We start from the raw sequence: 72,089 nt of genomic DNA on the forward strand, positions 1-72,089 counted from the left end.
CTAGACCTCTGAAGGTATCTGGCACCAAGCCGTCAGTAGCAGATCCTTTAAGTCCTGGAAGTTGTGAGGTGGGGTCTCCGTGGATCGGACTTGTTTGTCCAGAACATCCCACAGATGCTCCATCGGATTGAGATCTGGAGAATTTGGAGGCCGAGTTGACACTCGTTGCCATCCACATGATGTAAAAGAAAACGTGATTCATCAGACCGGGCCACCTTCTTCCATCGCTCCGTGGTCCAGTTCTGATGCTCACTTGCCCATTGTAGGCGCTTTTGCCGGCAGACACGGGTCAGCACAGGGCACCCTGACCGGTCTGCAGCTACGCAGCCCCATACGCAACAAACTGCTCCTCCCTGTGTGTTCTGACACCTTTCTATCGGAACCAGCATTAACTTTTTCAGCAGTTTGAGCTTCAGTAATTCTTCTATTGGATCAGACAACACGGGCCAGCCTTCGCTCCACGTGCATCAATGAGCCTCGGGTCTGACCCTGTCGCCAGTTCACCGGTTTTCCTTCCTTGGACCACTTTTGGTAGGTCCTGACCACTGCAGACCGGGAACATCCCACAAGAGATGCAGTTCTGGAGATGCTCTGACCCAGTCGTCTAGACAGCACTATCTGGCCCTCGTCAAAGTCGCTCACATCCTTACACTGGCCCATTTTTTCTGCTTCCAACACAAAGTTCAAAATGTTCACTTGCTGTCTAATATATCCCCCCCCCACTGCCAGGTGCCATGGTAACGAGATAATCAATGTTATTCACTTCACCTGTCAGTGGTCATAATGTTAAGGCTGATCGGTGTAGATTGATACATACATACATACATACATAAATACAGTATATGCAACACAGTGAATTAACCCCACAGGACCAAAGGTGAATGATCATACCATTACTTTTATTGTAGATATACTGGGCTACAATTATAAAAAAAGAAAAAAGAAAAAAAAAATCCAAACAAACAAAATTAAAGGTATTTATGATCCATAAGGTGCAGACCGCAAACCACTGCAGCACGGTATACAGTATGAGTGAGGAGTTCAATTTCTATTCCAATGTCCCTTAAAACATTTGCTGCAGGTTGTGATGGCCCATAATTCCCCATACTGATAACAGTTCATCACTCCATCCGTTTAGCTCCACTCTACTGGTGTTCTGCTGCTCGGTGACCATTACCCCCCCCCCCCCCCCCCCCCCCCCCCAAACAGTCACCGTCGGTGCTCTACGCTGGCTTTATGAGACCAATATCTCCCCTACCCCCGCCGTCATTGTTTATCAAAGGCATTTCACTTCTCTGTTAACGTTGATCACACTTGACCTTAAAAGGAAAAATCCACCCTAAAACAGCACTATACTACTGGACAACATACCGGCTATCAGGGGTCATTTTCTGCTTTGGGGATGTACTTCTTTTATCAATTCCTGTGAGTGGCATGACATCACATCCAGATACAGCTACAATAACAAGTAAGAGCACTCTCAGGACTTTTTGCATCACAGTGGATGTAATTAGGATTGACAGCGGACAATACAGAACTTAAAATACAAAGTCAAATTGATTTAAAGGTTCCATATTGTGCTCATTTTCAGGTTCATACTTGTATTTTGTGTTCCTACTAGAACAAGATTACATGCTTTAATGTTCAAAAAAAACTTTATTTTCCTCATACTGTCTGCCTGAATACGCCTGTATTTACCCTCTGTCTGAAACGCTCCGTTTTAGTGCATTTCAACGGAATTGCAACGGAATTGCGTTGCTGGGCAACAATTTGGGTCCATGTTTACTACCTGTCAGCTGATGTTATTTACATACACTGCAACAGGAAATAAACTGGGACACATTTAGAATGTTTACATTTAAAACTGTAATAGTCTATATATTGTATATTTGTGACATCACAAATGGACAGAAATCCTAACAGCTTGTTTCAAAGGCATAATTACTGAATACGGGCTGTGTGGGTTTCCTCGTATATTGAGCGTTTTGATAGTTTAACAGTATTTATAAAGCACTTAAACCTGCTTTATAATATAAAAGACATGACTTTTTACAATATGGGGCCTTTAAATTAGGAACAAAAATATATAAACAGATAACTGATGGAATCTAAACCTGAAGCGCCACAGGTGCAGCCCACTGTTTGTAGAAGTTGCTCGCCCTGATCCAGGACAGTCCTATCACAACTCTGCATCGCTGTCACCCCCAACGCATTCTCACTATCAACTCGTCAAATCACCGCCGCTTGGTCAGCGCCCCTCGGCAACACGCGGGGTACTCCCCTCTTGTGTTACTTTTGGACGGACCCGGGACGGCGTGCCAATATACGCTCGTTACATGCATAGTGTCCTTTCAAAATCAACCTTCCGTTCTCACAGGAAGTTAGGTTTAGGCAACACAACCACTTAGGTAGGATTAGGAAACGGTCAAGGGTGAAGTTTACTTCACGAACGATACCGACGAGTCACGTGACAAAATAAGCCGTTACTTTTAGTTTTCACAGCGGTCTCCTTGTTGAAAGTGTTTGTTTGACGCATCCGCCCCTCCTGCCCTCAACGGACTCTCATGCTTATAATGCTCCGTCACTTGCGCTGATAAACAAATAACGCCGCAGGTGGGTTTACATTGGAGTTAATTGAAAGCCTGGTTTTTCACCATTGTGTTGCTAAAGGGTGCCTCCGTGCGTCAGCTTCAGATGCCGAGGGACGCTGACCAAACGGCGGTATTTGACGAGCTGGGAGTGAAAATGGGTCGCTCACCCAGGACTCAGACATTTCAGTCCCTGATCAGCTCCCAACATGTTTTAAAGGAAGAATGTTAAAAACAGGATGTGCCATGATTGTGTATGAACAAGAACGGCCGCTCATTACAGTCGATGCAAACTGTATATATTACATTACAGCGTAGAATTAGCACGTAAAGCAGCTGTCTTCTGTATATATATATATAACTTCTGTCCACCGGTGGCAGCACTGAGCCCAAAACAATCTTTGATTTCATATGACTATTATTAATTTTTAACAGAGAATCTAGGTGAATCATTTTTTTTGTATGGAGAGCCTTAGTCACGCCCCTTCCAGTGGACCACCATGGAACCTTGTTTCGGAAGAAATATTAACGATAGTCAACGGAGAGAGAGAGAGAGAGAGAGAGAGAGAGAAATATTTTTTTTATCCCATTTGAGTTGCCCCATGAATCACACATATGATGTTTAGTTAATTTAAAACATCATTTTGCATGTCAAGAAAGTTGTAAAACTGTTGAAGTATCAGACTGAAAATACGTAATTAGAAAGACGACACACCCTAAAGTTGCGTAGTGATGTCGCTTTCTCTCTGAAGCTACGATGTCTGTGTGTTTCCTACTGGGATGAACTCACACCAGCAACGAGTCTGATCCTTCCTTCTCTTCCTGACTGATATAAAGACCAGGAGTCTCTGATAAAACACATCAGGTCAGATAGCGTTTCATCTGTGCGTGGAACATAGCTACGTTAGCTAGCTATAGTGTTGGTGATGTTTATTGTCTGAGACGAGAGTTCACTGAGCGGTTTCACACAAAACTAAATAACCTACGACAAACTGAGACTTTCTTGACTCTCAAAATGATCTTTTAAATTGTCAAACATCATGTGTGTGATTCATGGTGCAATTCAAACGGGATAAAAAAAAAAAGTATTTGTCTCTGTCCGTTGACTACCGTTCATATTTTTTTCCGAAACAAGGTCCCATGGTAGTCCACCTGGACTTTGCATGAGGCTGATGCCATGTTTTTTTGTCTTATAAGCAGCTGAGGAGACGGCCTACCATCCAGCCGCGGTGGAAAGCAACTAAGTACAGTTACAAGTCAAATTTGGAGATACTTAACTGTATTTCCATTTTATGCTAATATTCTACTTCTTACTGCACTACATTTGTCTGCACGGCTGGAACTTTTCAGATTAAGATTTGACAGAAAACAACGTGATAAACGTATAAAATACAATGTATTGTTAAAGGTTCCCGACCTTTTTGGCTTTTGACCTCTTACAAAAAAATGGTGTCTGATTAGGGACCCTTGTCATGTCTCAGAGTTTTTAGCTCCAAACGTATTCAATATTTCACAAAGACACTACAGATTACAGAGAAGTTCAAACACTAACATTTTTTTTGAAAATGACACTGAAAATTATGAATTAGAACACAGACTAATTTCTTAGCCCCCAGTTCACAGGAATTCCTAAACTGGTGTAGAAGTAGACCAGGCATGTTAAAGACAGGTGACATCATTACGGCCTGTGATTTATCCAAAAGTACAGGAGCAAAGTTTGAGTGGATTTTTCCTTTAAGTTGGTGATAAAGGGCTGGCGGGGAGGGGTTTGGTTTGTCTTGTATTCCAAACTAACACCCCACAGGAGTAGAGAACAGGCTGGGAGACTCGCTTAGATGACATGTCTGTGTCAAAGTAGTCAGAAGAGAATTAAACCAAGAGTGTCAGTTCATCATTCAAGTCATGATTGGACGTGCTAGTTTGACTAACAATTCATTTTTTAAGGCAGGACGTCAGCGTAACATGACGTCCACACGTTTTAGCCCCAAATTGCAAAGATTCTTTTTGTGTTTTTTACAGTGTATTTGTCAGATGATTAACCTGCAGGCACATTTCGTCTCCACCTCCCAGAGCCTTGTATTCTCTCTTTAAATAGCTTTGTGTAATACCAGCAATTGAAACAGCAGCAAAGCCTGAACCGCGTTAGTCCTCTTTAAAACATTACGGCATCATATATACACTTCTTTTTTTTCTTTTTTTCCTCCATCTTTCACTCCCTTTCACACTCTGACATGAGGTAAAGTATGGCGCCCAAGTGCAATGCTCAATTGTGCTACATGTACAAAAAGAAAAGAAAAGAAAAAAAAAATTGCCAGTACGAGAAATCGTAGTCCGCTGTGAACAACGCAGGACTAGCTCAACTTCAGCACTCCCACAAACCCCTCCCCCCCCCCCATTAAAAACTAACACACATACGAGGCTGCTGGATGTCGATGCCACTTGTGGCTGACAAGATTAATTGTGATCCTTATGTTTTATCAGTCACAGACAAAAATAGAGTGGGTGTGGCACCGTATGAGTGATTTCACATTCTTTTTAGTAATCCCCCCGTCCCCCCCGTCCCTCCCGGAGACTTACAGATAATTAGTGTGTTGAACCGGCGGTATAAACTAATGGCTGTGTGCGCTACAGACAGATGTTGGAAGGTGTGTGACTGATACACTCCAGATCTTCAATTTGACAATATCTCTCTAACGGGAAAACTAAATTCACATCCCACATTTCAGGGTTTACTGTACATACTGTAGATAGACTTGAGAAATAATGACAGATTGCACTCTTTTGAACTGATTGTAGAAAGATGTACGGAAGTCTCGCGGTGCAGCTGAGCTCACGTTGATTGTTAAACATGAGAACTGAAGGAGTTCACAAAACCACACAAACTGTATGAGGAAGAGAAGATCTCTACTCCTGCGATCTCTAGAATGACGCTGATCTCTACGACGGCGTTTTAAGGTCATCATAGGTAAAAAACAACATACAAATATATATATAATAATGGAGCCAGAGTAGGAGGGTAATTTTCTGAAGAAAAAAAAATTCAGAATTTACGAGATTAAGGTTGTAAATTTATAAGACTAAAACAAAACGTTACCATAGTTTTGGACAATTTCTGTTTTTGGCAAAAATTTATGATTTAATAATCTCAGAGACTATTCCATTTTTTTTCTTAAATTTGTGAGTCTTTCCTCGAGAATGTACCACTTTAATCTCAAAGAATATTCACGTTTTTTTTTCTCGTAAATTTACTCGTAAACTTGTGACAGTAATCTCAGAGCATTTCTGTGTTTTATCTTGCAAATTTCTGACTTTATAATCTCAGAAAATATTTAATGTTCTTTTCTCATAAACGTGAGACTTTAAACTCAGAAAATATAGAATTTTTTTTCTCATAATTTACAAATTTAATCTCAGAGAATATGCAAGTTTTCTTTCTTGTAAATTTACACCTTTAGTCTCAGAATATCCACATATTTTTTCTCGTAAATTTTGTGACTAATCTCAGAGCATTTCTGAGTTTTTTCTCATAAAATTATGACTTTAATATCAGAGAATATTCAAGTTTTTTTCTCATAAATGTATGACTATAATCTCAGAATATTCAAGTTTTTATATCAGAAATTTGTGACTTTAATCACAGAGTATTTCTGATTTTTTTCTCGCAGATTTATGATTTTATGATCTCAGAATATTCAAGTTTTTTTCTTGTAAATTTGTGAATTTAACCTCAGAGCATTTCTGTGTTTTTTTATTGCAAATTTATGACTTTATAATCTCACAGAATAGTTTTTTGTCGTAAATTTATGACTTTAATCAAAAAATTCTTAAGTTTTTTCTCGGATTATTACCCTGCTACCCCAGCGCTGTAATTATTATTATACATTTATTTTTTACCTACAATGGTCCTAATAAACCGTTGTAGATCTCCCACAGAGAAGGCACTGAGTTTTGTTTGTTTCTATTCAAGACATGAGACACAAGTTACTGTGAAGGAATGTCGACTCAGTGAAACAGAGGTGTGTGTGTGTGTTGTGTACTGGATGTTTGACGTAGATGGTGTAGTTATCACAGTAAAAAGACTAGAGAGAGTTACTGAATTCAATTGCAGTCTTGTCTTTTGAGGTAGAAGCACCTGTGGGTGGGATTATATGCCCGTGGATTAGATTTCAGATAGCTATATCAACACAGTTTAGAAAGGTACACAGGTACATGTCTCTTCCAACCCTTATCTATGAAGAAATAAATCAAGTAAATTCCCCTATGCCTGTATTTTGGAGTAAATGTCAGAGAAATCCAAAGTTTAAGAGTGCAATCTGATTACTTCTACAAGCATTTACCCATCCGATCAATCAATCAATCCTCTGTTTGTTTTTACCCAGAATTCAAAAACAGATTCTCAACTGATGAAATTGGGGGGAAAAATACATTTCCTGCCCCCCCCACCCGTCCCCAGTGTCAACCTCGGGTACGGGAGGGGGAAGAGACGACGACGCAGCTCTCCTCTGCAGCTTGATGGCCGACGAACGGGACAACCAAATCAAACAGATTTCCAAAATAATAAAAGGTCAAATAAAGAGGTATTATAGTTACAGTGCAAAAAAAGATGAGAAATTCAAGCTTAATACAAAAACATAGCACCAAACAAAAAAGAAAAAAAAAATATAAAGACAAGAAAAAATGCATGCAATTAACTGAGGTATTCAAGTGAAAAAGGGCTTATTGATGAGAAAAAAAAGGACATTTAGCGGGAAGCAAAATTTGTCGGAACAGAAACCACAAGAAAAAAAAAAAAAAAAGGCTGGTATCCTTATCCGTAGGAATTGACTTCAACCTCATAGTGTCACATCTGTTATAGCTTTGGTAGGTACGGGATGTGAGGAACACTAGTGTGTTGAAATGAATTGGCCTTTTTTTTTCACAAAGACTGTATTTGAAAAGATTCTGAGCCTTTACACGAGTATCCAATGTAGAAAAGTCTGCAGCATATTGAACGTGTGTACGTCTTTCTCTTCTTATATCAAAACTGGATGATTCGCTCCATTTAGTGCGCGAGAATGACTTAATTCAATTCCATCCATTCTCGGTATCAAAACATGTTAAAACCAAATCGTCAAGATAATGCCGTTAACGTTGAATCTCACTCTCACACACTCTAGATATATCCATAGATTTAGAACATTTATAGAAGCAATCCAGTTGTCATGGTTTTATACATAAACTACAAGAACATGCAACCTCAAGTGCGGTTTAAAAACTACTTTAAATTACAGTAACTGGGAATGTTGAAATTCCTATCCGTTTCGCAGGATATGAGGGTGAGCCTTAGCATCTAAGGCCGAGAATATCATTCATGTATCTTATTATTTTTATATATATTTATATACTTTGCTACGTATATGATTTTGGTGTCAATGTGACCACACAATTCTCAAAAGTAACAGACCCTAATGGAATAAGTGCAAAAATGATTAAGAATACCATTTCAAGACAGATTTCAGACAGAAGTGCCACCAGGTTTTTTGCTCCAGTGGTATCTGTTAGCCACGTCTGCCGATAGCGTTTTAAAAAAGCGCTTTCGAACCGACTGGCACTAGTGCACAGGCTGAGGAGTTTAGCGTTTTTTGTTGTTTTTTTTTCTTCCTACATACTTTGATTTACACCTTTGATTGAACTATGTACAATCTAATACTACACAATAAGCATAAGCCTCATCTCATTGACAGAGGTTAACAAAAAAACAAACTAAAACGGTGAGGAATAGACTTGCGACCTGACCTTTTTTTTTTTTTTTAAACACTTTGCTAAATGTTAATAAAGCACTCATGTGATTACACAAAGCAGAGAGGGAAAAGCAAAGATTGTGTTTGCGCAAAAAAAAAAAAAAAAAAAAAAGGTAAAAGATCTGATGGTGAAATCTGTTGTGAGATCAGTCTGCTTCTTGTGTTGCGTCTCCACACAGTGTTCCCTCCCTGGCTGCCTCGGTTGCGCCGTCGCGGGGCTGAAGATGCGGAGGCTGGCATCACGCTGCGTTGGGGTTAGCCGATGTTGGGAAGCCGATTTTTTATTTTTTCTCCGTTAGCGTCAGTAGCTTAGGTTGCTAATGCTGAGAGCTCGGAAGGAGGAGCTCAGTTGCTTTGGACCTGAGGTTGATTGGCTTTGAGGCTGCGCAGAGCTCGTCGCGCCGCCGCCGACTTGGCGATCCGGTAGCTGCGGCCAACTCCTTTAAACTTGCCCTTACCGACGACCTCCACCGTCACTCGGACCTTTCCGTCATACGTTCTCTCTGCAGGGCTGCACACAGGGGGAGAGGTAACAACAGGGTGTCAAATTGTAGGTAGCACATATTCTCTAATGGTGGGCTTAATCTGAAACAGGCTGATATTAGAGACACACCTGTATTCTTAATTCCCCCAGCTCCCCATATAACGCAACACTTCCTCCATGTTCAACGGTTGTCTTGATAAATTCAGTATACAATATATATTTCCACAAACTTAATGTATTGATTCTTGTACATAGACGAATTTCACTTATATTTTGTGATGGTCAGCATGATATCAGTTTGTATGTAATTCATGGAATTGTGAACCGGGAAGTATAGAGAGTGGCAACCACAGGACTTTTGCCCAGAAGACTGGTGTTTGTGTCCCGTGTGAAACAACGAGTCAAAGTTGATTTATTTGTCACGTAACTTCCGTACTGAAGTTGCGGCACTTCCGGAGTTATTTTAACCCAAACCGCCATCTTTTCCTAAACCTAACTAAGTAGTTTGTGGCCTAAGCCTAACCAAGTCGATCTATTCCTAAACCTAACTAAGTAGTTTTATTTTGAAAAGACTGGAGCGGAAATTAACAAATGCGTCACCTGATGCTGGATATTCGTAGGAAAAAAAGCACAAAAACTATGTTGTTGAAAGTCACGCTGAGCGAAAAAAAGGAAATTCATGTGTATGTACACAAATCAAATAGATTCAATTTCGTGTTGAATTATTCACAGTCGGAATACATTTCTAACGGGGGAAAAAAAAGTTTCATGTGTTTCCAGTTGCTTTTTGAATCACTGTTAAAAGATCTTATTGATAACATTTTTATGTAGATGAATATTAAAAAAAAAAAAAATACACCTACAGAGCCTTTACAAAGGTGCTGAATAAAAGTATGGCTTTTCCTGATTTTTTTTTTATTATAACTGAATTAATCATTTTAAAAATGTTGGCGGGTTCAAAATGAATGTTTTGTCTGATTCCGCAGAGATAAACAAAACAAATTTTATTTTTAAATGTATCTGACGTTTGTTTCCCACTTCTAACAAGGCTTGTGAGCCAATAGTATAACAACGTTGGTATCACGTGGTATCTCTGGGTCGTCGGTTAGTGTAGAAAAAACGGATAAATGGCTGCAATCGACGTTGTCTGGCAACGACTTGTTGTGAAGTAGATGCAATGGAACGGGGGGGAGGGAGAATGCGGCATCTAGTGGCTGAATGTTATCAATGTTATCAATCGCCCCTTTATGTTATTGTAAATAATTCAACACTGATGTTTCACATTAAAAATATTCCAGCGGTTCAAAGGCTGGATATATTCCAAAACAACATGTTTGTCAGCATGTATGGTCGATGCAGTGATACATTTTAGGATGCTCACGGATGGACCAAAAGGATCCCAGACCGAGGCACGTTATGAGATTCACATCACACAAACTCTCTCAGCTATGTGGATTCTGAAAGTGTAATTTGCGCTTCAAAACGGGCGAAATCACTCCCTTTCCTAGACTTTTATTGTGGAAAAATCTGGAGGGAAATGTTGAGTTGTACACTAACAATTACTCCTTAACAACAATAGTCATCATCCCCTAGTTAAGTCCATTAAGGCTGATCTATTCTTTCACCTATGAATTGCTACAATAAATATCGTCCAAGTTAAGTAAGAGTAAGTCATCATCTGCATATTCCATATGATAAATGTGACGGCAGAAGCAGCCATAAAGTGCCGATCTCCTACCTGAACTTGGCAGTTTCTGGTTCCATCTCAAGCAGCTCCCTCACAGGAGAGCGTGGCACATTGGCAGAGAATTTCTCTGTACATGGTTAAAAGGGGATAAAAAGTGGCATCATAAACATCCTCAGACTTTCACTTCTTCAACATGGTCGACAAAACTGGCAAAAAATCATGAATGTTTACAAAAGTTTCCTCAAGTTCCTGCTCAACAGTCATGACTGAAAAACAAACAAAAAATACATGTGTAAATAAATGTGCTTTGGCATCTTCCTCACCTATAAGTGGCCTCATCATTGGATAATACACTTGCCACACCGTCTCCAATGACATCCTGCTGTCCATGTAAATAGCTCCGGCTAGCGACTCAAAGATATCCCCCATGGCCTTAGGGACCTCGATGTCCTCCTCCTTCTCCTCATCTTCTTCAGAGCGTCGCAGCTGGTTGACAAAATACACAGAGCTGTTAGCTGATGACATCATAACACAAACACACACACACAAAATCTAAATTTATGTGGTAGAGCTTGCTAAAAAAAACATTCTAAATTTCAAGCGTTAAAGGGACTGTTTGTAACTTTTTAAGCGTATAAATGTACCGGGTCGGGACACATGCGCGTTCGCATATGCGCGCTCGCGTGTGGCCGGAGCCTCGTCTCCTCCTCTGCCTGCTCGCCTTCACTCAGACAGCGCGCGCGTTCTCGCGTACTCGCTCCACCTCTAGACGTGAACGCGCGCTCACTCCACACTGCAGAAGAGTTAGTTTAGCTCTGAGAATATCTAGTGAATGTCTAGTGAGTGGACGTTTGTGCAGAAATAACTGCTGCAGCTCCTCCAGACCAACAGAGGTTTTCCGTGTCTTGTGAAGTGACAGGACTTTGCAGAGAGAAACGTTGTTGTCTCGTTACCGACCGGTTGAGGACGAGTTTCTCGCTGCGGAGCCCCACTGCCTCAGCCTGCGCTGAGGCAGGAGAAGCATCAGCAGTGATTCATGGAGAGACCTTCGTCTGGTCAGCTAACATTACTGCCAAGCAGGTGAAATATAGAGTGATATTGTGGTTTTAGCTGACGTGTGTCGCCTCACTGTTTTGAGCGATGCTCGCTCATGTCTATGTAGAGCGAGCACAAGCGTGAGCCCGACGCTGACTTTCCTTGATTTCACGGCCACAGGTGTCGCTGTTAAGAAGCATTTCTGAAAGTTACAAATAGTCCCTTTAATGATTAGGAGCTTTACAAAAAGAGTTTTCGAATCCAAACAATCGACCGCCTTTCTGTTAAACATGATGATGTATTTTGTGGGCGTAGGTTTGAGGCAGAATAATTCTCTGAACACGTTAGCTAACGCTGGCTAGCAAGTTTTGTTGGCATGTGATGGAAGAGTGCTGCTGAATGCAGTGCAGGTGACAATTCGATTAAATGTGCAGACTTTGAACCAAAACATGTCATAAGAACTAGTATTGCTTTTTTAAGTGTATTTCACTATTAAAAAGGTGCCAAAATTCCCTTGGAAATTTCCCGACCCTTTGCAACTCTAAACGCGCCCAATGTAGACAGTCAGTGTGTGAGTTTGGGTTTTAATGCATTCTTTAAAATATATGAAAACAATATGTTAAGTTGCTCTTTAAACCTTTTTTTTTTTTTTTTTTTTACAAAGTAAGAAATATGAGCCTACGGACATTCTCAGCTGACAGACTCAGTCTACACTACCTGCTGCATTAGCAGCTTCATCATGTTATTGCTAGTATTATTTGATGAATAGTGAGCAGAATAGTGAGTGAACAGTGAGTGGCACCATATTACTGCAGCCTATTCCTTTATTTCTTTCAGCTGTATTGTCAGTATGTGCCTGCTGTCCCTCAGGCATACGAGTACCTCTCCAGAACGAGAGGAGATCTGGTGCCAAGATAGCCATTTCCAGGCAAATTAAATCCAACTGCATTTTCTCTTCAGTGCTGAAATCACTGGAATATGAAACAGATTCATAGAAGCTGACAGCCTTGATATTCAGGCAGATCTTTTTTGAACACTGACTATTATTTTAGGGGGGGAAAAAAAACTCCCAACAGCAAAGATTAGGTTTCTTCCTACAGGGCTTTGTTGTTCAGTACTGATGCTAGAAACAGGACTCACCTCGGAGTCCATGCCTTGCATCTCGTTCTTCTCCAGCTGAAACTGCACAAAGTCGTCGATGACGTGGAAAAGCTCGGGCGAGATGGCCTTGAAGTACTTGTGGTAGTCGTACTTGACGGCCAGAGAGGCAAAGATGGTGTTGTTGACGAGTGCCGAGCGCAGGTCGGTCAGCACGCCGGGAGAGTGCTGCCGCGGGTCTTCATAAAGGTGCTTTGTTATGAGGTAGTCTAGAATTGCATCACCAAGGAACTCCAGCCGCTGGTAACAATCTGAAGAGAAACAGTCAGACATGTGGGTCGGTGGAATTGAAATGCATTCAGGCACTAACTTAACAATGGATCAAACGACCAAGTGTAATCTGAAAGGTATCACAAACTACTGAGCTCCAGCACCAGCTATTCAGAAAGAAAAGTCCTTTCTGAGTTCTTATTAACTTCTAGCTAGTTTCAAACAAATGATTTATTATATTTAATTGGGTTGCAAAATAAAAAAAAAAAAGTCTTTCCCTCGTTGTGTATACTCGCACTCATAAACGTGTGTCTGCCACAGAGCTTATTTTCTGCAATAATCCAAAAGCCAATGGAACAATCCCATCGGCTTTTTGCCGAGGGAACCAGGGCGATGCTAACTTCCTGGTTGGCCTACAGAAATACGTCATCCCTGGAGCACTCTATTGTCCCTAATGCTATTCTGTTGACCGTGTAAATAGGCAACATGTTCGCTTCAACTACTTCATGTGATAATACACCGATCAGCCATAACATTAGTACAGTATGGGCACCCTGACCGGTCTGTGGCTATGCAGCCCCGTACGCAACAAACTGCTCCTCCCTGTGTGTTCTGACACCTTTCTATCGGAACCAGCATTCACTTTTTCAGCAGTTTGAGCTCCAGTAGCTCTTCTATTGGATCAGACAACACGGGCCAGCCTTCGCTCCCCACGTGCATCGATGAGCCTCGGGTCTGACCCTGTCGCCGGTTACCGGTTTTCCTTCCTTGGACCACTTTTGGTAGGTCCTGACCACTGCAGACCGGGAACATCCCACAAGAGCTGCAGTTCTGGAGATGCTCTGACCCAGTCGTCTAGCCAGCACTATTTGGCCCTCGTCAAAGTCGCTCACATCCTTACACTGGCCCATTTCTTATGCTTCCAACACAAAGTTCAAAATGTTCACTTGATGTCTAATATATCCCCCCCCCACTGCCAGGTGCCATTGTAACCAGATAATCAATGTTATTCACGTCACCTGTCAGTGGTCTGAATGTTAAGGCTGATCGGTGTACATCAGTGTTGTTTTTACAGCTCGTTCTGTTGCCACCCCCCAAAGTGTGCAAAAGATTTTGCAGCTTTGAATGTCAGTAACATTAAATTGAGTTCCTATTCTATGGAGACGCATGTGCAGAGCTGAGCAGCGTTCCAGGGTCAAATAACATGCACTGATCAATAAGGACGGACGGATTCTATTGTCAGTCACATTGCATTTAATCTAAATAAACAGTTTTCATCATTTATTAAAAAAAAAAAAAGTAATATGTTATCCCCAGATGATACTTCTAATTCCCAAACACATTATTCTGAACTGTACAGTGAACAATGATAAAAACTCTCCTGATGCTGTGAGGTGAAGTCTGACCTGTGATGGTGTTGTAATGGTAGGAAGCGTGGGTGAAGGCTTGCAGAAGGTAAGCCTTGTTCTGAAAGGTGTAGTTGATCTTTCTTTCGAAGTTCTCGAAGCCGGAGATGAGGTGGTTGAGAGTTCGCTCTGCGTCTGGATGGGCCAGCAAGCAGCGGGGAGGGATCTTCAGCCAGCCGTAGCACAGGTCGATGGCTGTGATCTGACAGCTCTGCACCAATGCTGCCGTCAGGGTCCCCCTCTCCAACGGTAACACCTGTTGACATCAGAAAACAACTCTGAATACCTGCGCTGATGTTCTGGGGGAAAAAGTAGTTTTGGAGGAGCACCTCCATACATGCTTATCATGCTCGTGGCATTGACGGAAATAGAAATCGTTGGCAGTGTTATTACCATCAGATTGTTTCACCACGGTATGTATGTATACCGGCACATCTCTGATGACGGCTCACCTCAGCACCACGTGGCTAAAGCTAAAGCTATACTGTGCATGTGAAAAGACGCTGTATAACATCTGCATTCATTATGTTTCTCAACTCTTTTTTTAAATGAATCTCTTTTCATTTGTCACTTGCCGATATAGAGAGGTGAAGTCCCGCCCCTTCCAGTGGAACACCATGGGACCTTATTTCGGAAAAGATATGTACGTAGTCAATGGAAAAATATTTTTTTGATACCGTTTGAATTGCGCCATGAATCACACATATAACGTTTGTGAGTTTAACACATAATTTTGCAAGTCAAGAAAGTCTCAGTTTGTTGTATCAGACTGTGAAAATACATAATTAGAAAGACGACACACCCCAAAGTGTGGTAGTGACGTCTCTCTCTATTGAAGCTACGATGTCTGTGTGTTTCCTACTGGGATGAACTCACACCAGCAACAGGTCTGATCCTTCTTTCTCTTCCTGACTGATATAAAGACCAGGAGTCTCTGATAAAACACATCAGGTCAGATAACTTTACATCTGTGCGTGGTCATAGCTATGTTAGCTAGCTAGCTAGTGTTGTGCGATACGAAAGACGTAGTTCACTGAGCGATTTCTCACTAACCTAAATGATACTACGACAAACTGAAACTTTCTTAACTTGCAAAATTATCTTTTAAACTGACAAACATCATCTGTGTGATTCATGGCGCAATTCAAACGGGATCAAAAAAATATTTCTCTCTCCGTTGACTACCGTTCATATTTTTTTCTGAAATAAGTTCCCATTGGGTCCACCGGAAGGGACGGGACTTCACCTCTCTACAGTATATTGTGCTGACCCAATGTATCATTGCTGAATCAGGGAATACCGAGACAGAACAGTGTGAGAGTCCTCACTCACCTTCAGGCCCAGTGAGCAGAGGAACATCTGGGCTGCTCTCTCTCCACAGCTGGTCAAGTAGCAGCCCAGCAGAGCCTCCACGCAGTCGGCGATGCTCTTGTCGGCGATGCACTGCTCCGTGTGCAGGTCGTAGGAGATCGACTGCTTGCCGAGCTCCGCGCCGCAATTCTCCTCCGACGGATTCCAAAAACCCACCACAAAGTCGTCCTCCTCTCCGGCCTTACTGGGATCCAGGTAGCACATGGCGTCCCACGAGCTGTAGTCAAACTCCTCGGCAGAGGGCGTGCTGGGCGCCGGCTCCGAGGGGTAGTGGGTTGTATGTGTGGGATGGAGGGGCTTCTTGGGGGGCTTCCACTCGTACGGAGCCTCCGTGGCGGGGGCGGAGGCCGAGGCCGGGGTGAGGGAGGGAGGGAAGGTGCTCAGAGAGATCTTCTTACCGAACGCACCGGATCCCAACAGCATGTTGTCAATGAACTTGATGTGTTCTTTGTAATACTCCAAATCGTCCTCCATGTTGACTTCATCTTTTGGCTCGTCCTTCAACATCAGCTCACCGTCCTCATCCACCTCCTCCTCAACCTCCTCGTCATCCTCATCATAGTCATTCCCAGCCTCCCCGTTGGCCAGAAGCTCCTCTTTGGCCTGGATGATGGACGCAAACAGAGAAAGCAAGAGTTAAAAGGAAATTCTAAAGAAGTAGTCATGATTAAAAACTGGCCTAGAGAGTCATTGTTAGGTATTTAGGTGTCTCCATTAAGATGAACCTTCCTGACAGGGTCTGAAATTCTCTTTTTTCACTGCCTACCACTGTGGCAGGCAAGAATATCTCTTTTATCTGCCACTTTTGAAATCTCTGCGCTAAATGAAGGAATAACATTTTAGATCTGATGTCATTCGACGTTCGATATATTTTACACAAAAAAGCATTATATGCACGGCAAATTCCAGTGTTCAAATTACACTGTAGCATTTGGGGGAGCCCTATTTTCCGGGGGTGGGAGGGTACTGTGCTGTACTTTGTTATTGTCATCTATAGTGGTTATTTGCATTAAAACAAAATTCAAATGATTAGGAAATTAATTATTGTATTTTTATCTAAATTTGCTTTGATTTAAAAAAAAAAAAAAATCTTGCCATCAGTAATTTTAGTGTTGAAGCTGCTTAGAGCTAACAGTAGTGTTAGGAAGTTCAACAGGTCATAATTCCCTCTCTGTTATCTATTTTATATTACTGTGAAAACATGTCCTTCAAACAACTGGATTTAATCAAGTTACTCGCCAAAAACTTAATTTTACAAGATTACATTTGAACGCATTATGATAAAGTTAGAATTTACCTTACCTTCGCCCAACACTAATTTTTACCGAACAGAGCTTGAACGCATCATAATATAACCTCTGTTTGATTCGCCTGACTAATCGAGATTCAATGTGGGTGCTTCTCGACTGATGCCTCTGATCATCAACATTTAGGGGGGCAGCAGTTCTAATAAGCATTTCATCACACAGCAGGGGTCACGTATTTAATGAGGGAGGCAATCGTTCAAACAGTCATCTAGTAACTAGAGCTGAAACTATTGTCGATTCATCAAATAGTCAACTGACATAAAATCATTTGTAATGGACCATAGTTGATCCGTAATTTGTACGGAGGATTCGGCATGCATGTGAACTGCAGAGTAATTACACAGTTTACCATCATAGTGCGAAAAAAAGTTGTATTGCCCATCGTAACACTTTCTGGTCGCCAATCGCTGATTATTCTACAATGTGAACAACGAATACCAGTTGAAATCAGCAGGACGAGAGCTAGTAACAAGAGCTGGACAATAAAAATGAAGGCGAAGGTAAATTATAACGCTGTCATTTTGGCAAGAAGCTTTATTAAATACAGTGGTTTGAAGATGTTTTCACAGCAATATAAGATCGATATTAGAGAGGGAATTATGACCTGTTTAAAGAGGACATGTGCTTATTTTCAGGTGCATACTTGTATTTGCATACAACATACTTTATCTTCCTAGCAGCGTATAATATATAATTAGAACTACCAATGCCAAGAATTATTTTTATAAATACAAATTCAAATCATTTATTTCCTGATCATTTGAATTGTGTGTTTTTAATGCAAATAACCACGATAGAGGACTATAACAAAGTAAAAGAGTAACATTTAGAATTGACGGTTTACACTGATTGTTCGGCCGATATGGCTCATCAACAATCGCCATCAGTATCAGCGGCAAAAACGTGAGCGGGGCATCTCTCAAAGTTATATTTGCTCCTTTTTTCCCTGCTGATCCGATCCGTGACTCATAATCGTGACACGATTCGAACCGTGAGTTTTGTGATCTGTTGCACCCCTAAATTTGATAACCAATTCAGACACTGTCCGGTCCCACCTTCTCCAATCTGAGGATTTGCTGCTTTTCTGGGTTTTATATGATTGTAAACTGAATATCTTTTGGACCGTTTGGAACGTCTTCGCATTTGGATTGTTTTTTTGCATCCCTCACACTGATTTGTTTTTGTCTGAGTTTGTAGCCGGGGCATCTGAAGACACAGAGAGTCGAAGTGGGCGATGGTGTTAATATCCAATATCCATCGCTGTATTTGGAATTTCATATAATGTCAAATCCAATATTGTCATTAATCAGTCCTTCTTCACCATTACCCACAATGGTCTGATGCTCCCAGAGATCCAAAGACATTAATAAGATAGCCACGATGGTATTGACTGTATGTGAAAATCTGTCAGTTGATTAAACTTTTATCACCATCTCATGGTATGCATCATCATATTACCCAACACCCTACTACAGTATGGAGGACGTAACCTGCCAAATTGCAAAATAAATAAATAAATGACTTGTTAAATAAATAAATGTCATTAAATGTCGCAAAAAATTATATAAAAAATAAATGTTACCATTAATCAGTTGATAAAATGTGACATAAATTGATATTTCTGTTTTAATTTGCTTCTTTATTTATTTATCTTTGTATTAATTCCCTTACTTATTTACTCTTCTGGTTAATTTACCCTTTTATTTATTTATGTATTTATTTTACTATTTTTAAAATGAACTTGTAGCATTTATTTATTAATTTATTTATACCTGCTTTTATTACTTTTTTATTTAGCATTTATTTATTTCATATTTATTTTTAAATGTATGTATTTATTTATTTATGCATGATTTTCCCTTTGCATTCCCTTTTCATTTCACCCCATATGTATTTCCACAAACTTATTTATTTCTGTATTCTTTTCTTTACACATCTCTTTTTACATTTCTTTATGCATGTCTGCCTCATTATGCAAACGAGAGAGCGGTCACCCGACGTGAATTTACATTCATTATATTATACTGTATGTCAGAGACAATGTTGTATGTTGCCAGACAAGGTGGAAGCCTGCCCTCTAGTGGCCTGACAACATCACAACACTGACAACATCCATGACAGAAATGAATGTGCTACATTGTGAATGGCCTGCCACCAAGCACAAGCATTCTCTCAAGCTTAGGTCTAACCCTTACAAATAACTCTAATTTAATCCACCCCTTTAAAGAAGAACAATGTCCTCAGTCAGTATAAAGTGAGAGAGAGAGGCAGGAAGTCCACTGACCTCTTCTGAATCCAGTTTGTCTGTGCTGCTCCTGTCCTGGTTGACCACGTAGCCAGGAGGCAACCAGTTGACAGGGGGGTCAAAGATGGACACCACCATCCTGCTGGGGAGCCCCTTCTTCTTCCCCAGACGGTACAGGTTACAGTTGCTCACCTGGACATGGGCACACCAAAGAGGATGAGTGGAGACCTGCGCTACTAATTCACACTTAGATTATTGGAATTCCCTCAGTCACGCTGCTCTAAATCATTTAGAGTTCCCCGTTCTTGCGTCCCTCCATTGGCTTTCTGTAAAATTCACTATAAACTACAACATCCTGTTGATTACATATATGATCTCCTCGTTCCTCATTCTGCTTCTCGGCCTTGTATCAATCCCCCTGCTCCAACTGCAAAACAAAAGGTGATCGTGCCCTTAGCCCCAACCCTCTGGAATCATCTTCCCCGACCTATCAGAGCTTCTGAATCTTCGTACTGTTTTAGGGTGCTTTCACATCAGGGACCTGGGCCCGGATCCGAGTACACTTGTCCCCCAAAGTCCAGTTCGTTTGATTAGTGTGAACGCTCCGTACCGTACTCGGGCACAGTTCGTCGATCCGTATTCGAGTCCACTTGAAAAGGTGGTCTCGGGTACGGATCATGTGTACTCGGGTACGGTTCGCATCAGGTATGAAAGCCGACTGTACCGAAACACGGAAGTGGACCGCTGCTTAACTTGAGTAACTTTAGCAGTCAGCGAGTAGTTTTGAAAGGGCAGGCATTTTTCAATGCCGCCGGTCTCCTCCGAAATCTGAATACAGTCTACAGAAAACAGTTTCATATCTACAGTATGTCTGTAACTGCGCGCAGCATGCGCCGATCTCATCCTCTGAGCTGTACGGCCGTGGGTGATAAAGCAGCAAGGCAGGCGAGAGGTTCCTTAAAATATAAACGATAGGAGGTGATGGGGTCGGCCGATGTTTGCTATTTTATTTAGTTGATTTAATGGTCTACCTTCGAAGAACGAGAGACGCTCAGCTGCTCAGTGGACAGAGAGAGAGAGACAGCGGGGGGGCATTAATTCACAGCAAACTCAACCGAACCAGAGTTGGTGATTGTTGGAAAGACTAACGACGACAGTATTGTCGAGTTTAAATGAAGTGTTTTACGATGCTCCGCCGTTAGAACAGCTGATCTCAACATAAACAAATACACATAGATGATGACAAAAGTGTACTCGGGTACGGAACTACTTTACTAATGTGAAAGCAGAGCAGAGAGGGGGGGGCAATCGTACTTGGGCACGGAACGTATCAATCGTACCTAATATGAAAACACCCTTAAGCTGCTTCTAAAAATCCATTAAATCCATTCCATACTTTATAGACAAGCCTTGTTATAGATCTCCATCCCTGTCTTGTGTAGGGATGCACCGATTTAGCAGCCAAACATCATTATTGGCCGATATTCTCCTTGTTGACTGCCATTGGCCTGTTGGCAAATAAGGTGACATTCGCCAATTCTTGACATTCAATGTTTATCTGTTGTGTTGCATCAATTTTGCACCTGCAGAATGTTGTGTTGGTTATTCTCGGACAAAAGTAACTGGCTGCTGATTCAGAGAAGAAGCCACCAACTGGAGTCAACTCGGGCGCCGTGCGCTGTGCACGTGTGTTGTTTGTTTACAAATACAAGTGAAAGAAAAAGCCGTCCGTCTCGGTCTCGGTTCTTAAAAAAAACAATCACTGTGGTCTGGATGGGAATGAACCTCGCGTGTGCCTAATATAAGAGGCCTGTCAGTCCAACGAGGGGCTGACGCAGCACCCTAGTACGTTACGTTGGGAACATCATCCATGTCGTGCAGCCCGTGCAGCAATCTGTCCCCCATTACCGGGATCCAGTCCCGGTCGCAACGTCGCAGTCCCGTTGTTCTCTCGGACGGATAAAAACGTGCTAAAATGTGAGGGTGTTTGCTTCATTGAGATGGTTTCAGTGTTAACCTGTAAAAGTATGGAATCTCAATGACAAAAAATTAACCAACTCCATCTGCTGATGAAGGCCACACAATAAGGATGAAAGCTCCTAAAAAACAAAGTAAGGATGACCTTGGAAATAGCAGCTTAAACTGGAATATACTTTTTCATTGATTTAATTGTGTCTTATACTGTATCTCTGTGTGAATGTCATTGTAGTCACCTACTGCAAAACTTTAAAGAGCCGACATCATATTTCTACAACTTCAGCATTCATAGAAGCAAGAAAATGTCTTCAAACTGTCAATTCTGACCACAATTGTAATTTGACTGATGATGCTGCATCGTCTTTATAAGAAGTCATGAACTGTCTCACCTTCTTGCTGCGCATGTAGCTGAGACGTCCCTCGTGAGCGTCGGGGTAGGTGCAGAACAGGTATGTGGTGATGGCGTGCTTGAGGAAAGAGTCTCCGAGCATCTCCAGCCGCTCCAGGTTGAAGCCGTCGCTGGCGTTGGATAGGGTCAAGGCCTGCAGGATGAGGCCCGGGTTGGGCCCCAGGCTTTTGGGGGAGTCTCCTGCCTGGGCTCTGGGCTGGGGAATAGCGGCAAGATGGGGAGAAGGTGCTGTGGGAGCACTGGGACCCGTGGCTGCCCGGCTGCAGACTGAGGTAGCTTTATTTGCGTGGTCTGAGGTCCTCCCTGGTGTACATTCATCACTAGGCTGTGGAGGACAGGAGCTGGGCTTCTTCAAGCTGTGAGAGGGCTGCACAGGAACTGAGGTAGTGGTTTGTATTGATTCAGGACTCTGCAGCCCAGGGGAGCTGGGCTGGGAGCGTTGGCAATTGTCATGTTGGTGAAGGTGCTCGTCGTGGTGGCCGTCGTCATCGCAATCGCTGACTAGGGCAGTGCCGTTGGTTAGGTTCCTCGTGCATGTGGCTTCTCCGGGCTCAAGGGCCCTGAGGGGCCCCTGCTCGGGCAGGGAAGAGTGGTGACTGCTGGGACGTGTTAGGGAACTGGGGTCAGGCGTTACAGTCTCTTGGTGCTTACAGTGAGCCTCATCATCCTCGCTGCCAGAGTCAGGACAGGAGATGAAGGTTTTGCTGTCGATAGATCTCTTCCAACCAAAGTCCAGGTTTGGATACCTGCCACATACACACCAGCTATACATTAGAATGTTGGGAAACTGTTTTGGGTACGTTTACACACAATTGATCAAAATCTGAAGAGACCGCAAACATCAGCAATTATATTTGTCATGTCGACAGTGGTTCAGGTGTGTTTGGATCTGTCTGGATCTTCCTGCCTGCTCGGGCTGTCAAAACTGGCCAAAAATGACGTTTAAATATTTATTATATTTTGTGAAATATATATATATTTATAAAAATAAACATACTGTGTTCAAACTATTCAAATATCTATTTTTGCGCATTACGTCTATGACACCGTGTCCTCACTGACGCAGCGAGTGATCACACTGTATGGTCGGCTCGTCATCCACGACCTGAGTGATCACACTGTATGGTCCAATCATCAGCCACGACCTGAGTGATCACACTGTACGGTCCGATCATCAGCCACGACCTGAGTGACCACACTGTACGGTCGGCTCGTCAGCCACGACCTGAGTGATCACACTGTACGGTCCGCTCGTCAGCCACGACCTGAGTGATCACACTGTACAGTTCGCTCGTCAGCCACGACCTGAGTGATCACACTGTACGGTCCGATCATCGGCCACGACCTGAGTGATCACACTGTACAGTTCGCTCGTCAGCCACGACCTGAGTGATCACACTGTACGGTCCGATCATCAGCCACGACCTGAGTGATCACACTGTATGGTCCGCTCGTCAGCCACGACCTGAGTGATCACACTGTACGGTCCGATAAAATAGAAAAAAAACAAAAACACGGCCGGTCGGCTCCTGAGGGTCGTTCTGGCTGTTGACAGATGTAACTAAAGATTGGTTTGAAATCTCCGAGGCAGGTAAAGTGTGTTTTTACTAGCAGAGGTCTGTACAGGTCACAATGCTAACAAGGCAGAAACGCACTACCTGGATCATCTGTGCCATCCAGTCTGCTGAAACGTCTAAAAAAAAAAGAGACAGCGGCGTAACGTTATATGGACGCACAGGTGGCAAGGAAGACGTGGACGGTATGGCTAGTCCATTTTGCAGAGAGAATTGGAGGTAAGCTAGCTACGTTTTACTAGCTATATCTATTGTAGCCTACATTGTTATCTTGATAGCGACGCTCTGATTACTGTAAAAACAGTAGAAAAAAAGGCACTGACGTTGGGGAATCGTCTCGTGGCTCTGCTTCAACTGTGCGAGAGCGTGTGGTCGGCCGCCCAAAATTTCTGACATGTCAGAAATTCATCCGATCGTCCGACGGACGGCCGGGAGGAGTTAATCGGTCCTCGATCCCCCCGTACACTGCACCGCAAACAACGCACGACGAAGCTGAAATTCGGTCCGACTCTAAAATGAGTCGTGCGGCTCAATTCGGGCCAGGCACGGGCTAAAATCGTACAGTGTATGCCCAGCTTTAGATAATGCATGAATAACTTGCGAGCAATTGCAGCGTTAGAGTACAATGGTATAAGACCATTGTTCCATTCTTGAAGGAAAGTCCTGATTCAGCAAAGGGAATAACTGATAGTGAAACACTGAAAACTCCTATGTTGTGTTAGTGTGTGTGTATCAGGGACCTGAAGTCGGGGGGGAGGGTCTGGGCTCCCACTCCAGCTTCACTGGCTGTCCGGGCTCTGAGCTCCTCAGCGGTCAGAAGGCAGTGGAGGCGGTAGAGGATGCTGGGCAGACACACGGCTTTCCTCCACAAGGAGGCAGGGATGGGGTGGATGGCACACAGCTCTGGAACCAGGATCTGACAACAACACAGCACTGTTTAGACTGGGACTGTTTCAGTACACCATGTATGGAAGGTGACGTGGCTGAAACTCATTTCTGTGTTGTTTTTTTTAAACGCGAGAAAATCCGATAGACTCCTTTCCCATTGCCAGTAGACGAGATAAGTCAAGTCAATTTATCTATGTAGCCCAATATCACAAATCAGCCTCAGGGGGCTTTACAATCTGTACAGCATACAACACCTTCCTGTTACTTATTCAGTCTCTCTTCAAACTCGGTGCCTACTAATTTAGAATGACGTTCAAGTGCCACTCAGACGGAGACCGAGGCCAAGATATATATACTGTATCACGATATAGCATGTTTCCTGGTAACTCAATAAATAAATAAAACAAAACACTTCCTGTGTGAATTAAATACTTGAGAAATGAAACCTACGGAGTATTTTCTCATTTTAAGAACTTGAGTGCAAAATGAACTGAAGTGAAAATTACAGAGAGAAAAAGAAACAAATATAGGGCCAAAGTGCAAATGTACGACGGAGTATTAGGGTCACACTGAGGGAAAAAAAATCTGAGCATTCCAGAATAAAGTCATAACTTTACCAGAAAAAAAGAAAACACGTAAAATTACTACTTTATAATATTAGGACTTTATTTTCATAATACTACGACTTTTTTCTCGTAAAGCTATGATTTTATTATCATAATATTAAAATTATTTTCTCGTAAACTTCTGACTTTATTCTCATAATGTTACAACGTTTTTCTCATAAACCTATGACGTTATTTTCATAATATTCCGACTTTTTTCTCTCATAAACCTATGACTTTATTCTCGTAATATTATGACTTTATTCTCAAAATATTATGACTTTATTCTTGAAATCTCCGATTTTTTTTCTTTTTTCTCAATGTGGCCCTAATACTCCGTCGTACCATAGACCTACAACAATGATAAATACAAATTTAAATGTAAACAAAAAAAACAGTTATTCATTTCCATTTTTATAAATCCACAGGGAGCCACTGGAGAGGAGCTAAAGAGCCGCATGTGGCTCCGGAGCCGCAGGTTGCAGACCCCTGGCTTTAGCCTATATAGCAGTAGAAACAACACAGAAAAATATACAGCATATGATAGACATTTTTATATTGTTTTGACGATACATATCGTCATATTGCCCGACATTAAACTGTCGGCTGGTTGTTTGTGTACAACGCACAGAGCTGGCCGGAAACAGTCTTCAAACGTAAAAAACCCAAAAGATGCAAACTGTGAATGTGCTGCACACATGTCCAAGGAACGCTCCTATACCTGAACTGAATAATATCAGCATATCACACATATCTTAATCCGAATATGCTCCATTTAAATAAGGCTAATTCAGAAAATCCAAATAGAATATGATGTTTACGTGACCGTATCAAATTTGGAATATTGTCATATTGGGAATAACAGTGGAATATCAGTGTGCATGTAAACACAGTCATTGCTACCATCAGTGTGACCACAGACGCAGCCGTTACCTGTTTGTTCTGCAGACTCTCCCACTTGGCCTTCCTCTTCTCTGCACTGCTGAGTGGCAGGGCTTTGCCCTTCTGGTTCAGGTGGCGAGGGGTTAACAGGTTCAGTCTGAGAGCACAAGAGAACAAGAGCCTCAACATCCACCTGTCCAACTCCAAATACACACGCATGTACAAATGCTGTCATTGATATTATAAAAGACAAGACCAAGGTTCAACGACTGACTCAAAATATTCTGAAAACCTCTTTAAAGAGTACTCCACCGACTCATTGTCAGACTCACAATGGACAGTAAAAAAAAAGGATCAAAATGGCAGAATCAGAGAGATCGTCTTTTTTATTCCTTGTATTCGTCTCCCTTGTCAAAACCTGACGCTTTACAGTAATTACCCACAATGCAACTGGACTGCGATCATTTCGGTGGGAGATACGTAATATCAATAAGAAGTGAAAGTCAATTGTTCGTTCCGTTGCAACGTCAGCGCCCAGCAGCAGAGCTACGCCTCCGCCATTTTGGACTGAAAGCAACTACCGGACGCCAGTAAAACGTCCGCCTACAAAGAGCCGTACAAAAGTAAAACTAAATTATTTCTATTGTATTGTCATAATTAATGTCTATACTGAAATGTCCTGTGTTGAACAATTAATATTATAAATATGCATACTATTATAACTAGTTACTTGTTTACTTACTTACTTATTTATTTATTTATTAACATTTTTGCCTAAAGCATAAAGTGAGCGATGGACATAAATTGAAATTAGAAAAATCCAGTTCACAGATTTTGAGAACAATCTCAAACGTTTTCATGTCAAGGATCCAAAATGGAGTCCAATAGACCACAGACCATGGATGTAGAAGAGGGTCCAATAGACCACAGATGTAGAAGAGGTTGTGTCTTGTGCTTTTGTGTTACAGCTACATTAAATCCTGTTGATGTCATGCTGCTAGCGCTACTAGCTACTGGCCGATAGCCGGTTGTTTGGGAACAGAGACATTAATCCATTCACCACTGTACAGGCTGACAGCATACAGCCCATGGGTGTATTGTAAGATAATAAAAGTGATGAATTACAGCCAACATATCCATTATTACAGCTACATACAGCTAGCAGGAAGCTGGCGGAACCCGATGTGTCATATGAGCGTGCAGGGGGGTGCAGTCCCGTGGGTCTGATGACCGTTTATTATGACGAGGAAAATAACTCTGGATTCAGCTGTCAGTTCATTTCTACTGCAACGCCATCTAGCGGCTGTTGTCAAAAAAGCACCAGAGTTTCGTCTCTTTGCTTCTGTACTCTTTGATTCGGACGTGTTTATGTTAGTTAGCTGCTAATGTAGCCTGCAGCATTAATGAGCAACTTGTAGTCTTCAGACCCGACCGACACCGACTCAAGTGACATCACTTCAGGACATTTAACAGACTTCACGCAGCTCCCTCTGGAGATACTAAAGGCTTTATATATATAGAAGTAGGACTCCCCAACACCTGGAAACACACTTTGATGTGCAAAACTGGTGGAGTTCCCCTTTAAGACATTGTGTAAGATCTGTTCACTTGCACAAACTGAGCAACAAAAAAAATGACACAAAATACAAGAATTAAGTTTGAGCTTTTGAAAATTCCCATCAGTTGAACTATCACACGCGGGGTTATAGCTACATTGAACTGTCTGGATGGCTGTGCTGCTGACCTGGAGGAGGTGTGGTCTACGTCCAGAAGCGGCTGGTTCAGGTTGGACAGGTCCAGGTTGTACTTGGTTTTGTAGTACTCGGCAAATGTCTCGTACTCTGGTGAAGGAAACTTACTGAGCGGCGTCAGGTCTGTGTACACATCAGCAACGTAGAAGCGGTGAGGCTGGTCGAAGTTACGATACCTGGGAGAGGAGCAGTGGGACAGTCATTATGGAGCTCCAACCGCCGTTTCAGCTGTCTGTTCCTCATACATCAGAAGCATTTATACTATGGGGGTGTCACCATTGGATTTGATTTTCAATTTAAACATGCCATTGTTGGACTATGGAGTCTTGATTGGTAGAGATCAACAGATCATTGGTTTTATGTCCTAAAAACTGTCATTTACACTTTCAAATTCTTCTTTAAAAAGAGAACTGAACTCCTTTTTTATATAGAAAGTGTTTCGAATATTAAACTACAACAGTCTACAATATAAAAAGTTGCAAAAGCTCCTCAGTACATAATCATTACAAAAACAAAACAGAAATCCTTCTGCAGTGCATTACAAGTGAGCTGTAATCTACAAATATACAGTTTTGTTGTCATCTACTGTCGCGCTTGTTTCTCTCCTCTGATCAGTTTGTGGGGGTCGAGGGCGGTGGAGGAGCTTTGGACAGTCTGTGTGCGCTGAGAGACAGCACTCATCAGTCCCGCTAGCTTGTTGCTCTCGCTTCCAATATCAGCTGCTCTGTTTCAACAACGTTGAGTTGAAAAACACCTGCCTGTAGGCTGAAATTAAACCGTGGTGTTGTTCTGTCAGGAGATGCAGTGACTTAACGTTAAACCAAGTAAGAGTAAAAGAGCTATGATGAGTAAGGAAACTAACTAACTAACTGGATAAAGTAGCCGCTAGGCCAGGAGTCAGCAACCGTTACTATCAAAAGAGCCATTTTAGGCAAAGAAAAAAAAGAAATCTGCCTGGAGCCACAAAACATTTGAGCTTTGTGATGAAGGTAACACAGTTTAAAGTCTAAGTATATAGTATATAAATCTAATGCAGTGTTGGGCCTAGTGCAAATGTACGACAGAGTATTAGGGCCACATTGAGGGGGAAAAAAAAATCGGAGATTTCCAAAACAAAGTCGTAATATTAAGAGGATAAAGTCATAACTTTACGAGAAAAAAATTCGTAATATTACGAGAATAAAGTCATAAATTTACGAGAAAAAAAGAAAGTAACACGTAAATATTACTACTTTATAATATTATGACTTTATTCTCGAAATCTCAGATTTATTTTTTTTCCTCAATGTGGCTCTAATACTCCGTCGTACCGTCGTACATTAGACCTACAACAATGATAAATTAAAAATGAAAATGTAAAATAAAGAAACAGTTATTTTTATAATTCCACAGGGAGCCACTGGAGAGGAGCTAAAGAGCCACATGTGGCTCCGGAGCCGCAGGTTGCAGACCCCTGCGCTAGGTTAATTCATGCAGTGTAAAATGTCATAGGCATGCAGGAAGTACCCTGAGTATCGTAGCGACAGGGACGGCCCACATTTCCCATGATGCCTGCCTAGTCCTAGTTTGTCGTTTAGTGTTTGTAATGTAATGTGTCTGTTCAGAACATGGTGGCTTTTGTTGGTAATTATGATGTTTGTGCTGGTTTATAGTTTTAACCATGAGTGAGGTGGCTGTTACATTTCTTGAGACCGGGCTGTATTTTCCGTCATACGCATGCGAGTGGACGGGGGCGGAGAAAAAGAAAATGATCGTTGATCCTGCTTTTGAGCTCCCTGCTTTGAGGTCGGAAGCCAATTTCGATCGATTTCCGATTTAGAATGTGACACCCCTAATTTATAAAAAGTAAAAACATACAGTATGGCACAATGGTACCTTGGAATGATGACGGCATCCTGGTAGTCCTCCAGCTTGAAGTTGAAGGGGTTCTGCTTGGTGTACTGAGTGGTAGGAATCCCAGTGCGGGCCTCAGACCTCTCAATGTCCTCCATGAACTTAAAGTCCATATCTAGTGTGGTGGAGTCGCCAACTGAATGAGCCAATGAGAGAGGATAACGGAAGTAAACTAATGAGCATCCCCACACACCTGGACAAAGTCATCCACCAAGCTCGACAGAGAGAGGGATTCTACTCACCGACATTCAGAGGTAGAACGCAGTAAGCCGAGTCGGCCAGCGTGGGCTTGAACTCCAGTGCTGGTTTCTCCAGGCGGAGGATGTGGGAGAAGATGTACTGGTGCAGGCGGGTGATGAGGTCGAGCTGGGCGTTGGTGAGCGTGAAGCCGGACTTCTGCAGCTCGATGGAGATGGTCACCTCGCCCGAGCGGGTGTACACCGGGAAATGGGGGATCTGGACAGAACAAAAAATTTCAGCTACCATCCATAACATATGATGAGAGGACGGCGGTGGAGACGTTTCCTTCTTTTGAGATGTGAATAAAAGAACTAAATTCCTAGAGGTGAAAAAATGCACATTTGGAGGGTATATCCACCTTATTCTCGGGGGCGTTACTGTAGAAATGATTGTGGGCGTAACTTCCGGTGAGAAAGCGGAAGTAGCAGTAAGCTAGTTAGTCCCATAGGCTAACCATAGTGGCTATTAACCACTTCTATTGAAAAGTAATTTGCCTTCAATTTAGCAAATCCTGCTAACGTTAAAATTGCATTTTCGAAAAAGTTCTTTTGGAGCTCTGGTTGCGCTGTTGGCGGCTGTACTAACAACCAGACAAGGCTAAATTTGTGGCTTCAACAACAATGTGTTGAACATGCACCCAAAACAGAAAGGGATTGTTGTTGTGACCAACGGAACAGTTTCCATCGCCGACCTACAGACGAGGAATCCAGAAGAATGTGGCTGAGAAACGTAAACTTGAAGAGACCACCCTAAACCCTTTAAGTTATGTGTGCTCACTTCATTTAGTCGTCAAAAAGCCAACGGAGGAAAACCCGTATCCTACTTTGTGGTTGGGCTACGAGAGTAAGAGCAGCAGAGAAGAGACGTCGGGTCCTTAAAAGGACGGACAGCAGAGCCAGGAGAACATCAGCTATGATTTCATGTGTAGGGAGGACTCAGCACTGTAGCATTGGTATAATAACAGCAAGTTACTTTCACTATTTTCTGTAGTTTAAAATGTAAGGCAGTTTATGGCACGGAGTGCAGGGCAGCATTAGACTGAAAATAGTTTAAGTACGGTTATCTGTGTGTAAAAAAAAAACTAAAACTCGTTACTGTGGAAGTACTGATCTGCCTCAGAGCTTTTCAGATTGTTCATCGCTTCACCGTCCGTAGCAACGGAGTCAATAACATAGCTAAATATGCTAGTGTAGGTTATCTGAGGCCACTTCTTCAGGTCGTCATCCTATCCCTCCATAGTAGAAGGCAGAGCTATGATCACATTATCCCCTTTGAGGTGTAGGAGGTGGTGCTCCCATATGTTTTACTATGTTTTTTTAACACAATGGCTCTAGGAGAGACGATTAGCCTACCGTTACCATGGAAAATGACGTTTCAGTGACACGACGCGCCGGAAGTTGCGCCCATAATTCACGCGAGGCATCATGGGGGCTAGGAATAAGGTGGATAGGAAAGTTTTAAGCCGGTGTGACGTACTCGAGGTATGGGTTTGGCAGTCAGGATGCCGAAGCACCTGGTGGTGTCCTCCGGTGGGTAGAGCTTCCTTCTGCGGAAGTTGAGTTCGTCAGGGAGAGGGGTGGTGAGGACCATCCCGATCACGTACAGGTAGTAAGTCTGCTCCGGTACAGCGTAACTGTCCCGCAGACACTCTGGTATCTAGAGAGGACAACAGAAAGGGAGAGACGATTTACAAAATTCAGCAGGAGCATTCCGAACGCTCACTGTTTTCTGACACAATAGAAAGCAAGTCAGAAATAATCAGACACTCATTTCAAATGGAAACGTCCGCTCAGCCACTGCAAAAAGCAGTGACGTAGGTAACCAAAATAAGCTAATCAATAAGGTTAGGAATAATGTGAATGCTAGCACTAGCTGAGTCAATGTTAGCTGGGCTAAGTTTGGAAATAACTGTTGGTTTCGGGTTTTATAAAGCGGGGTTGTATGTATACTCCCGTGTTCTGCGAGGTAAAATTACTGTTTTTGTGAATGGAGTCTGGTGGCTGCGAAGAGAGCGATATAACGGCTTCAGATCCCCGTCGGAAAGGGCCGTCCGACGGCGAGGTAAAGCGTCCGTGGATGGGAGCAGCAGAAAAACATATTTTAGACACCTAAAAATATAAATGATCAGTTCAAGTGTACGCTGTATTTAGAATGTTTTCACCGTCTTCAAAGACACAAGACAAAAACAGTAATTTTACCTCGCAGAACACGGGAGTTGCTGGTCTACCGCTGCATCGATCAGTTTGTTTTGTTTAGATTGTTTGTGTTATTGTGTGACTTTCGGATCCAAACCAATAGCAGTACATTGCTTAGCTTCCATGCCGGTACTACTACTACTATATAGCACTGTAGCAATGTCAAACTGCCTCCAGAAAGTTTGACTTTTTGAGGTGATCAATTGAAAACTATTATATGGTATGATATTATTTAAATCATATTATACTATATGATGTGCTTAGAGGTTTAACAGGTTGATCTTCAGAAGTTACAAACAGTCCCTTTAATGGTTCAGACACTGGAGCGCAGAGATGTTTTAGTTAGTATTGTAGTAGCCAGCCAGGGATGGACTGGAACAAAAAAATCAGCCCTGGCATTTTGGCCCAGACCGGCCCCATCACCGCTCATTTGTGATGTGTGAACCACGTTTTGTTGAAGGCTCTGTTTGAGGAAATCCCTTCAAATGTGGTTGTTTTGCATACTTGCCAATCTTGAGACCTTAAAAAAAGGGAGGATTTCAAAACCAAAGCGGGGGGTCTGGGGGTATTTGTTACCTGAATTCTGGTGACTTTAAAAAATTTAAATAACAAAATAATACACTGCAACAGCATTTTTAATGTTAAACTTCTAATTTTACCTTGAAATCTCAGGAAAGAAAACTGAATAATTCGCCCCTCTGGCATAAACTTTGCGTGTGAATATCTAGCATAAACTAATATTCATCAGTTATAATTCATTTTTTTTGCCCCTGCTGTCCCTTTTTTAGGATTATACATGCTGTACAGTGCCAGAAACAGGTTAAAAAAAAGTACATTTGACAGTCTTATCGGACCTATCACATTCAGACTCTGATGGGTGGGCACTTGGGGGTGGCCAGTGCCAGCCCCGGCCCCCAAACAGACAGAGACAGACAGACAGACAGACACAGAGACACAGAGAGAGAGATGGATAGTAAACAGCAGAGGATCAGAAGAAGCAGAGAAATGCTCTTCTGATGTGAACAGCCAGGCTTCAGCTCTTGCGGAGATTAATAGCGCGGCGCTTTGGTTAACTACGGGAACCCACGCGGCGCAAATACCCTGGCACTGTGCTGTTATGAATCACCATTATGAATCTCCCAGAGAACCTGATATGGAGAGGGCAGAGGAGAGTACCGGCAGCTTGTGAGAAGCTCCGGTACGCATGAAAAAGTCATGGCACGCCATAAGGAGTAAAATGAGTAAAATACTGCGTACCGCTACGTACCGGCCCACTTCGATCATCTCTCTTGACATATGTTGAGCCAGGCAGCCCAAATCTGCTTATCGCAAACTCTACACTCCCTCCCTCATCTCTCTCCCTCGCTGTGGCTGCCCGGCACAGAGCGATTGGGCCAGCCCAGTGTCAATTAAGGAAAAGAAATGGGCCGATTTACCTGTTTTATGGGCCCAAAAAAAACCAACATACATTGGCCCAAAAGGACGTCGGCCCACCGGGAAATGCCCGGTATGGCAGATGGCCAGTCCAGCCCTGTAGCCAGCTCATGAAATTAGCTACAGTTCACTTGCTGTGCCAGCTTTAATTATCTTTATAGCCTTTAAAGTTGACAGTGAACAACTTTACTTTTAGAAAAGTTTAAACAAATTGTTAAAACATTCACGATGCAAGTTAGAATGTACAGCTAGCTATTAACAAAAAACTAAAGCAATTCTATCTGTGAAGTTATTTCAATGAGAATATATCAGCGATAAAAGTTTGCATTCTTCACATAACAATCGGTCAGAGGTCAGTCTGACAGGTAGAAATGAATTGTATGAATGTTGGAGTTGCTTTGAGATGCTCAGCATCCAACAAGCGCCAGGGAACCGTAGCTGTAAATGGAGGACATTTTCTTACGGCTTTAGGGTAGCACTGTCTCCTCTTGGTGGAGCCGGGCCGGCCTGGTACGCTGGTCTCCTCCTCGTCGTGAAGGTCCAGCTCCTCCTCGTACTTCACCGTCTCCTTTCCCACCGGCATCAGGTGATCGTCCAGCTCACCTGGGCGGAACCAAGCAAGACAAACGAGCTGAAATAGATGCAGGGAATATTCTTTCCTGATCGTGCATCAGCAAAACTCTGCTTTTACCTATTTTGTGGAGCTTCTCACAGCATACTAGTGCAACTGCTTTCTCTGCCAGTCTGGCACAGTTCATCGTAGGACCCTGTAAAGACAGTGGCACGTCAATACAATGAACTGGATTCATTCTTACTAATTCCCAAGAGGGAAGGTTGGAAATATACGTTACCAACATTCTTAATGTGTAGATGTTCTTCCTCACCTTAACAGGAACTCGCAGAGGGGAGTTGATGGGTAAGTAGAGCGTGGACTGGAAGCGTTGGTCCTGCCTCTCTGCAGTTTTACACTTGGGTGCTAAGTGGGTGAATGGGTCACTGGGCAGCCGAGCACAGTACCTGAGCACCACAGCAAATAAGACATTAACGGTCCCATGTCACGCTCATTTTCAAGTTCATACTTGTATTTTGCGTTTCTACTACAACATGATGCTGTAATGCTAAAAAAAAAAACTTTATTATCCTCATACTGTCTGTCTGAATATGCCTGTATTTACCCTCTGTTTGCAACGCTACGCTTTAGTGCATTTCAACGGAACGTCAACAGAATTGCGTTGCTAGGCAAAAGTTTGGTGCGTGTTTACGTTCCTGTGAGCTGATGTCATTCACATAAACTGCAACTGGAAATAAACTGGGACACATTTAGACATGTTTATGTTTACGAGAAATGTTCTAATAAGTTGTAGATTTGTGACATCACAAATGGACAGAAATCCTGACAGCTTGTTTCAAAGGCACGGTTTCTGAGTGTTCCTGCATGGGTAGAGCGTTTTGATACTTTTTCAGTATTTATATAGCACTTAAACCTGCTTTATAATATATGAGACATGAAAATGTCACTTTTTACAATATGGGACCTTTAATCCTTTAAACACAATAGAAATGGTCTGCCGACATTGTTATTTTTGCTCATGTATATTGTTATCTTAAAATGCTTCATATCCCTAAAATCTGTACAACCTAAGCTAAAGGTTATGCAAATCCACAAAACCATAATAATTGCTAAAAGTATCGAAATTAGGGCTGTCAATCAATTAAAATACTTAATTGCAAATTAATTGCACATTTTTTTATCTGTTCAAAATGTACCTTAGAAGGGAGATTTGCCAAGTATTTAAAACTCTTATCAACATGTTGGCAAATATGCTGCTTTATGCAAATGTATGTATATATTTATTATTAAAAATCAATTAACAACACAAAACAATGATAAATATTGTCCAGAAACCCTCACAGGTACTGCATTTAGCATAAAACAATATGCTCAAGCCCAACAGGCAACAACAGCTGTCAGTGTGTCAGTGTGTTGACTTGACTATGACTTGCCCCAAACTGCATGTGATTATCATAAAGTGGGCATGTCTGTAAAGGGGAGACTTGTGGGTACCCATAGAACCCATTTTCATTCACATATCTGAATGAAAGGTCAGAGGTCAGGGGACCCCTTTGAAAATGACCATGAGTTTTTCCTCGCTAAAATGTAGCGTAACTTTGGAGTGTTATTTAACCTAGTATCTTCACTCAATCTATCTTTAAATATTAAATAGTATCCTTAAAACTGAGCCTGCTACAACCCTAAAAATCCCAAGCGGCGTTAAAACGAATTTGCGTTGACGCGTTATTATCGCGTTAACTTTGACGATGTTGATGTGCTTTCATCAAATTTTAATAAATAAACATAAAAAACATTTGTGAATTCTGAATTCTTCTGAATGTAGAACCATGAACAAAATGTTTCCCAACACAACCAACATTATTTGAACTATGACAATTTTTTTAGTTTTTGACATATGACTGTGCTCATTTTTATGAGCAGCCTGCAAAAGTATCGATAGTGTCGTTGGGTTACGTAATGACGTTATTGCGTTGACGCGAATGACGGAAGCTTTAGCTTTCTGCTGCAAAAAAGAATGAATGCTCTAGCTATTATGGTTGTTATTTTAGACTGATTTAAACAGAATCATGCAAACAGCAATCTCCTGTGGGGCGGCCGCTAGAGGTTCGCTTTTAAAGGGGTTAAGAAATTCTTTTCTAAAGCTGATTTGTAAGTGTTATTTTCTTAATGAATTAAGACTTTGCAGAAACATCCCCCGTACCTGTTAATGTGTCCGATGGCTGTGTTGATGGTGACCCGGGGACCTCCATCCTCTGATCGAAGCACGTAGGGCGGGAGGATGTTGTCGTCGTCCAGCACCTGCTCCACTTCGTACTCGCTCACCTCCACTGACTTGGAGCACTTGTTCCTTAAGATCTGCTCGAAGATCAAATAAGATCACTACCTCATTCTGCTCAACGATTATATACTGTTTCTACCAACATTACCGCCTAGATCAGAAACTATCTAACATTAAATTCCTCCCAACTATTGACAAAGAGAACAGGTCACCTTCTCTATGGCCTTGTAGGTAGTGAGGTCTTCTTCGAAGGTTTTGGTCCTCTCACTGTCGGCAAGCATGATGTAGTTGGAGACGGGCGCTCGAGCTCTGCCTTTGGACTGGACGTAGGACCTGTACTCTGTGGGCAGGTCGAACCGCACCACCAGGTTACACTTTGGGATATCCACGCCTTCCTCCACGATGCTGGTGGCGATCAGCAGGTTGGTTTCATGAGCCCGGAATTTGCGGAGAACCTGTGAGAGAAAGAGGTTGGACAAAATACAGTCTTGATACTGCTTAGATAATATGTCGAGAAATGCCATTATATTTAACGTGATAACAAAATGACTGAACATTTTGTGTGACATTCACACGCTTCCCACATCATTTCATTATCAAAACTCCACAATTTTTGCTTTTATGCTCAAGTTCAGGATGGTTTCTTCCTGCATTTATCTCATCAGTACCAACAAGTGACAGGATCGGAATGGAACAGGACTGCTTATTACTAAAATTCTCACTACGTTGATGGGGACAGGAAATGAAAGTGTGAAACCCATCCACGCCCACAACTCATGTGCATGACTCATTTCAAGCCAACTTGTCTCACCGGTGTGAGGATGCCAGAATGAAAGTGACTCGGTGGCAGCCAGGTGCTCCAGATAAACATCAAAATATGACATTAGTGAGTTAGTAACGTTGGATATTCAGTTGTATGATTCCTGTCTGTATACCTCCTCTTGTTTCCTGAACTCCACCTCCATCTGCTTGTTGCGCGGCTGGTTCTTGCCGATGCTGTGGCCGGTGATGAAGTTGCTGCTGATGTAAGCCAGCTCTGGGTCCTGCTTCCCCGCCTCTTTGATCAGACTGAGGAAGAAACACAGACAAGTGTGTCACTAGTGCAGTAGTGCATGAGACAGGTAATCTGAAAAAAAACAAAATGCCACTAGGAGCACCGGAGGACACAGAGGCACATGATTTTTTTCAGATCGGACAGATTTCGGAAAGATCCCTACCGATTGAGGACGACGGCTGTGTACCGCCTCTCCACAAAGATGATCCCGCACAGGATATTGGTGAACGGTGAGGGGAAGTTGGCTTCAGGCCTCTCTTTGGCCTCCACCTCCTCGTCCTCGTCTTCGTCCTCAGAGTCGCTCCAGGACACGTAGTTGTCCTGGTTGCGGTTGTTGTACCACTCCACGCTTTCGAACTGCTGCCGCTCGAAGGGCTTGTATTCGTGCAGGATCTCGAGCAGCCGGAGGACCTTGGGGGTGACGAACTTGAGGTCCAGCGAGGCGGGGGAGAAGTGCTCCTCGCAGAGGGCGTGCACTTTGCGCAGGATGGTGTCGGTGAAGAGCAGGAACTTGCGGCTGAGCTCCTCCTGCTCGTGTTTGATGTACTTCTGGAGCTCCCGCACCATGATGCCCGCTGCCTTATCTGCACACCAGGGTCCCAGGACCTGCAGCACGGCCCGGCAGTCACCCAGGACCTGGATAGGACACAGACAGTGTGAACAGCAGTTGGATTTGTTTGGGTTTTTTCTCACTTATAGCCTCAAGAACCTTTCTGGCAACCTTTTTATAAACTCATGAACTTTTAACTGCATACTGACCAGAGGAAACTAGGTCTAAATTTAGCACGGGGAAGCCCAGGGACATCCATGACATCGCTGACTGGTCACACAGCAAGCAGGCAGTGGTTGTCAGTAGTGTCAAGATTAGAACGACTCATCAAAAAAAAGTAAGATAAGGAGAAAAAGTGGAAATGGCTTACAAGTACAGGTGTCACAATCCTCCAAAAGTCTCCATTCTATTTGACTTTTGATTTTAAGGTCACGATTTGATTTTTGATTTAAACATGCCCTTGTTAAACTAGATCAACAGATCATTGGTATTATGCCCTGACAACTGTAATTTACTCTTTCAAGTCTACAACAGTGGTTCTCAAACTATGGTACATGTTCCACTGGTGGTACGCGTGTTCTCTCTAGTGTTACGCGGAGGAATCTCTGACTATCGATTCCTCTGTAATGATGCTTTCCCACAGTTATGCATGCACAATGACGCATACGCACGCTGTATCATGTTTCAGTTTGTTTTGGACCGGAGACACGGTGAAGAGAAAAAAAAAGCGCTGAACAGATGACAATGACTATAGATGACAATAACAAAGTACAGTACAGTACTGTGTACAATACCCTCCCTGCCCTGACAAATAGGGCTTTTTGGACCTGCAGTGCATGTTTGTATATGTTGGCATGCTGGGGGATTCTCTGTTTTGTTAAGTTTTGTTAACGGAAACATTACTACCCAAAACAGTCAGTCCTGTACGGTTCAAAAACTCCTGCATATAATGTCATTTGTGTAAAAAGTTTGAGAACCACTGGGCTACAATATAAAAGCTGCACCTTTGTCAATACCTGCATCTGTGTGACCCACCTCAGTACAGGTTCATTACAAAAACAACAACAGAAATCCTTCTGCAGGGCATTACAAGTGAGCTGTAATCTACAAAAATACAGTTTTGTTGTCATCTACTGTCGCGCTTGTTTCTCTCCTCAGTTTTTTCCCCTCTCTCTTCTCTCTCTTGTCTGACTGCTTTTTGCAACCCATGGGTGTCACCAAGGGCGAAGGTGGAGCTTGTGTGCACAGAGCTGAATGACGACACTCAGCAGTCAGCTAGCTTGTTGCTCTCACTACCAACATCAGCTGCTCCGATTCAACAATGTTGAGCTGAATAAACGTGCATGTAGGCTGAAATTCAACCGTGGTGTTGTTCTGTCGGGAGATGCAGCGCCTTAACGTTAAACCAAGGAAGAGTAGAAGAGCTATGATGAGTAAGGAAAAGTAACTTACTAACTAACTAACTAACTAAAGTCCGCTAGCCGCTTAGCAAATTCATGCAGTGTAAAATAGCCTCAGTGTCCTGAGTATCGTAGCAACAGGGACAGCCCACATTTCCCATCATGCCTGCCTAGTCTCCAGGGCTGGACTGAGTAGTTTCAGTTTCCTGTTTTATGTTCAAAAAATGCAAATGTTCCTTTTGTTAGTGTTTGTAATGTAATGTGTCTGTTCAGAACATGCTGGCTTCTGTTGGTAATTGTGATTTCTGTGCTGGTTTATAGTTTTAACCATGAGTGAGGTGGCTGTTACATTTCTTGAGTACAGCTGTACTATTCCTGCAGACATATGCGAGTAGGTGTGGGCGGTGCTTTTTTCCAATGATCGAGATCGGAAGTAAATTTCAATAGATTTCCGATATAGAATCAAAATCGTGACGCCCCTACTATTTTATATATATACTGCATATATACTATTATGCACAAAAAGGCCATTTAGATCCTGACTCCACTTGGTCCAGAATAGTGCTTTCATGCTGGCAGTTGAGTCTGAATCATAAAGAGGTTGGGCTGTACATTTGGAAATATGGAAGCTTTAATCAAACACTTGTTGTTCAGTTTGTGTGCAGTAAAAAGTACACCTTACAAGAAGAAAATGCATGGTTGTACATCATAGTACACACACACACATATGAATTTGAAAAAAGTCAAAATCGTATGATCAAATAATGAAACAAATACAAAAAAAAAAAAAATGTGTATAGCTCTGACCTGTTTGGAGATGAATGTGGGATCACGGTCCTCTCGGGCAGCGCATATGTTGCAGTCATTCAGGAAGTGGAGAGCTTCGTCCAGCTCCGCCTGCAGACAGGAAGAGAGGCCGCTCTTATCCACGAAGGGGCCGCAGTCCAGCACCACTTCTCTTGGCTGAGAGGCGTATCTGAAATAAAATACCCCTAGGAGTTATTATTACTGTCATGTCTGTCTACTGCTATCGTTGATCTTCATTCATCGGGTGATTTTATGATCTGGGTTTTCCTTGTCTGTTTGAATGAACTGTGATCAGTGAAATCACTTGTTGCAGTGTTTAGTTGTAGCTCCCAATACTCATTAAGCCACAGATAATAGTTGTTCACCTCTGGTATAGGTCATATATAAATCACTTGTAGTACCTGTCCAGGACCACGAGGTCAGTGGCAGTTTCAGCATTGCTCTTCAGGATTCTCTCCAGATTCTGGATCTTCTGCTCCAGTTCTAACGGGTCACACTTCCCATTCAGAATGGAGGCCGTGAGACCCAGGATACGAGGACTGCATGAGCAGCCCTCAAACAGCTGCAGAGAGAGAAGAGAAGAGAAGAGAATCAGGTCATTCACAGTGCTCTTGGAACGACTGTTTGCCAGTCCTGCAAAGACAACACGTGAATTTTACTTTGCAACCACAATCTCACCTTCATTATCTCACAGTAAGGGTGGTCTGTGATGGCCAGGTGACAATCATCAAAAACCACCAAGTTGATTTTAGACAACGGTAAGATTTTATTCCTCAGAACGTGCAGGAATATGTGGCAAGTCATGACCAGCACCTGAATAAGAGAAAGTTGAGAAAGACATGTTATTGTTATTTAATACTCTTATCAACACGGGAGTTGACAAATATGCTGCGTTATGCAAATATGTGTGTGTGTGTGTGTGTGTGTGTATATATATATATATATATATATATTTATATATTTATTATTGGAAATCAATTAACAACACAAAACAATGACAGATATTGTCCAGAAACCCTCACAGGTACTGCATTTAGCATAAAAATCTATGCTGCAAACTGCATGTTTTTTTGCCCCAAACTGCATGTGATTATCATAAAGTGGGCATGTCTGTAAAGGGGAGACTCGTGGGTACCCATAGAACCCATTTACATTCACATATCTGGAGGTCAGAGATCAAGGGACCCCTTTGGAAATGGCCATGACAGTTTTTCCTCGCCAACATTTATTTAATTAATTAATTAATTTAAATAATTAAAAGTTTGGAGCATTATTTAGCCTCCTTCGCTACACGCTAGCATGACGTGGTTGGTACCAATGTGTGTTAATGCATTAAAGAAATTAGTGGCGTTAAAACAAATTTGCGTTAACGCATTATTATCACGTTAACTTTGACAGCCCTAATATCTATACAAAATTGTTTACTAGAGCACAAAGTTCTTCATAGATCTCTTCATTTTGCTCTCAAAGTGCACCAGATTGATGCATTTAACTTTAAGTTTGCACCCCGGACCCTTCCTAGATGGTCAGAGGTCCACCACAGCATCACAAAATCCGGTGGGAAACACTGCAGTCACAACATGTAAGCACGGGATTTGTGTTAAGGCCATGAGAATGATCAGCACACCTGATTCTCGATTATCTCTGTACTCCACCGTTGGTCGGTCCATGTTGAGGTCTCCTCCAAATTTGTGTACTCTCCCACTTGGAGGTCAGAGTGAGTCCTGACTGCAGCTGCTTGCTGAACTACAGACAAAACTGGACAACGTAGACCAGAGAAACAGTAAACTACTTGGGAAAAACTCCAGTCAAGTTAAATCGCTCCATGCTTTTGAATATAAATGAACAAGTGACACACTTAAGACTGCAATCACACCAGTACCGGCGGTGCGGCAATTCGCCGCAGGGTTGTGCGACGGTGTGGGAGAGTACTTGAATGGCCCATCGACTGCACAACTATTGACATCTTTTGTTCTTGTGGCTGGGTTGTAATGCTCTAGATCAGGGGTCAGCAAGCTTTACTATAAAAAGAGCCATTTTAGAAAAAAAATAAAAAATAAAAATAAAATCCTGTCTGGAGCTGCAAAATGTTTGCGCATTGTGATGAAGGTAACACAGTTTATAGTCTATAAGTCTAATGCAGTGAGGGTCAAAGTGCAAATGTACTATGGAGTACTAGGGCCCATTGAGGGAAAAAAAATCTGAGATTTACAGAATAAAGTCATAATATTACGAGAAAAAAGTCGTAACATTACGAGAATAAAGTCATAACTTTATTCTCATTGTACTACGACTTTTTTCCCCATAAATGTATGACTTTATTCTCATAATATTACGACTTTATTCTCATAATATTACGACTTTTTTCCCCATAAATGTATGACTTTATTCTCATAATATTACGACTTTATTCTCATAATATTACGACTTTATTCTCATAATATTAAGACTTTTTTTCCCATAAATTTATGACTTTATTCTCATAATATTACGACTTTTTTTCTCGTAAACCTATGACTTTATTCTCGAAATCTCAGATTTCTTTTTTTTCCCTCAATGTGGCCCTAATACTCCGTCGTACCATAGACCTACAACAATGATAAATAAAAATGAAAATGTAAAAAAAAAAAAGTTATTATTTCCCATTTTTAAAAATCCACAGGGAGCCACTGGAGAGGAGCTAAAGAGTGCGTGCATGTGGCTCCAGAGTCGCAGGTTGCAGACCCCTGCTCTAGATCGATGGTTACATGATTGGCCACCGCAGCGTGACGTCAGGCTGCGTTTCTCCAAAAGCTGATTCTGTTTCTACCTTTATGCTGCTGTTTTTCAGCACTCCCTGCGGCCACCGCAGCCCAAACCAGGGTTGGAAATTAGCACCTGCCACCAGCCAAATGCTGGTAAAATATGCAAGTGGCTGCTAGATTTGCTTCACTCACCAGCCAAAAAAACAATGGTAGTCTATTGAGTGGCTGCTAGATTTTGGAAGCCACCATCCACTTTGGCAGGTGGACAAAAAAAAGTTAATTTCCAACCTTGAAACGCACTAACCCTATTCAAAAGGGACTGCGCTAGACTTTAAGTTTTCACCGCACCGCTGGATCTGGTGTGAATGCAGTCTAAAGTACATGGAAACTTCTGTGGCACATTGAAACACAATAATGCAGGCATTGTGTAATGCAGGTACCTGTGTTCACCAGAAAAACAGTCCTCTTCGCATTTTCGTGGTAGTGTCCACGGATTTGGTGGGAGAGCTCCTTTGTTAGAAGTACTGCAATAAAGGTCTTCCCTGAGCCAGTATTCAAGCAGACGATAGTATTATGTTCAAGAGCTGCTTCAAGAAGTTCTACCTGTGGAGGAAGACACAGGTTCACAGACGGTGAGCTGATGAAGTGTCACCTAAAATAAATACAATGCTCATGGATGAAAACAAGAGAACAGCTATGAATAGCTCTTAATTTGTTACATGAATGCCTTTAGCCTGTACATGTTTACAATGCATCAAGCGGATAGAAACACATGCATGTGGATGGCAGCCTCCTTACCTGATATTTCCTAGGTGTATAGATGTTATCATGGATAGCCTCCTGCTGCCATGGCAGACCAAAGAAAGGCCCCATGGGTGAAGTGGCAGGGGTGACAAGCTGTAGGCCTGCCATGCTTCAAAGAGGTGGAGGTGAGGGGGCTGGGCTCCTCCAGTCGGCCGCTTTATCTCATTTCATCATCCTCTTCTTTTCAGAAGTTCACTGGCAGGGGAGATGAGGATACTGTGTTAATGTACTGGCAGATACAACAGTGGACACCCTGTTCACACATGCATTAATATGCCTATTGGGTGATCCGATCACAAGTGGACAGCTCTAGGTACAGGTGTGAATACATTCAAGACGCATTGAGGACGCATTGAGGACGCATTGAGACCACATTCAGAGGTGGTCTGGGCCGCATATGGCCATATTCTTTTAGCAGTGTGTACGCGAAAGTGTCCTGGGGCCACATTAAAAGACCGCCTACTCAACTGACGTCCTGCTGGGATCCTCGAATACAGTATTTCAGAGAACAAGAACAGCTTGTTTACAGCTTGAGAAAAAGATTGTTCAGAGCTGAAGAACAGCTCGTTTAGAGCTGAAAAACAGATGGTTTAGAGCTGAAGAACAGATGGTTTAGAGCTGAAAAACAGATGGTTTAGAGCTGAAGAACAGATGGTTTAGAGCTGAAGAACAGATGGTTTAGAGCTGAAGAACAGATGGTTTAGAGCTAAAAAACAGATGGTTTAGAGCTGAAGAACAGCTCGTTTAGAGCTGAAGAACAGATGGTTTAGAGCTGAAGAACAGATGGTTTAGAGCTGAAGAACAGATGGTTTAGACCTGAAGAACAGATGGTTTAGAGCTGAAAAACAGATGGTTTAGAGCTGAAGAACAGATGGTTTAGAGCTGAAAAACAGATGGTTTAGAGCTGAAGAACAGCTCGTTTAGAGCTGAAGAACAGATGGTTTAGAGCTGAAGAACAGATGGTTTAGAGCTGAAGAACAGATGGTTTAGAGCTGAAGAACAGATGGTTTAGAGCTGAAGAACAGATGGTTTAGAGCTGAAGAACAGATGGTTTAGACCTGAAGAACAGATGGGTTAGAGCTGAAGAACAGATGGTTTAGACCTGAAGAACAGATGGGTTAGAGCTGAAGAACAGATGGTTTAGAGCTGAAGAACAGATGGTTTAGACCTGAAGAACAGATGGTTTAGAGCTGAAGAACAGATGGGTTAGAGCTGAAGAACAGATGGGTTAGAGCTGAAGAACAGATGGTTTAGAGCTGAAGAACAGATGGTTTAGAGCTGAAGAACAGCTCGTTTAGAGCAGAAAAACAGATGGTTTAGACCTGAAGAACAGATGGTGTAGAGGAGAAAAACAGCTCATTTAGAGCAGAAAAACAACTTGTTTAGAGCAGAAGAACAGCTTGTTTAGAGCTGTAGAACAGGTCTGTCCGCAAGACGACAACCAAACAACTTTTTAAATGCTTGTCTTCTGAATGGAGTTCGGATCGATCAGTGCCAGGCTATGCTAACATAGTAGTTGCTCCATTAACACTCAACGTAACATCATCTAGGCATAAATACGGCACTGACGTTGTTGTAAAGTCTGTCCTAGAGACAACAATCAAACAACTTTTAAAATGCTTAAAGTCATCTACGCATAAATACGGCAGCGACGTTGTTGTCTATAGACAGTCTGTGGTTTATACACATACATTTATACACAGAGTTTCGTCCGGTCTCTGTACAAATATGATGCATTATCGTAGCTTTGGGTGACCACAGACGGCTACAATATTTTTTTCCTCCATTTCTGATTCAACGTCAAGACGTCAGTGACGACAGGAGGAGAATCTCAACGCTGATAGGCTTTAGCAACACAGCGTCACGCAAATTTCTCGCTCAAGTTTAAATATTTCAACTCCTGCGAAAACGCGAATTTCGAAAAAGTTCACTCCGCTCTCGGTGGGAACACGCCATAGGAGCTTGAGAACAGTGCTAAAAGAGAAGATTACTTGGGGAATAATGCTAAAATAATTTATGTCCCAGGAAATATACTTACAGGTAATAATTGAGACTTTCTGGATGAGCAGACAACACTTAATCTGGGCTTCATGATAAAATATATCTCATTCAACTCCTGATGCTCTCCCACATTTAGTTGGAAACAGACCTGAGAAATCAAAAACATTGTTAGAATCATGTATTTCAGACATAGCACAGACTTACAGAAGCCTATAAGGCACATTCAGTGTAATAAATGACAATAAAAAAGTTATTCTGGCTGTAGAAAGCAGTAATAAAGATTGATGCAGGCTTCTGGATGACCTATAAATAACCTACACCAGAATCTCTTCATACACCATGAATATAAAATGTAGAGGAAGCATTCAAGTTAGCTTGGCTTCCACAGAGACCGCATCTGTTGCACATGTGCTGCTTCTGTTACTCGTGTGCTGATACTGTGCTAGTACTGTTACACTCAAAAGTAAAACATCTCACCTCTACACAAATGGGAAGTGTCCGGGACTGTGACTGGGTCCTCAGCTCTGCAGAGACAAAAGCAGAGAGCAAAGTGAGTATGGTACGGTACTGCTGGGTGCCAGATGCTGACGAAGGTTCAGGGGGAAGAAGGATCCATCACTGGACTAAGACAAGCTTTTCAACACATTTTTGACACAGCCCAAAATCGCCACCACAGCACACGACTCTGTTGTGAGTACCGCTAAGCCCCACAGCTGTAACCAATCCACAGCCGTCAGCTTTGTGCAGCAAACACCAGTCTTTATAATAACGGAGCTGCTCGCATATGCTGGCGATTAAAAACATAACACGACCTGATGCTCATCAACGGAGCTTCATTCAAGCACTTCATCAAATCTAACCTGATGATTTATTTGGTCTGTGCAGCAGCTCTGAAGTGAGTTCTCAGACAAAGAGGTGTATAGAGTGCAATATGCGGTATTATTGCCTTTTTTTTCTAAATTACTTTTTTTTTTATTACTTTCTTTTATTATATTTATCCTGAATTTAGTGCTAAAGAAATAAGCTTTATTGTTAGACTATTATTAGGTATATTGTTGTTTTTTAAATAACAAAGATGACCATTTTAAAACTAATTAAATACTTATGTATTATTTAATGCAGAACAGAGGGTCAATGAGGCGCAGCGTTTTTTTTCAGCTGAGATGCCGAAATATTCCCTAAAGTAAAAATATCAGTGCAAGATCGAGTACTTGCTCTGGATGAAGGGAAGGCTGAAACACGTAGAGAGGACGGACTTTGACCAATCACAGTTCATTTCAGAGAGAGAGCGTTCCTATTGGCTGTGCTCCAGCTGGTGGGCAGTGCTCGGTACTTCCTCAACAGGTCTTAACATGACTGTCGGGTCACAAACTTTCTCATTTTACAGCTAAACGGTACACTACAAGATGTTTCTGGAAACACTGGAGGAGAGAAATAGGCATTACAGTAACAGTAAATGTTATTATTCTATATTATTCTATTGTAAATGTGCCGCTCTGTCTGCAGTCGGTGGACTTGTCCATGTCTGTGATTGGTCAGATGCTGCAAACACCGCCCCGTTCATGTGAACGCGCTCACAGCCAGATGGAGAAACTCTGGGTTGATTTACTGAGTTGATAACCAGCGTCGTAGGACCTTTTAGCGTGATCTCGGTTGTTAAGGTTAGTGAAGCCAGATAACGAGAAGATACCCTGGGTATGTTAAACTCGCTTCGTAGTACAGGCCTCAGATCAGCTCTTACTGCTTGTTTTCCTCCGGTCTGTGAAATCTTGCAGATGCCGTTAGGAGCACCGGAGGACACAGAGGGACATGACTTTTTTCAGATTACCTGTGTCATTCACTACTGTCAGGATATAGTGACGGTTTTATGAAATATATATTTTTTTAATGATATTTGCTTAATTTCTACCCACTGCAGCTTTAACTTAAAATTGGCACACTCACTGTATTTTGTTCTGAAGACGGTTTATCAAACAGATTTGCATAAGAATTGATCAGCTGGCCTCTGTGTGAAATGTGTTCACATTAGGGCTGTCAAAGTTAACGCGATAATAACACCTTAACGCAAATTTGTTTTAATGCCACTAATTTCTTTAACGCATTAACGCAACTTGAGATTTTTAGTTGGCTCAGTCTTAAAGCTAGAGTGAAGATACTGGTATCATATGAAACTATAAAACCTAAGGAATCCATTGGTAGCAACCATGTCATGCTAGTTTTTGTTGTGAAGGAGGTTAAATAACGCTCCAAACTTAAACGCTACATTTTTGCGAGGAAAAACTGGCATGGCCATTTTCAAAGAGGTCCCTTGACCTCTGACCTCCAGATATGTGAATGTAAATGGGTTCTATGGGTACCCACGAGTCTCCCCTTTACAGACATGCCCACTTTATGATAATCACATGCAGTTTGGGGCAAGTTATAGTCAAGTCAGCACACTGACACACTGACAGCTGTTGTTGCCTGTTGGGCTGCAGTTTGCCATGTTATGATTTGAGCATATTGTTTTATGCTAAATGCAGTACCTGTGAGGGTTTCTGGATCAATATTTGTCATTGTTTTTTGTTAATTGATTTACAATAATAAATATATACATACATTTGCATGAAGCAGCATATTTGTCCACTCCCATGTTGATAAGAGTATTAAATACTTGACAAATCTCCCTTTAAGGTACATTTTGATCAGATAAAAAATGTGCAATTAATTTGCAATTAACTATGGACAATCATGTGATTAATCTCTATTTAATATTTTAATCTATTGACAGCCCTAGTTCACGTCTTGAGAAGCTTACACCATAAGATTAACTTTATACGTATTCAGATATTTACCTTAACACTATGCATATTGTACCTGTTACAGGAAGAGTTACAGGAATGCCAGATCCAACATAGACAGACTGACAAGGCAACAAAATGGAAACAAGATTTTAAGTCTTTCTCACACATGACAACAACATTTCATATTGCAAAAACATTTACAAAGAAGTGTTGGTCTGGCAAGGGGCTTAAGTAACCTTGATCCTAACGTCAGTTTTAAATGGCTGAATCTTCCACACCTGTGAGCTCATACTGACATGCCAACACATTTGTTGTCACACAGTTTTGCTGCCTGAAAGAGAGGAATGTCTCTGGCAGCTAGGCTATATCAAGCATGGCATACATACAGAACACAGTGTCCAGAACATAAGCCAGAATAATTCATTTTCCCTACAACACATCCAGTGACTGTCATTAAACATATAACCTAGGGCAGAGGTCAGCAAACTGCGGCTCCGGAGCCACATGCGGCTCTTTAGCTCCTCTCCAGTGGCTCCCTGTGGATTTTTAAAATGGAAATGAATAACTGTTTTTTGTTTACATTTTCATTTATTTTATCATTGTTGTAGGTCTTTGGTACAACGAAGTATTAGGGCCACATTGAGGCAAAATAAATAAATCTGAGATTTCGAGGATAAAGTCGTAATATTATAAAGTAGTAATTTTACGTGTTACTTTCTTTTTTTCTCGCAAAGTTATGACTTTATTCTAGTGATATTACGACTCTTTTTCTCGTAAAGTTGTGACTTTATTCTCGAAATGTTACGACTTTTTTCTCGTAATATTGTGACTTTATTCTGGAAATCTCAGATATTTTTTCCCTCAATGTGGCCCTAATACTTCGTAGTACATTTGCACTTTGGCCCTCACTGCATTAGCCTTATATATTATATACTTACAGACTATAAACTGTGTTACCTTCATCACAATGATCAAATGCTCAAAAGGCTCCAGACAGATTTTTTATATTTGTTTTGCCTAAAATGGCTCTTTTGATAGTAAAGGTTGCTGACCCCTGACCTAGGGCCAGTATGACATTTCTACGATTCTCTGTACACAATATTAAGCTATCATCATGTTTACACTGTAGTATTAGCAGCTTCCACTCTCAGAATGTAAACATGAACACATATGACCATCAGAAGCCTTAGCTGGACACTTGACCATTAAGTTAACGTTGAATTGACTAGCAGAGACCATGCTGAGTAACATTAGCTAGTTGGTTAGCAACTAAGCAGCTCAATTACGGCCAAGTATTTCACATGTTAGCTAACTAGCCGGGTTCATACACGTTACCAGAACGTTATAGCAACGTTATTAAATACTTGGAGAAGCCTTTTAGAGATGACCTGCACACCAAAGAGCAACACAGCTTCTCCTCGGTCTCATTATTGGTGGCACAGTATGAACCGGTGACGGTAGCTTCCATTGACAAACAACCGGGCGCTAACGTTAGCATGTGACACATTAGTTCATTTAAGCTAACGTGACGTTATCTTAGCTGATACCATGTTGTAAAGAAAGACTTGCAACAAATGAAGTAGCCAAATAACTCCTTCTATTAGCCTCTTACATAGCGTTACTACCGACTGGACAAACACTCGATTGACTGCCACAGGCTAACTCAACCTAGCATGGCTAGCAGGTGACTGCAACAGGCCAAGGCCTATAGAAGGAGGCTGGGACACGAGGCTGGGACACGGGTCTTGGGGTATGGAGGTACACAACGCATGCGCATTGTAACTCAAGCTGCGGTCGTGCGTTGCGATTGGCTCAATTTCGACGAGTGCAGGCCAGATTTTACTGCGCATGCGCAATACACCATAGCGATATGACGCGTGACCTAGCCTCCTTTCCATAGGCCTGGCAACAGGCTAAGTCAACCTAGCAACAGTCCAGCTAGCTCACAGCTAGTCCAGCTAGTTGGCCCTGCTAGCTGTGAGCTAGCAGGGCCAACACATGCAGCAGAGTAACGTTACTCCAGAACAGACGCATCACACAACTCAGTACATGATCTAACCTGCTGTGTGTTCTTCACTTGATAGCCTCGGCTGAACAGACTTGATATCCTCCGTTGGATCTCCTCGATGCCGTTCACTCTTGCTGTCCCGATCTTGGTGGCTAACGTTCCTCGTTCACGGTGGGACCACTTCCTCTCACCCGGGCCTCTGCTACGTACGCCAAAACATGAACGTAAAGTGCGTCACTGACGGCCGCACGCTGTCACGTTACTCTACTAAAGTGAACGGGAATCCCTTCTCCTCCGTTAATGCGCTGAAAGTCTCTAAAGGTCTGTATGCTGTATGAAGAGTGAACTCTATGGTGTCCAGCAGCTCCACTGTCACTGGCCTCATAAAGGGGTCGACAGAGAAGAAACCGTTGTCTGACTTCACTTGCAGATGATGTTATATTATAGAGCTGCAAGGCAAAGTGTATATCTTTTTTTAACTGAACAAAATCAATCACAAAACATGTGAAGGAACACTTACATTTAGCTAAATAACTATTATGAAATAAAATACAATACAGATAACTAGAACAGAGCGAATACAAATTATACACAAGTTAATTTTTATTGTTACATTAAAAATAAAATACGTTATTAAATTATTAAAGGTACAGTGTGTAACATTTCGGGTGAATCTTTTAGCAGTTCAGCTGGTAGTGAGTCTGAGTGTTATAAGTGAGTCAGCCTTTTTTTTGGTAGTTTTTCGATTACATTTCAGCATTTCTTCATCACGGTGAATTCTAGTGTTTAAACTGCAGCCTGTCAGGACGTCAAGTCAACAGTTAACAGGAAAAGGAACGGCACTAGCTTTCGTACTTGGGTGTGTTTGTGCAGCTCTAGACACTCCACTGCTGTACCTATAATGAAAACTCATTTTGGACCGGAGGATTATATGTTCCCGGAGCTATGATGGAGTTCAGAGCCCTGTGAGGCTGATAGCTGGTGCTTCAGAACACTCAGCTGCTTCAACCTCAACTGGACACTGTAAATCTTGTTTTCTAACATTTGCTATCTTCAAAATGAGTATTTATTGTTGTAAGGCAGTCCTATTTTGTAAAACCTACAAGTTGATAAGAAATAAATATTAACATCAGTTTGCTAGCGTTAGAAGAACCCTGAAGTGCAGCTACAGAGCTTGGTGACTTTGTTTGCACAGCTGATACCTTTGTAATGTGTTTCCATGTGTAATGTTGGTGTGTCTTAAAGGGACTGTTTGTAAGAATCAGAATTGCTTGTTAACAGCGACACCTGTGGCCGTTAAGTAAACGAAGGCCAGCCTCGGGCTCGCGCTTGCTCGCTCTACATAGACATGAACGAGCATCGCTCAAAACAGTGAGGCGACACACGTCAGCTAAAACCACAATATCACTCTATATTTCAGCTGCTTGGCAGTAATGTTAGCTGACCAGACGAAGGTCTCTCCATGAATCAATGCTGATCCTAGTGTTGGCTCTTCCTGGTTCAGCCTCCCGACCGCGGCCGGAGTGAACAGGGGAGACACCGGAGTTTTGGTCGGAGACGATAACGTTTCTCTCTGCGGAGCCCCGTCACTTCACAAGACACGGGAAACCTCTGTTGGTCTGGAGGAGCTGCAGCAGTTATTTCTGCACAAACGTCCACTGTACATTCACTAGATATTCTCAGAGCTAAACTAACTCTTCTGCAGTGTGGAGTGAGCGCGCATGCACGTGAGGTGGAGCGAGCTGAGTGAAGGCAGGCAGAGGAGCAGAATACAGCAGAGACTCCGGTCCTGGAGACCAAAGCTACCGTCACCCCCGCGTCCTCCAACTGCGGCCAACACTGTTTAATAGACGAGCTTCACTAGATACAACCAAGAGGTTTTGGTGCTTCTGTGTAGTTTGTGTTGGAGTCTGAGTCTGAGCAGCGTAGCCACACGCGAGTGTGCATGGGACACCGACCCGCAATGATTTATATGTGTAAGAAGTTACAAACAGTCCCTTTAAGCATAGAACTAGAATGAGAGTTGAACAGACATTACCATTCAAATCAACATAGCAGGATGGTCAGAGCGGCAGACATTTTTATGTGTACCGTTGCCATTCACCGTATTCACACCAAAGAGTACGTGACAACCGCCAATAGATGGCGATGAGGTAGCGCTGCCACCATTTTGGACTGAAAACGCCAATGAATCTGTGGCCATGGATGTATAAAGAGACGTCTGTAATTCAGAAGATCATTTTGTACTTTATATTAATAATAATAATAATAATACTGTCCACATGACTCAGTCACATTAATATCTCCCTCCCAGTGTCTCAAACTAGTTAAATCAGGTAGCTCCATCACTCCTCTGTCTCCTCACAGAGAGATAACCATCCTAACCTTTTCTCATAATTACAACATCCGTATCTCATCATGAACACAGTTTTCTGGTAATTATTAGATCTATTTTGGTAATAATGAGATAGTAAGTCATAACCAAAGCCTGGATGTCTTCTTCTCTGGTCAATGCAAAGCGCTCACATACAAAGAAACCAAACCAAACATTTTCACAACGTAAAATCAGCTTATTCACAGAGTTTCTTAGTTTCTGAAAGCGGTTTTATTTATTTGAATATAGTAGATGATCGTGATACATTTATTACAGTGATCTTAATCATTTCATCTCTCCCAAACATGAGTCCTGATCCAACAGCAACAATGGTGACATGAAAATTGAATATTTGGAGCATATTTGAACACAGATCTGCACAGGTTAGTGTAACGTTCTCCTTCTGATGACGCTCTGGTGTGGTTTTGGTTGTTAAATGGTTGTAAGAAGACGGGTCACATGATGTCGTCCAATAATGATCTGCCTGGACCCGACTTCAAAAAGTACTTTGTTAAAAATACAATTATGTGTTTTGTTTTTTTATTCTGTAATAAAAATGTTCTCATAGTCTTTAAATGGTTTTGAGCAGACCTCCTAAAGTGAGGTCCTCTCCACGTAGAATAAACCACATTTTTATTATTTATTGTTTTATTTATTTATTTGTTTTTTTATTCTGTCATAAAAATGTTCTCATATTGTCTTTAAATGGTTAAAATTAAGCAAAATTCTTGTTCACAAATTTAAGTATATTCCTTAATGTACAAAATTAAGCAAAATTCTAATGAAATAAGCAAAATTCTTGTTCACAAATTTAAGTATATTCCATAATGTACAAAATTAAGCAAAATTCTAATGAAATAAGCAAAATTCTTGTTCACAAATTTAAGTATATTCCTTAATGTACACAATTAAGCAAAATTCTAATGAAATAAGCAAAATTCTTGTTCACAAATTTAAGTATATTCCTTAAAGTACAAAATTAACCAAAATTCTTACAAATCAAGCAAAGTCCTTGATCACAAATTTAAGTATATTCTTTAATGTACAAAATTAAGCAAACTTCTTGTTCACAAATTTAAGTATATTCCTTTGGTAAAAATGAAGCAAAATTCTTTATCATAAATTTAAGTATATTCCTTAAAGTACAAAATTAAGCAAAATTCTCATGAAATAAGCAAAGTCCTTGATCAAAAATGTAAGTATATTTCTTAATGTACAAAATTAAGCAAACTTCTTGTTCACATTCCTTTGGTAAAAAAGAAGCAAAATTCTTGATCATAAATTTAAGTATATTCCTTAAAGGGACTGTTTGTAACTTTTTAAGCGTATAAATGTAGCGGGTCGCCACACATGCGCGCTCGCATATGCGCGTTCGCGTGTGGCCGCTGCCTCTCCTCCTCTGCCTGCCTGCCTTCACTCAGACAGCGCGCGCGTTCTCGCTCAGCTCGCTCAACATCTAGACGTGAACGTGCGCTCACTCCACACTGCAGAAGAGTTAGTAGCTCTGAGAATATCTAGTGAATGTACAGTGGACGTTTGTACAGAAATAAATGCTGCAGCTCCTCCAGACCAACAGAAGTTTCCCGTGTCTTGTGAAGTGATGGAGCTCCTCAGCGAGTAACGTTGTCTTCTCGTTACCTACCGGGTGCCGGTGTCTCCCTGCTCTCTCCGGATGCGGGCGGAGAGAGCGGAGGAGACACGCTGCAGAGCTTCGCTGTATCAGCCTGCGCAGAGGCAGGAAAAGCCAACACTAAGATCAGATCTAAATCATGTTCATGGAGAGACCTTCGTCTGGTCAGCTAACATTACTGCCAAGCAGCTGAAATATAGAGTGATATTGTGGTTTTAGCTGACGTGTGTCGCCTCACTGTTTTGAGCGATGCTCGTTCAGGTATATTTCGAGCGAGCAAGCGCGAGCCCGACGCTGACTTTCGTTGATTTCACGGCCACAGGTGTCGCTGTTAAGAAGCATTTCTGAAAGTTACAAATGGTCCCTTTAAAGTACAAAATTAAGCAAAATTCTTAAGAAATAAGCAAAGTCCTTGATCACAAATTTAAGGATATTCTTTAATGTACAAAATTAAGCAAAATCTTATGAATTCATCAAAATTCTTGATCAGAAATTTAAGTATATTCCTTAAGTAGTCCGTTGGGACCGAGTCATGTGACCGAGCGGACCCAATGGATGAGGAACATCGACGGAAGATCCAGGTACTTTTCTAGATGGAGGTTGAGCCATTTTGGCATCATGCGCCACTGAGCAACTTTCATAGGACTGAACGGGGGCCCGCCTCCAACACTGTATTCAGTTCAAGTAAAAAATATAGTATATACTGTTTTATAATATTTACAGCTTGTTTAAAGGGAACATGCGTATAAAATGAACTGCTGGATGGTTGTGTGTTATAAATCCATCTGGATGTGAGATGAGCTCTTTGGAGGTGCTACTCTGCTCCCTGAGCTCCTTCCTCTTCAGTCGGCCCTCCTTCAGCTGCAGGAACACCCAGGTTATAATAATCAGGCTCAGCCTTCTCCCGTCTACCCGGCCTCTGCCCCCTGGTGGTCTGGAGACACATGACAGCACACAGATGTGACTTCCTGCATCACTCCTCTCTCTTCACTTCAATAAACACAGACTGAGTGCTTCATGTCAGTCAGTGGTCTAAACAACAGATGTGTGTCAGTACCTTATAGTAGAAGTAAAAGCCAATGTTCGCCAACAGCAGAATCAGCGGCAGGACGATCGCTCTGATGATAAAAGGCCTTAGATCTGATCAAACACATAGACAGTCATCACATCACATGACTTCATGAGTCCAACAGCTCCCATTAAACACAAACTGTAGTGACCTGAAATCTAAAATCACTTCAACATGGAGACTTATCTCCTAAACTTATTACATTTCATATTTACCTCATATTAAATGTTTGCACCTGATGTAATATCTTCATTGCGTCTAGTCTGTAAAGACGTCATCTATTTCCTGATCATTTAGTAAATTATGGTCCCATTTAGAGTCAAATAGACCATAAAGCAGGGGATCCTTTAGGGCCGACTACCTTGTGATTGACAGGACGCCACCGTTGTCCGGTCTGGGAGTTGTCTTACAACTTTAGCCCTTTCGTAGTGTGTTTCCAGTTTATCAAAGTTAATTGTAACATTTTGGTCAACTAAAAATGTCTCATTTAGAGTTTGGTTGTACTTAGCTCCACCCTCTCGTGTCACTTCTGGTTGCAAAAAAACAAGATGGCGACGTCCAAAAACCAAGATGGCTACAACCAAAAACCAAGACGGGCTACGACCAAAATTCAAAGTGGGGATGGCCAACATTCAAGATGGCGACTGCCAAAAACCAAATGCGACGGCCAAAAACCAAGATGGTCTCCCTATTCCGGGCGGGTTCCGCAAGTCCGTTGGCTCCGATTCATAAAGTTCTGTGAATCGCTCTTGGTCTGGCCCCTCCCCTGGGACCACTTTACCTAGGGAGACCCTACCAGGAGCTAATGCCCCCGACAACAGAGCTCACAAAAACTAGGGATGTGCATTCCTAGCAAAAATACTATTCCATAATCACTGAGAACTAGTCGATTCTTTTTCGAAAATAATGTTTGTGGGTTTTTGGGGGTTTTTGGACTGAATTTAAATTAAATATTTAATCAATAGTCCATGTCCATGGAGTAGAGAAGAAATTAGCGGTAAAGTTGTCTTGTGTTATTAAATGTACAGTAGTGTCTCAAACACACGCACTCACACTTTTTGCTCTCCCCACTTGTGAAATGAATCCGGCACCGTGTTCAGGATTAGGCATCGTACTGGGGACCGAGGAGACGGGTGATGGAGCGGTTGCCCCTGCCGCCACCGACGTCGGGTATATGCTAGGCCGTTCAGGTGTAACTGGCACCGCAGCATTTTTCTTGACATAAAAGCAATCAATAGTTCTCTTCATTTTGAATTACCGGTATGTTTTATGGTTGTGATGTCGCTCGAGGAAGAGCGACATAAACACACAGAGACAGACCTTTCAGGTGCACCGGTGCGACCAATGAAAATATTTAGTCGCACTAGACAGATTTTTGGTGTCACTCTGGAGTCCTGTGAGGGTGCAGGTCGTATCCACGCTGACCCTCAGCCACTTTCTACTTTTCCGTTTCGTCTCACTGCGGTTTGCTTTGGTTGACGGATACAGAACGGATATGACGTCACTTTATGATTTTGGACACAGCCATGGTAAGGAATTTTATTGAAGTGGTCATTCTCTCAATAAGCAAGTGGAATGGATTTGATAATGAAGCACTGACACAGCGCTTTGAAAACAGCAGCAAGTGGACAGACTGATGCATTGATTTTTGACATGGTAAAAGTGTGGGAGATGTTTAAAGGTCCTGATACACCAAGCTGATGGTTTGGGGTCGTCGGTGAGCGTCTGTCGGCCTAGGTTTTTTGGTGTATCCCGCACCGTCGGCTCTAGTCTGCCCGTTTCAGAGGTTTTTCGACGGAACCCATTGGTGAGAGAAATCCCTCTGATTGGCTGTTCAGCTTAAACAAATTAGTGCACGAGAAGAGAAACGGAAGTGAGGAAAGCAAGCCAACGAGTAAAGTCAAGAGGACACACACAGAAGGCTCTTCTCATTTTTCATCTTCATCTCATCTGATCATTCCAACACACAGATTTTTTTACAGCGACATGAACATCTGGAATGAAGCTAAGTGGTGAGTGAGAGTGGTGTGAAAATGGTCGTCAAACGCTGCTTTGTTTGAGTGCAACGTTTTGGCCAAGTGAAAGGTGACATGAGGCGACGCAACTGGTGGCCTTCGTCGCCAATAGTTCTCTGATGTTGGGTTGGTGTGTCTGGGCCTTAATGGCTGCGATGCCCATGGACAGCTTTATGGACCTGCTCATAGTGAAATTCCTCACTCAGTTCTCAGAGAACCAGAGTTATCCTGGTAACCAAACATACATTATGTCCTTTGTATGACTTTAGTTACTATATGACATGTGTAACACAATGACAGTAGTCACAGTGTCATTCCAGAAACAACAACATGGACCCTGTTGTCAGCTGATCATTTTCACTCTGTTCGGAACAATCACATTTTCCAAACCTGCATGTAAACAGTCAGCTTACCTGCGACAGTGAGAGAGATCAGACGGCTCTCAGACGAGAAGTTATGAGAAAAAACATAGACGTGATAAACACAGCTGTAGCTTCCTTGGTGGGCGGGCTCTGCAGCAGGAAACAGGAAGTGGGCGGAGTGATTGACAGCTGGCTCAATGTAGTTGAGTGCTGAGGTGGAGGAGGTGAAGTTGAGCTGGAAGGAGCCTCCTGGGTACTGTGGCTGGATGGAGCAGCTGATGGTGAAGGTGGAGCCCCTGAGCACGTGAAACCCCTGCTGCTGGGCCTCGGAGACCCCGTCCACAGAGGAGGACCCAGAGATGTTGGGCTGAAGCAGCAGGTCTGTAAACACAGAGAGATGATTGAGATGATGAAACGTCACGTTCACCCTCCCTTCAACTAAATGGCCCCTAAAAAAAGGGTGTGATTTCACCAATCTGACAAACACAGAGACAGACAGACAGGTGCCAGATGACATGATGTCATACATGATGTCACTGAAAGGCTTACCTGAGCAGGTGAGATTCAGGATGAGGGGAGAGTAATCTGATGTTGCACACTCCCTCAGAGCAGATCCAGACTCAAAACAGTCAGAGTTGATCCTCCACAAAATTCTGCTTGAGGACTCCTTTCTCTGATTTACAGAAACAGCAGAGCCACAGTCCAACTCCCTGCAGGCAGCACTTGCTACCTTCAGGCTCCAGTCAGAGTAATAGTTACCCACTGGTCTCCAGTCTCCCTGATATTTCAACTCCAGTGTTCCTGCACAGCGACTGTTTCCTCCCACCAACCTGACATCATCAGACTTTGAACAGAAACAAGAGAGTCATCAGTAAAAGAATAAAGTGAGTTTCATTAGAACAGAAATGAACCAGATCAGAGCTGCAGCTCCTCTTCTACCTGAGCAGGTGAGTCCAACAGCTTTGCCAGGTGAGCAGGTGTTTCTATCTGAGCCTGAGCTTCTACAGTCCAGGAGAGCAGACTCAGTTCCTCCACACTGGAACTCTTTGGTCCACATTGAAGCCTCTACGTCTCCATAGAGCGCCCCCTGGAGGACTGAAGGAGCCCCACAGCCAAGCTCCCTACAGACCACCTCTGCATCCTGCTGGTCAAAGTCAGCGTCACACACTGAGGACCAAGACTGGTTAAACTGGTTCGACTTCACCTCCAGTCTGCCTGAGCACAGACTAGTCCCATTCACCAGCCTGACAGAGTCTGGAGAGATGATAGAAGATAAAATAGAGAGAGATAAAAGACACTAAATAAAAAGATGTCATGAAACAACAATTCAATGATTCAAACTGGACTCAGAACAGTTCCAACATGAATTCATCATTAACAACAGAACACATCTTTATAACACCACAGACTGCAGCAGTTTTACCATCACATTTACATTTAATACACTCTAACAATTGTTATCCATTGTTGAACATTTTTAATGTGTTTTCAAACAATAACACAACATCATCATCTGCAGATTTCTCTCTTCTGTTCCTTCTGCTCAGCTACTCCACAATCTTTACTCTCCACACAGAGAAGTTACAAAGTTTTCATTCTTTCTTATTTTTCTAAGAATATGTGTAACCCAGAATAAAAATCTGGTCAGAAAACGATCCCTAAAATCTAAAAGGGATAGGATCTGGACTCTGTCTTTTTAAGGAGTTTCCCAGGGTGAAGGAGGCCACGTGGGTGTGGAGATACTGACGAGCCCCCGGCTGAGCTGAGCTGCTCAAAGTTGTGGCCAGTAGGTCACTGGTGCCTGTTATGGTGGCAGCTAAAGAAGCTGCTGGTGGAAACCAGTGGCTAAGAAAGCTGTGAAGCTGAAGAAGGAGTCCTTTCAGGCTGGTTGCTGGTCAGACCATGGGGACTCCTGAAGCAGCAAACATTTATGTTTCATATATACAGATATATATCTGTATGATTTACGGAGGCAGCAGCTCATCAGACTCCGTCATGGCTGCTGGAGTCAGTCTGCTGCCATTCTAGCTGGTGCATGTGTGTGTCAACCTGGGTACATTACTGTCATAGATGATGTCATAGATGATGTCACTGTAAGGCTTACCTGAGCAGTTGAGATCCAGGATGATGTTAGAGTGATCTGATAGTGTGCACTCCCTCAGAGTAGATCCAGACTGAAGACGGTCAGAGTTGAACCACCACACAGATCTGGATGAGGACTCCTCTCTCCATCCTATATAAACAGCAGAGCCACAGTCCAGTTCTCTACAAAAAATAGTTGCTACCTTCAGGCTCCAGTCAGTGAGAAAGCTATTCACTGGTCTCCAGTCTCCCTGATGTTTCACCTCCAGTGTTCCTGCACAGCGACTGTCTCCTCCCACCAACCTGACATCATCAGACTCTGAACAGAAACAAGAGAGTCATCAGTAAAATAATAAAGTGAGTTTCATTAGAACAGAAATGAACCAGATCAGAGCTGCAGCTCCTCTTCTACCTGAGCAGGTGAGTCCAACAGCTTTGCCAGGTGAGCAGGTGTTTCTATCTGAGCCTGAGCTTCTACAGTCCAGGAGAGCAGACTCAGTTCCTCCACACTGGAACTCTTTGGTCCACATTGAAGCCTTTACGTCTCCATAGAGCACCCCCTGGAGGACTGAAGGAGCCCCACAGCCAAGCTCCCTACAGACCACCTCTGCATCCTGCTGGTCAAAGTCAGCTTCACACACTGAGGACCAAGACTGGTTAAACTGGTTCGACTTCACCTCCAGTCTGCCTGAGCACAGACTAGTCCCATTCACCAGCCTGACAGAGTCTGGAGAGATGATAGAAGATAAAATAGAGAGAGATAAAAGACACCAGACACTAAATAAAAATATGTCATGAAACAACAATTCTGTTATGTTCTGGTTTAGACCACAGCGTGGACTCAAATGCAGCACACCACAAGAGTTTTAAAGTATGAACAAAAGAATATTTATTCCAAAAACCAGGTTCCAGGTTGAACATAGAACAGAGTGCAGGAGTAGGCAGGCAGGCAGGAAGCAGCCACAGCTGGCAGACGAAACAGACCTGAGCACAGAGCAAAAACGAGGTCAGTCCAAACAATCCAAAAATGAGAGCAACAGCAAAACAAGAGCAAAGATCCTAGGGAGCCTGATTAAGTCAAATACCACTGAGGGCGACGGAACGATCTGGCGATGAGTAGCAGGAAAGCCGGGGTATATATACTGCAGGTGTGATGATTGGTAGCAGCTGCTCCAGCCGAGCCCGCCCAGAGGAGGAGGAGGAGGAGGAAGGCCACACCTCCCGACACACTGACAAACTAGACAAACCAGGGGAAAACACACAAGAGACAAAAGGACAGGGAAACATAGGAAACAAAAGGAACTCCTAGACTAAAGGTAGTGAACATGACAAATTCAGTGATTCAAACTGGACTCAGAACAGTTCCAACATCAGTTCATCATTAACAACAGAACACATCTTTTTACTTTTTAATATTTTTTTTAACCCTAACCCCAGGGGACTCCTGAAGCAGCAGACATGTATGTTTCATATATACAGATATATATCTGTATGATTTACGGAGGCAGCAGCTCATCAGACTCCGTCATGGCTGCTGGAGTCAGTCTGCTGCCATTCTAGCTGGTGCATGTGTGTGTCAACCTGGGTACATTACTGTCATAGATGATATCATAGATGATGTCACTGTAAGGTTTACCTGAGCAGGTGAGATTCAGGATGAGGGGAGAGGAATCTGGTGTTGCACAATCCCTCAGAGCAGATTTAGACTGAACACAGTCAGACCTGATCCACCACACAGATCTGGATGAGGACTCCTCTCTCCATCCTACCGAAACAGCAGAGCCACAGGAAAGTTCTCTACAAACAATAGTTGCTTCCTTCAGGCTCCAGTCAGAGTAATAGCTACCCACTGGTCTCCAGTCTCCCTGATGTTTCACCTCCAGTGTTCCTGCACAGCGACTGTCTCCTCCCACCAACCTGACATCATCAGACTCTGAACAGAAACAAGAAAGTCATCAGTAAAATAATAAAGTGAGTTTCATTAGAACAGAAATGAACCAGATCAGAGCTGCAGCTCCTCTTCTACCTGAGCAGGTGAGTCCAACAGCTTTGCCAGGTGAGCAGGTGTTTCTATCTGAGCCTGAGCTTCTACAGTCCAGGAGAGCAGACTCAGTTCCTCCACACTGGAACTCTTTGGTCCACATTGAAGCCTCTACGTCTCCATAGAGCGCCCCCTGGAGGACTGAAGGAGCCCCACAGCCAAGCTCCCTACAGACCACCTCTGCATCCTGCTGGTCAAAGTCAGCTTCACACACTGAGGACCAAGACTGGTTAAACTGGTTCGACTTCACCTCCAGTCTGCCTGAGCACAGACTAGTCCCATTCACCAGCCTGACAGAGTCTGGAGAGATGATAGAAGATAAAATAGAGAGAGATAAAAGACACCAGACACAAAATAAAAAAGATGTCATGAAACAACAATTCAGTGATTCAAACTGGACTCAGAACAGTTCCAACATGAGTTCATCATCAGGACACATCTTTTTAATAGCATTGTCATTTATAATGACATCATGTCTTTATCAAACAATAACACAACATCATCATCTGCAAATTTCTCTCTTCTGTTCCTTCTGCTCAGCTACTCCACAATCTTTACTCTCCACACAAAGAAGTTACAAAGTTTTCATTCTTTCTTATTTTTCTGAGAAGATGTGTAACCCAGAATCAAAATCTGGTCAGAAAACGATCCCTAAAATCTAAAAGGGATAGGGTCTGGACTCTGTCTTTTTAAGGAGTTTCCCAGGGTGAAGGAGGCCACGTGGGTGTGGAGATACTGACGAGCCCCCGGCTGAGCTGAGCTGCTCAAAGTTGTGGCCAGTAGGTCACTGGTGCCTGTTATGGTGGCAGCTAAAGAAGCTGCTGGTGGAAACCAGTGGCTAAGAAAGCTGTGAAGCTGAAGAAGGAGTCCATCAGGCTGGTTGCTGGTCGGCCCAGGGCGACTCCTGAAGCAGCAAACATTTATGTTTCATATATAGAGATATATATCTGTATGATTTACGGAGGCAGCAGCTCATCAGACTCCGTCATGGCTGCTGGAGTCAGTCTGCTGCCATTCTAGCTGGTGCATGTGTGTGTCAACCTGGGTACATTACTGTGATAGATGATGTCATAGATGATGTCACTGTAAGGCTTACCTGAGCAGTTGAGATCCAGGATGATGTTAGAGTGATCTGATAGTGTGCACTCCCTCAGAGTAGATCCAGACTGAAGACGGTCAGAGTTGAACCACCACACAGATCTGGATGAGGACTCCTCTCTCCATCCTACAGAAACAGCAGAGCCACAGTCCAGTTCTCTACAAAAAATAGTTGCTACCTTCAGGCTCCAGTCAGTGAGAAAGCTATTCACTGGTCTCCAGTCTCCCTGATGTTTCACCTCCAGTGTTCCTGCACAGCGACTGTCTCCTCCCACCAACCTGACATCATCAGACTCTGAACAGAAACAAGAGAGTCGTCAGTAAAAGAAGTGAATTTAATTAAGATTAAACTAAAACTTGATTGATTTTGCTTTAATGATTCTTTATATGTCTTTTCTTTCTCTATTTACCTGTTGAGCTGTGTTCTCCTTCAGCCCGGAGTCCTGAAGAGAAAATGCAGAAGCAGCATGATTGGATCACAGCCGTGGACAGAACAAACACTCTCAGGTTGTTTTGTAAAGAATTTTCTAGCAGCTCAAAAACACCTCAGTGAACTCACTCTGGAGCCATTTTACCAGTTTAAAGCTGAAGTAGGCAGATTGGAGCAAAGGTGATTGAAACAAGTTATTTTTTTAAAACGGTTGCTATATTGTGACAGTAGTACATGAGACAAGTGTCCTGAAAAAAATCATGTTCCTCTGTGTCCTCTGGTATCCTCCAGTGTCCTCCGGTGTCCTCCGGTGTCCTAACGGCCTCTGCAAGATTTCACATACTGGAGGAAAACAAGCAGTAAGAGCTGATCTGAGGTCTGCTGTCCAGCTGCCGTCTATGAGAGCTGGCTTTCAATCACTCGCGAACTCCGACCAAACGGTCCAACTAGGTAGCGCTGATCAAATATGAATCAATATTATGTTACGTTAATGTCTATTTCTCTCCTCAGATGTTTTCAGAATCATCTTGTAGTGCATGGTTTATCTGTAAAATGAGAAAGTCTGTGATGGAGCACAGCCAATAGAAACGCTCTCTCAATGAAATGACCTGTGATTGGTCAAAGTCTCCCGTCACAAGCTGAAGAGATTTTAACGTTTTGTTCTACGACATAAAATACATCAATAAATATCCCGCTCATGAATTTTGAAGCCTTGATGTGTCTTAAAAAGGCGGTTGCTAACAAGTGGCCAAATGAGACGACTAAACGTCCTCACGCCGACTCGTCCTCCTTTACAGTCTTGTTGTGTTTATACTCGTGCTCATGTGACCGTGGTGTAGTTCGTTTACAGCCTAACTTTAGCTTTTTACTTCTGGGGATTGTGTTCACACTTCAAAAATCACAAAGTGGAGTTCATTAGTGGAGATTATCTTGCTGAACAAAACATGTAAGTATCATAAACGTTTGTTTGCCTCAGAGCTGATTTTCTGCAATAATCCAAAACTCAATGGAACAATCCCATTGGCTGTTAGTCGAGGGAACCAGAGTGATGCTAACTTAATAGGCCTTCTCTGCAGCATAAACAGTAACATAAGTAACAGAAATACGTTATCCCTGGAGCACACTATAGTCTATATAGTGTGCTCCAGGGTTGACCTATTTCTGTTACTTATGTTACTGTTTATGCTGCAGAGAAGGCGTATTAATCAATCCCTCCAGGATTTCACAGGTTTCTTTTGGGATTGTTGCCGTCTAAAATCCCTAATTACACGGCAGCTTTCTAAAAAAAATTGCATGTTTTTAGTTTTTTTTTTTTTTTTGCAATAAAATTGCAGGAGCAAGTGAAAATTGCACGAATTCCTTGTGATTATTTTTTTGTATAATTCATAAAAAATCAAAGACAACTTGTTCCAGTGAGAATAAAACCGCAGTGTTTTGAGTGTTATAAGTAACGTTACCAAAAAGACTCAGCATTACAAAACTTCTTACAAAATATACTTTATTTGTAAATGAAGAAATGCACCTGGAGGTATTCCACAAAGCTCACAGTCAAAACAGCATCAAACGTTTTACGTCTTTTTGTTGGTTTTTACATATTTGTGGTGGTTTTACGTCTCTTTGTTGTGGTTTTAAGTATCTTTATTGTGGTTTTAAGAATCTTTGTGGTGGTTTTACGTGTCTTTGTGGTGGTTTTTACATCTCTTTGTTGTGGTTTTAAGTATCTTTATTGTTGTTTTAAGTATATTTGTGGTGGTTTTAAAGGGACTATTTGTAACTTTCAGAAATGCTTCTTAACAGCGACACCTGTGGCCGTGAAATCAACGAAAGTCAGCGTCGGGTTCGCGCTTGCTCGCTCTCAATATACCTGAACGAGCATCACTCAAAACAGTGAGGCGACATACGTCAGCTAAAACCACAATATCACTCTACATTTCAGCTGCTTGGCAGTAATGTTAGTTGACCAGACGAAGGTCTCTCCATGAACATGATTTAGATCTGATCCTAGTGTTGGCTTTTCCTGCCTAAGTGCAGGCTGAGGCAGCGGGGTTCTCCAGCGTGTCTCCCTGCTCTCTCCGCCCGCAGCCGGAGAGAGCAGAGGAGACACCGGCACCCGGTAGGTAACGAGAAGACAACGTAAATCTCTGTAGAGCTCCGTCACTTCACAAGACACGGGAAACCTCTGTTGGTCTGGAGGAGCTGCAGCAGTTATTTCTGCACAAACGTCCACTGTACATTCACTAGATATTCTCAGAGCTAAACTAACTCTTCTGCAGTGTGTAGTGAACGCGCGTTCACGTCTAGAGGTGGAGCGAGCTGAGCTGCCTGAGTGAAGGCGAGCAGGCAGAGGAGGAGGGTACAGCGGCTACACGCGAACGCGCATATGCGAGCGCGCATGTGTGACGACCCGCTACATTTATGCGCGTACAAAGTTACAAATAGTCCCTTTAAGTATTTTTGTGGTGGTTTTATGTGTCTTTGTTGTGGTTTTAAGTATCTTTGTTGTGGTTTTACGTCTTTTTGTGGTGGTTTTACGTCTCTTTGTGGTGGTTTTACGTGTCTTTGTGGTGATTTGACGTGTCTTTGTGGTGCTTTTATGTCTCTGTCATGATTTTACATGTCTTTGTGGTGGTTTCATGTGTCTTTGTGGTGATTTAATGTGTCTGTGGTGGTTTCATGTGTCTGTTAGGTGTTTTTACATTATGTTTGTAGTGTTTTTTTTTCTCTTTGTGATCATTTTCCCTGTCTTTGTGCTGGTTTTGTGTCTTTTTGGGTATTTTATGTGTCTTTGTGGTGGTTTCATGTGTCTTTGTGGATGTATTTTGTATCTTAAGGTGCTTTTACATCTTCTTTTGGTGGTTTTACATCTGTTCTGGTTATATGTGTCTTTGTGGTGGTTTTACGTCTCTTTGTGGTGGTTTTACATCTTCTTTTGGTGGTTTTACGTCTCTTTGTGGTGGTTTTACGTCTCTTTGTTGTGGTTTTATATCTTCTTTTGGTGGTTTTACATCTCTTCGTCGTGGTTTTCCATCATTTTGTGGTGGTTTTACGTTTCTTTGTGCTGGTTTTACGTCTCTTTGTGGTGGTTTTACGTCTCTTTGTTGTGGGTTTTACATCTTCTTTTGGTGGTTTTACATCTCTTCGTTGTGGTTTTACGTCATTTTGTGGTGGTTTTACGTGTCTTTGTGGTGATTTGACGTGTCTTTATGGTGATTAGTCGTGTCTTTGTGGTGGTTTTACGTCACTTTGTGGTGGTTTTACTTCTCTTGGTGGTGGTGTAGGGATTTGGCTGTAACAGGTTTTGGTTATTAGCAAATTAATTAATAAATAATAATAGAATTATTAATATTAATAAAGATTATCAATAAACATTAATAATAAACGGGGCACCACCCTGGAATCAGGGACCAATGACCAAAACGTTAATATAGTCTCATTATATATGCTAAACTATCAATTTGGAATGTTGATTAATAATTAAATTAATAACTATAACCAGAATAGATAGTAAAGGTTGAAGGATATCGGAGTTCTTGACATAGCAGAGGTTGGCATTATTCACTCTTGTACAACATTAAAGAGACCAGCGTGTATATTCCACAAACATTTATTTACAAGATAATAAAGGTTTTAAACACAATATTAATCTAACTAAATAACTAAACTAAACAAACCAAACACAGTGTGTAAGCATGTGTGTGTGTGTGTGTGTGTGTGTGTGTGTGTGTATGTGTGTGTGTGTGAGAGAGAGAGAGAGAGAGAGAGAGAGAGAGAGAGAGAGAGAGACAAGATGGCTTCTTGTCTCAAGATGTCTGTATGGCCTACAGACAAAATGGCGAGCACTGTAAAACTACAAAGATGGCGGAATCAAAGATGGCCGCCAGCATGTCACCACGTGACCTTTTTTTTCTGCTGAGCACATGTGCTCAAGAAGTACAGAGAGGGGGCGTGGGGGGGGGGTGGTGATGTGGGGTTAAGATTATCTGAAGTTGTATGTTTATGTTTAACTAATTCACAGTTTCTGTATGTGATCTTAATGTGTGTTAGATATGCAGTGGGTTAGAAAAGATGGTTAGTTTGCATGCAAGACCTTGTCTATGTGAAGCATAAACTAAACACATCAAATGTGGTGAAGCCACCTACCCAAATATCAAATACAAATAAATCACCACAGTCAAACTCAATACAAGTACATTCTAGAAATCAGAGGTTGAACAGTCTTGCTCAGCCATGTGCGATTGCTAATGCTAAGGTAAGCCCAGTATGTTACCGATCCATGGAAGAAGAGGGTTTGTAATTCCATGTGTTGAAGTTATGGTTCCAAGTCAAAGATGCAGATTAGTTAGCTTGGTGCTAACTTCCTTGCGGTTGCTGTTAGAAGGCAGAATGTAAGAAGGCAGGCTCTCGCGTCTTCCGCCTCTTAAGTTCCTTGTGGTGCAATGGCTGTTTCCTAACAGACCATTGATCAGAACAGAGCTGTTTCTACAGCTTCTGGACTTGAGAGCTTAGGTGGGGAGAGCGGTAGCTCACCTCAAGCAGGTCAGCTTGGGTGAGAAGGTGAAGGAAGAGCAGAAAAAGGAGGAGCAAAGAGATTCCTCTGGTTTTGTTCTGGGTGATTTTCACACCTCTGTGTGAAATGCTACAGTAGCCAATGGCAGCTGAGCTGAGTTACTGAGTTCATGAGGTCACTTGTCACCAGCCATTTGCTGGGTCCCTACAGTGGTTTTCCATGTCTTTGAGGTGGTTTCCGTACGTTTGTGGTGATTTTACTTGTCTTTGTGGTGGTTTGATGTCTCTTTGTGGTGGTTTGATGTTTTTGTGGTGGTTTCATGTGTTTTTGTGGTGATTTAATGTGTTTCTGGTGGTTTCATGTTTCTTTGTGGTGTTTTTACATTATGTTTTCGTTTTTTTTTTGTCTCTTTGTGATCATTTTCCCTGTTTTTTGTGGTGGTTTTGTGTATTTGTGGTGATTTTATGTGTCTTTGTGGTGGTTTCATGTGTCTTTGTGGATGTATTTTATATATTTAAGCTGGTTTTACATGTCTGTGGTGGTTTTTCCTGTCTTTTCTAGTGTTTTTTTATGTGTCTTTGTGGTGTTTTTACGTGTCTTTTTGGTGGTTTCATGTGTCTTTGTGGTGGTTTTATGTCTCTTTGTCATGGTTGTCAGTATCTTTGTGGTGATTTTACATGTCTTTGTGGTGGTTTTATGTGTCTTTGTTGTGGTTTAATGTGTCTTTGTGGTGGTTTTATGAGTGTTTGTGGTGGTTTTATGTGTCTTTGTTGTGGTTTAATGTGTCTTTGTGGTGGTTTTATGTGTCTTTGTGTTGGTTTTATGTGTCTTTGTGTTGGTTTTACGTGTCTTTGCGGTGGTTTTAGGTCTCTGTGTGGTGGTTTTACGTGTCTTTGTGGTTGTTGTACGTGTCTTGGTCATGGTTTTGCGTCTTGTTGTGGTGGTTTTATGTGTCTTTCTGAGGGTTTTACCTGTATTTGTAATTGTTTTATGTCTCATTGTGGTGGGTTTACATATCTTTGTGGTGGTTTTACGTGTTTTTGTGGTGGTTTTATGTCAGTTTGTGGTGGTTTTACCTGTGTTTGTGGTGGTTTTATGTGTCTTTGAGTTAGTTTTATGCCACTTTCTAGCGATATTATGTTTCTTTGTTGGGGTTTTACGTCTTTATGGTGGTTTTATGCGTCTTTGTCATGGTTTTATGTATCTTTGTAGTGGTTTTTAGTGTCTTTTTGTGGTGGTTTTACTTGTCTTTGTTGTGTTTTTGCTTCTCTTTGTTCTGGTTTTACATCTCTTTGTGGTGGTTTTTAGTGCCTTTGTTGTGTTTTTACTTCTCTTTGTTCTGGTTTTACATCTCTTTGTGGTGGTTTTTAGTGTCTTTGTGGTAGCTGTATGTGTCTTGATCATGGTTTTGCGTCTTGTTGTGGTGGTTTTATGTTTCTTTCTGGTGGTTAAACCTGTGTTTGTAATGGGTTTATATCTAATTGTGGTGGTTTAATTTGATTTTATAGTGGTTTTACATCTCTTGGTGGTGGTTTTACATGTCTTTCTGCTGGTTTTACGTATGGTGGTTTTACTGGTCTTTCTGGTGGTTTTACTTGTCTCTGTAGTGGTTTTATGTGTCCTTGAAATGGTTTTATGTTTCATTGTGTTGGTTTAATGTGTCTTTGTGCTGGTTTTATTTGTGTTTGTGGTGGTTTTATGTCTGGTGGTTTTACCGTGTCTTTGTGGTGGTTTTAGGTGTCTTTGTGGTGGTTTTATTTGTCTTTGTGGTGTTTTATTTATCTTTGTGGTGGTTTTACGTCTGGTGGTTTTACCGGTTTTACCGTGTCTTTGTGGTGGTTTTATTTATCTTTGTGGTGGTTTTACGTCTGGTGGTTTTACCGTGTCTTTGTGGTGGTTTTAGGTGTGTTTGTGGTGGCTTTACGTGTCTCTGTCGTGGTTTTACGTGTGTTTGTGGTGGTTTTATGTGTCTGTGTGTTGTTTTAATGTCCCTTTGTGTTGATTTTACGTTTGTTTGTGGTGTTTTTTTGAGAAGGTTTTATGTCTCCTTGCAGTGGTTTTATGTCACTTTATGATAGTTTTACGGCTCTTTTTTGTGGTTTTATGTCATTTTGTGGTGGTTTCACGTGTCTTTGTGTTGGTTGTATGTGTCTGTGGTGGTTTTACGTCTCTTTCTGGTAGTTTTTATTTGTCATTGTGGTGGATTTACATGTCTTTGTGGTGGCTTTACATCTCGTGGCGTTTTTCATGTCTCTTTATGGTGGTTTTATGTCTCGTTGTGGTGGTTTTATGTCTCTTTGTAGTGGTTTTACACCTCTTCGTTTTCATTTTTTGTTTCTTTATTGCTTTTTGCGGGTCTCTGTTGTAGTTTTAAATTTCTTTATGGTTGTTTTGAGTCTTTTTATCACTGTCTTTGCTTTTGTTAAATCAGTCCATTAAAGTGGCAGTAGGCAGTATATTTTTGGCATCATTGGGCAAAAATTCCATAATAACCTTTCAGCATATTGTAATTCAAGTGTTCTGAGAGATAACTAGACTTCTGCACCTCCTCATGACTCTGTTTTCAGGCTTTAGAAAATCTAGCCCGTGACGGGAGACTTTGACCAATCACAGGTCATTTCATTGAGAAAGCGTTCCTATTGGCTGTGTTCCGATCATGTGACCGGTACTTGGCGTTCCTTCACCAGATTTCACAATGGCGGCGGCGTCTCAAACTTTCTCATTTTACAACTAAACCGTGCACTACAAGATGATTCTGAAAACATCTGGTGAGAGAAATAGACATTAACGTGACATAATATTGATTCATATTTGATCAGCGCGGCCTAGTTTGACCGTTTGGTCAGAGTTTGCGAATGATTTTCAGCCGGCTCTCATAAACGGCAGCTGGACAGCAGACCTCAGATCAGCTCTTACTGCTTCTTTTCCTCCGGTCTGTGAAATCTTGCAGATGCTGTTAGGAGCACTGGCGGACACCGGAGGATAAAGAGGAACATGATTTTTTTTCAGGTTACCTGTTTCATGTATTACTGTCAGGATATAGCGACCGTTTTATAAAAATAACTTTTTTTAATCACATTTGCTCCAATCTGCCTACTTCAGCTTTAAAGGTGATAATGACATTGTGTGAACTGGAGTTTAAAGGTGCTAAATGTGATATTGGGAGCGTTTCTATTTCCTCCGCGCAGCCGCCAACATGGCGACAGCTGCCCCGGGCGGCTCGCTGCTAACGGTGCTAACAGTGTAAACAATGGCAACACTTCTGACAGAGCGACATTACTCCTCTATATCTTTACATAGACAATAGTTGTTTGATGCTATATTAATGCGCTGAATTTCCTAAGCATCTTTAACTTCTCTGACCTGCATTTCTGTGAAACTGATCTTTAACTGGATAAGAAGTTGTTGACAGACTACATATCATGGTACTGTGGTTTCTGTTACCATGACAACCAGAGGCCTGTTTCACAAAACCAAGATAACGGATTAAGCCGGGGTTTTCCAGTTATCCTGGCTCAGTTTAGCCTTGACTCGGTTTCACGACTGAGTGGCACATTAGTTACCATGGAGATTGATTCTGTGCAGCTAGCCTGCTCCAGACCAGGCTAACAGCCAGGCTTAATTTATCCTGGTGTCTTATCTGTTCAGTCAGCAGTCACTCCGATCAGAAACCAGTGTGTGTTTTACAGTTAGTCCATGACCTTATGCATGTATTTTGCCTTATTTTTATTAGCCTGCATTAAAATACAATTTTTTAATGCAGGCTAATACAAATAAGTACAAACTGAAAACATACCATCATTCAGTTAAGAACTTTATTTTAACATTGTGATCATCATTCATTTTTATTTTTATAATCATTCATGTGATAATCATTATTATATTGTTATATTGTGTTTATGAAGACTGCTGTTCATTTTATTGTTAGAGGTTTGATGAATATATTATTGATTAGAAATGGCTGCTAAAGTTCACTGGACCAGTAACTTTATAGTGTACTTTATATTCATGAAACAACAGGGAGAGGACACCACCATGCTTTGAACTTTTATTTTTCTTGGATCACTGGTCTGCTGGGAGAGAAACACAGCAATGATTAATACATCTTGTTACTGTGTATACTGACAGTGTACATTGAAATGATCACTTCCTTCTCTTTCTAATCCCCTCAGTATGTATCGTTCAGTGTGTGCTGTACAGACATCTGACAGTTTGTGAATTCTGTAAAACACATATCAGTTCTTAACTCTGCATGGTGTGGATGTCCTACACTCACTACGATGCCAGGCTGCTTTCAGACTGTACAGTATCTGGGTTCTGTTAAAAATGATGTTTTCTGTGAGCACCACATCACTGACT

At 42.2% G+C, this 72,089-nt stretch overlaps 2 protein-coding genes across 2 annotated transcripts; both read right to left on the minus strand.

Annotated features, from left to right (window-relative positions):
- Window positions 1-6,474: 6,474 nt before the first annotated feature.
- Window positions 6,475-50,454, minus strand: dicer1 (dicer 1, ribonuclease type III). The gene is made up of 30 exons (XM_037796435.1): window positions 50,174-50,454; window positions 45,809-45,855; window positions 45,369-45,479; window positions 43,325-43,525; window positions 42,967-43,129; window positions 41,410-41,540; window positions 40,461-40,595; window positions 40,184-40,344; window positions 39,783-39,951; window positions 37,189-37,661; window positions 36,907-37,039; window positions 36,184-36,426; window positions 35,894-36,048; window positions 34,004-34,136; window positions 33,811-33,886; window positions 33,583-33,722; window positions 30,967-31,146; window positions 29,493-29,706; window positions 29,233-29,386; window positions 27,351-27,533; window positions 25,658-25,763; window positions 23,972-24,147; window positions 21,638-22,403; window positions 19,311-19,463; window positions 15,681-16,322; window positions 14,349-14,604; window positions 12,715-12,983; window positions 10,863-11,025; window positions 10,591-10,666; window positions 6,475-8,879 (listed from the first exon to the last, which is right to left on the minus strand). The coding sequence occupies exons 4-30, from the start codon at window positions 43,436-43,438 to the stop codon at window positions 8,714-8,716; spliced, it is 5,730 nt and encodes a 1,909-aa protein (XP_037652363.1). The 5' UTR covers window positions 43,439-43,525; window positions 45,369-45,479; window positions 45,809-45,855; window positions 50,174-50,454; the 3' UTR covers window positions 6,475-8,713.
- A 3,965-nt stretch (window positions 50,455-54,419) lies between these two features.
- On the minus strand, window positions 54,420-61,946 carry LOC119504383 (scavenger receptor cysteine-rich type 1 protein M130-like). Its single transcript, XM_037796472.1, has 5 exons — window positions 61,681-61,946; window positions 61,291-61,587; window positions 57,624-57,953; window positions 55,184-55,266; window positions 54,420-55,060 (listed from the first exon to the last, which is right to left on the minus strand). Exons 1-5 carry the CDS (start codon window positions 61,796-61,798, stop codon window positions 54,941-54,943), a joined length of 948 nt encoding a protein of 315 aa, XP_037652400.1. The 5' UTR covers window positions 61,799-61,946; the 3' UTR covers window positions 54,420-54,940.
- Window positions 61,947-72,089: the final 10,143 nt, after the last annotated feature.

The sequence above is a fragment of the Sebastes umbrosus genome, chromosome 16, assembly GCF_015220745.1.
Source record: "Sebastes umbrosus isolate fSebUmb1 chromosome 16, fSebUmb1.pri, whole genome shotgun sequence".
Classification (NCBI taxonomy): domain Eukaryota; kingdom Metazoa; phylum Chordata; class Actinopteri; order Perciformes; family Sebastidae; genus Sebastes; species Sebastes umbrosus.

Coding starts and splice junctions, on each gene's coding strand:
- dicer1 (XM_037796435.1), bottom strand. CDS start 43,438: ATGGCAGGCCTACAGCTTGTCACCCCTGCCACTTCACCCATGGGGCCT. Junction 22,404..23,971: donor ACCCTCCCCCCCGACTTCAG/GTCCCTGATACA, acceptor TGTATGTGGCAG/GTATCCAAACCTGGACTTTG. Junction 16,323..19,310: donor ACAAACTGGATTCAGAAGAG/GTCAGTGGACTT, acceptor TCCATCATCCAG/GCCAAAGAGGAGCTTCTGGC.
- LOC119504383 (XM_037796472.1), bottom strand. CDS start 61,798: ATGTGGACCAAAGAGTTCCAGTGTGGAGGAACTGAGTCTGCTCTCCTG. Junction 61,588..61,680: donor TGTTGGACTCACCTGCTCAG/GTAGAAGAGGAG, acceptor GTTTCTGTTCAG/AGTCTGATGATGTCAGGTTG. Junction 55,267..57,623: donor GATCTCTCTCACTGTCGCAG/GTAAGCTGACTG, acceptor GTGTTTGATCAG/ATCTAAGGCCTTTTATCATC.